General features: G+C 40.2%; 2 protein-coding genes across 2 annotated transcripts; both read right to left on the bottom strand.

The window, feature by feature from the left end:
• Window positions 1–25401: 25401 nt before the first annotated feature.
• LOC118309996 (endothelin-3) lies at window positions 25402–35785 on the bottom strand. The gene is made up of 4 exons (XM_035632707.1): window positions 35529–35785; window positions 34553–34787; window positions 28431–28589; window positions 25402–28140 (listed from the first exon to the last, which is right to left on the bottom strand). The coding sequence occupies exons 1-4, from the start codon at window positions 35596–35598 to the stop codon at window positions 28047–28049; spliced, it is 558 nt and encodes a 185-aa protein (XP_035488600.1). The 5' UTR covers window positions 35599–35785; the 3' UTR covers window positions 25402–28046.
• Window positions 35786–50895: 15110 nt separating this feature from the next.
• znf831 (zinc finger protein 831) lies at window positions 50896–67017 on the bottom strand. Its single transcript, XM_035630767.2, has 4 exons — window positions 66722–67017; window positions 61064–65372; window positions 58579–58859; window positions 50896–55068 (listed from the first exon to the last, which is right to left on the bottom strand). Exons 2-4 carry the CDS (start codon window positions 65322–65324, stop codon window positions 54193–54195), a joined length of 5418 nt encoding a protein of 1805 aa, XP_035486660.2. The 5' UTR covers window positions 65325–65372; window positions 66722–67017; the 3' UTR covers window positions 50896–54192.
• Window positions 67018–72089: the final 5072 nt, after the last annotated feature.

Genomic DNA, 72089 nt, shown 5'->3' with positions numbered 1-72089 from the left:
CCAGTGTAACCAAGAGAATCCGACAACACCACTGTGTTTAGTTTAGTTTTTTCCCAAGGAACAATATATACCTCAGAACAGTAATAATAATCCAAGAGTCCAGCAGGTTCGTTATACTAAGCAGGAGATGTGGACCCCCGCAATTATTTCTTTATTTAGCAGTAGAAAAATATTTTAAAAAGATAAAATATACAATTTACACATAATGCAGAGTTCACACTAGACAATTGTAAGGCCCATTTTTTGAATCGCCGACAAATTCTGGAGCACACCGGTCAAACACCAAATCTGAGGAAAATCGGCATTAAATCGGATCAAGGTGACTCGCAGATGCATCACCAACATCTGCCAGATATCTAGCAAGCTAAATATCTGCACTTGTCTGCGAGCCCAAATCCTGTAGTCTGATCTATGTAGTGACAGGCAGTGATTGCGTCGACTGCGCAAGCACAACAACATTCTTCACCCTGCCGTTTCCTTTCCATGCTTCTGAACAAATCATCATACAGACAATTTGCAGGGCTGGTTTCTGTCGTGTTGTGCATTATGCAACAAGTGTGACCTTGAGCTGGAACCTTCTCGAACCCCACCAGTCCAAATTCAAGGACACAGCTATTGACACAGCACTCAACAGAGACTGCCCTCCTAGCCGTCACAGAGGAACTTCACACAGCTCGAGCAGCCTCCCTCTCCTCTGTTGTCGTCTTGCTCGACCTCCCAGCAGCTATTAACACAGTGAACTACCAGATCCTCCTTTCCACCTTCCAAGAACTGGGAGTCTCAGGCTTGGCCCTCTCCCTGTTTGCATCCTACCTCAAGGACTGCACTTACAGGGTTACTTGGAGATGATCTGTGTCTGAACCCTGCAACCTCACTACTGATCTCTGTTCTGGGCCCCATCCTCTCTTCTCTGTACACCAGGTCAGTAGGCTTTTAAGTGGTGAAGGGTCAAACCATGGGTGCGCAGAAGACAGCAGACAGGAAGTAGACACCATCACTTTAGGTTCTCAGCTTCTGAAAGACGGGGAGGAAAAACATACAATTAGCATTGAAACACACACAAAATGGAAAAAAAGACAACTGAAACGAAATAAACACTAGTTTGTATTAAATAACCAAAAAACCTAATCTACAAATTAGAAATAAAATAATATATACAAAAGACATGGATTTAATTTAAAAGGCAGCCACATTGCCAATCAAACAACATCAACAAAATAAACTACATGAGTAATTTTATTCTTCCTGAGTAAGCGACCAAGTTAGCATCAACATGATGTTAATTTTGTTAATTGTGGGTGTAGGTGCATGTTGTCTAGTTGGAAAAAACAACATGGCGCTAGTCAAAATGCTAAACTTGAAGCTTCAGAACAGCAGTTCATAACCCAATGAGTGATGTCATGGTGGGTTGTCACGTGCTTCATCTGCATTTTGCCAAAACAGACGTTTTTTGGGGGTCGTCTGGTCTTAAATGAGACATTCCTTTCATTGTATAGTTCGATATCTCAGTTGCAGCAGTGGTTGACAGTGAATTGGCTGTGTCCACAATAATAAGCTCAGCTCAGGTTCAAGTTCAACAAATAACACTTTCTGAACACTAACAACAGCATTTAGTACAGGTTTGAGATTATGTAGCGATATCTGAAGAATGTTACACAAGCGGATTCTAATCTTAATACAGCTTGATGAGAAGAGAAGCCAAATGCATAAAATACTGTGTTGATTTGATTTACAAGGAAACATTCCCAACACTGCCACTGAATTCAGCTCAAATGCTGAGGTGATTGATGGTACATGATGGTAGGTGGTCCATGTCTTCTCAGAGTTTACACAACTGGAACTAAGTACATTCTTAAAAGACAGTCTTAATGGCCTTATGAAGACCAAAATGACCATGTCTTGCAACAAATTTCTATTTGGGCACCTGCAGCCTGTCTCTGGCTTCCCTTCTCTTCCCCTTCTCCTCCCTCCCAGTGTTTGCAGGACTGCACCAGTCTGAGGCTCTTGTGGAAAGACCACAGCTGGGTCAGATTACCAAAGCCAACTTATAGCAATTGCAAAGCTGTTTGCAGACTGAAGGGAGGTCCTCACCTCACAGGCAGCTGAACAATTGCGCTTGAAGCCAGAAAATTAAAACATAAACTTAGGGAGAATGTGTCACAGACTTTGCATTCAATCTCTCATGTAATATAAAAAGTGCTTTAACTCACACCATCTGCAGCAACTTGTGTCACTTTAACTCAACACAGAAATGCCCACCCTTCTCAAGGAATGCATAAAGAATTGGTTTTGCATCTCCTGGCAGGATAAGATATGCATGGTGTTTTGGTTAAAGTGTAAAATAAGCAAAGGTTCATGAAATATAACCATCAGTTTCTTTCAAACAGTGCTAACCAACACACGGTAACACAAACACTTTACTGAGACTGACCTCCCCTCTTTGAGATTTCTCTGAAAAACGCAATTGAAGCAACCTGATAATAACCAGAAAAAATTGTAGATAAATACACGGAAAATCTTGAGGTATGCTGAATTCACCTACCATGCACAATTTCACTGGGTTGGAAAGAGCAGCTGATTATTTTTATGACAGTCAAACTTATTAACAAGTGCTCAGAGTTGCAGAGTATGCATCCAAAGGCAATTTTCTTAGTCTCAAAGTATACAGAACAATTGAAATATGCTGACACCCAATCTCCAATCTGAGCCTGGACCTGCAGTTGTCCCAGCCTATTCTGTAAATTCAGGTTTACATCAATACAACTAACAAGGCGCTGCATCACAGAAACTTCCCAGCTTAATTCTTGGCAGAGCAAAAGAATTTCAGAAGAAAATCCTTACTAACTTCAGCAAACCAGTCTTTTCTTACTTCATCCTATCTTATCTCTGGTTATGTCTGTTAGCTACTTTTCTTATTTAATTTAATTTTCATATTTTTGTAACCCATTAGATATCTCATTAAAATGTACAACAAAAATGGAACAACCTGAAGCACATCATTAGGATCTGTCCTAAACTTCTCAATCGCCCTCACCTGCTGACATTTGGTTGGTTCTGTAAAAGCAATACAAGCAGCCATATGGATTAAATGAGGTAGCTATGTGGTGGGAAAGTAGATCTTAGGAGAGCTTAAATGTTATCCTAACCTTAGGAGAGTACTTTGGAAAGTTAACTTAAGATTTTGGGAAGTTAGGAAGCTTGTCTATTGCACGTTTCCTTTCTAAGGTTATGATTACGTTATCTTAGGAACTATATATCTGGCTTTTTTCAAAATTGGTTTGCAACCCTAATTACCATGGTTATCAAACAGTTTAGATAGAAAATATTCTATAGATAGGCTCTATAATACGGCCCCAGGTTAATATGATAACAATGCTTACCGGAAAAAAGCTTGTGTTTTAGTTGGACTTAAACTATTTAAAATGTGGCTTTTACTAAGGACAAAATTGGCTGACAACAGAAATCAGGTTGAGAATTGCTCAGAAATCTAGAAATTGGGTTTCTTTCAAATCTATGACACACTGCTTGTGTCAGGTGGCGACCGCCTTTCTGAACTTCAGTTTCTTTCTCATGCAAGTATCCAGACCAGCAGCATTTTTGCAGCAGAACAGCTACTGCCAGCTCCAATTTTCTACATTGAGTTTACTTTTGATAATGAACATTGAATGATAATAACTATCCATCATTGATGAATTGCCCAAGGGGTGAAGAGTTGTAACAAGGAAGCAGCCAAATGGTTTTTGTTTAACCATGAGCAAAAGGGAAAGTGGGCAGGTGCGACAGAGTTCACCTGAAAAGTTTTTTTTATAAGGTTGCTAACATGATGTCAATACGAATATCAACATCTCTGTTTTTGCTTGGAACCATGGGTATCACAAGTGACCAAGAGACACCAGCGTAATGTTTCTGCATGTTTATTGCTTGTTCAAGTTTAACTGATGTAACACACATGAACATTAAGGGTCACATAAGGGGCAAGGGCACAATCTAACTCCAATCTGACTACAGAATGTCTGTGGGACACAACTACAGGCCACATCAACAGGCCAAACAGGTTATAATAGGTAATCTACCTTTGTTACACTAAAATAAACCATACAAGACCACATGCAGTCAATCAACCATCAACACAAAGACCCACACAGCTACTAGATATTAACATTAGATTGGTTTTCACTCACTCTTGTCATTACTTCTTTATGGTAGTAGATTGGATCATCCAAAACAATGCTCTGATTGGTGGGTAAGGGTTTGTAACAGGAGACTGACAATGAATTAACCAATCCCAGATGTGTAGTCCCTATGTAGTTGATCCAAGTTTGAATTTTGATATCAAAACAATGAGATTTGTGCGAATCTCTTGGATATAGATTTTTCTGCTTGTTTCCCACTGCACATTTCTGTACAGCTTAAATAGTTTGGTCTTCCAGGCCAAAACAGGATACCTCTTGTTTTTTCTTCATTGTTCACAATTCCAATATGTGCCGCATGAATTTCCTTCCGCATCACTTCTCTCACCTTTGTAGAGCAACAGTCCTTTGGAGTAGGTCCCCTCCTCTCTAGAAGTCCAGCACATGTTTCATTGACTTGGCTTCACTATGTGGGCCTTCCCCTCTGTACTGCTTCTCTAATCAGTTTCAGTTCCTCATCTTGTTCTATTGCATTTTAAAATTGCTGCCACTTCTATATTTTTTTTAACTATATAGCTCTTATTAATGAATCTGCAATTTGCATTTCCATACCAATAACATATATCACCTGTCGGCTGTGATATATGTGTTTGTAGTCTCAACATCTTTTTTGGCTTAACTGGAACTTTATGCAGTGACTCAACTAAATGTCTCCCATACAGGGATATTCACAGTCTTATTAGATTTCTAGTAACATTTTTTTTCAATCTGAGCTTATCTTTGTTCACAGTCTGTTAAGTTCTTTCAGCTGTGTGAAGCTTCTTTGTTGTTCACACTCCAAATACCAGATGTTTTTTCCTTCCAGTAGCTTTCTCCTTGATGCAGCACTTATGCGAGATTGGGGATGAACTTTGCTAGAAATTGCACCATCCCCATAAATCTCTGCACTGCTGATTTGTCTTTTGGTTTGAGCATTTCTTGTATGGCTTGCATGTTAGGTTTCCATCCATTCTTGCTCAGCACATGCCTTATGCAGCTGAATTCACTGATTTCAATTTTGTATTTTCCTTGACCTTACTGTCATTTGACTGTGACAGTCAAATTACCTTCTTGTGTGCGCCCCTCTCAAAAACCTCTGATGCTAATGAAAACCTAAAGGGAACTCTTACTTGTTAAAGGCACACAATCTTGAGGTCTTCATCCACCTGGATTTGATAGTTGCCGAGGTTCGCATCCACAACTGAGAGCACTTTGCTTTTGGCATCTCTGCGACAACTTCCTCCACAGAGGACAGTGCTCTCTATTAATTGTGTGGCCACATTTTTAGCCATGTGGATCGAGGCATATGCTAACCTTTTTTGGTTTCACAATTAAGTCAGCATGCTGTTGACCTAATCAATGTGTTATATCAGGGTTTTTTTTTCTGATAACACCTAGGCTTTCCACTCATTATGTTATTTTTTTCAGGGCCACAGGGTCTTTTCTGAATTGAGAAATCACTGGTGAAATCTCCAAGAACACAGCCCAGGCCTGTGATTACATCCTCAAATCTTGTCTGTTTTACCCCCACTACATTTTCTTAACCCTCCCTAGTGTGGCACACGACTTGCCCTGCATCATGCTTTATTGTTTGAAAGTCCAGATCTTACTCTTTATCTGTGTATTGCCAGTTAATGTTCAAACACAAACTTAAACCATGATTAGTCCAGTCTTTTTCTCATTCAGTTTCAATTCTTCTAAGTCTCTCTCTGATATGACATTATTGTCAGCATCTGTATCTGTCACTATACTGTGAGTATCTGGTTGTTTATCTTCAACATGTCTGTTGTCATGTCATTTTTGTCCAGCTTGGTAATATTACACATTTCTGTGTGTTTCAATTCAGTTATTCCTATGAACATGTTGTGGAAAACAATTTGGGAGACAATTTCTCACCGGCCTCGGGCTCAACCTCATGACACATTCAGATAATTTAAAGGGACCACGATCCCTGAACAGTCATACTTACATGAAGTGAGTAAGGACAGTAAATTACATGCATAACACATTACGTTAAGAACAAAGTGCTGCGTTTCTAATCAACAGTGTGTAGAACCACACTTAACAACAAAGGTGAATTATGTCACATTCGCTACACAGTCACCAAATCCTTATCAATGGGCTTCGACTTTGACATGTCCACCTGGGTATAAAGACAAACATTTTATGGAAGTAAAAACAGGGCAAGATAATAACTACGAACTTCATGTGGTGCATTTCATTTCACCCTATACAAAACGAGAGCTCTCTATGAGAACTTCTGAAGAAGAATTCACATTTTGTCTTATTGAAATGATAAACTAACCATCTAATCTTTTTAATCACTTTCACAACTCATGCACATTTTTTCCATAATGGTTCTTTTGTCAGTGGTTCATTCTTTGTCCCTGTACAAGACGCTTGCTCAGCTCATGTTAATGCCCACGTCTTCCAAAGTCTGCTTGTGGTTTTGTTTTCTTTGATTGCGTGTGGGCTTTACTTTTTTGCTAATTGGTTTTTGCTTGTGTATTTTCTAAACTGAAACTTTTCTTCATTCAGCTTTTTAGGCTGGTTTTGGCTCTCTTTGCTACCACAGCAAATTGGCGTGCAGGAACAGGGATACTGGTGCCACTTGAAGCTCACTGACCTGAAGCAAAAAGGTCAAGACAATGCCGGAGAGCCTCAAGGAGAAGTCTCTGACTTTCCTTTAGCGTCCCAGCCAAAGTAAACAATTCACCCCAATAGAACATCTAATAATAACAATAATGCATTTTATTTCTAGGCGCCCTTCTGAACACTCAAGGTCACCTTACAAGGAAGAGTTTAAAAAGAACAACAACAATAATGAAATCAACAAGAAAAAACATTTACAGTGTTTAAAATCATACATCAAATTCCAAGTGACTTACTATAACCTTCTAACATGCCTTCCCTGTTAAATCGATCAATCACTAAATCATTATTCATTATTTTTTTTAATTTAATTAATGTTATAGGGACCTGCTTTTTGTCTTTTGTCCCGATAAGTAACATGATGAGGAAGACCCCATAATGTGACTGTGTAAACAGATTCAGGTTCCCACAATACTGTAATACCTAGACCATAAACACACACATACTTGTATATATATTTTTGTTGAGATCTGACATAATGCAATCCCTAAACAAGAGGTTAATGACAAAACATTGTGGCAGATCACTTCCTTGTTGCTGGCAAACTGTTGACTGAGGTGTTATGCGGCGTCCAGGATTCCATACTTCAAGTTCTTTTTCTGCATTGACAGTGAGTGAACTCACATGTGCAGTACTTCTAGATAACAGGTGTGGTACTTGGCAGAGAATGACTTGCAAGTGCAGCTCAAATTAAGAAGTATTTGGTCAGTAAAACTAGAAATATGAAGGGATATGATGCAATGATGATCATCAAATGGAAAATCTGACTTTCTTAATGCAGATCATATAATTGTATTGTTTCCAGTTCCTACTGATCAGGGGAAGAAACTAAATTCTGCAGAGTGGTAACTGCAGCAGTCCGAAATGTAACTGTGGTCTTCTCCACATCTTGTGGAGAAGACCACAGTTACATTTCGGAAGTCTTTGGCTTAAGAAATGTGTGACGGAGTTGTTTTGTGGAATCAGGACATATTTGCTAATGTCAACTTACTTCTCAATGACTGGATTTCCAAGGAAAACATGAAACTCAACTGAATGAAATATAATGCAATGTTTTGTTCCCCCTCAAACAATGCACTCAAACAATAATGCATGCCTCTGACTGGCTCTTCTTCATAGAAACACACAAAGTCATTGTGAAAGACAGTTTTTAGTAGGGATGGGAAGATAAACTGATTTTTATCAACACACGAACATGCACTGGCATGATGCGAGTGCATCGGGAGAGCAACAGTGAATCTAAGATATTGAGATACATAGTTTATTAAATGTTTGCATCAGTAAAATCCGATCTATTGGATTATTAGATGTTTTATTAATTTGTATCGAAATGTGACCGACTATGTAATTTGATATTTTAATACATTAATTCCTCCTAAATTGGACCTACGTAACATTAACGTGTGCCGCCGATGTAAACTATTGTGTGCCCCACTGGTTGTGCACAACAAACATGACAGAGGCTGAGCAGACATACCCTGTGAACTGCAAATTGAAAATTTGTGAACACTACGCATTGCACAAGAGAGACGGGAACATTTGACACGTGGCCGTGTTGCTTTTAAGGACACAGGCAGTACAACTAATCTCATAACTCATCTGAAGCGACGACGCGGTGTGATCGAGGAGCCGTTTTTCAGTAAACCGCCATCCCCGGCCTCAGGTTCGGTTTCATTAATGGCTACTACTGGATGGCCACACACTGTCCTGTTGACATAATTTTCTTTTGATTCTTTAAAATAATTTTTCTGTTTGTAAAATCTTACCAGAGCTAAGAGCAAAAGTTGGTTTGAGCTGCTCACTGCTGCGTTATCCTACCTGCTGCTTTAAGAGCATTAAAGGTTGAGTAGGTGATTTCGAAAATCGCCGCAAAGTCCGACTCGCTTCCTTCAGACCTCTGTCCCCTCAACACATGAACGTGCACCGCTGCCTCTGTCTGAGTCTGACTGCGTCGGAGGAGGAAGACACGAGCGGAGCACAACATGCTAACTGACTGCTCGTGGCTCATTCACAAGTAAGAAAACACCGGACATGATCTTAATATAAATGTAAATGATGAACATGGCTGTTGTCGGTTGGCACATTTGTCAAGCCAACATGTTTGTGTTGCGAAATGTCATTGAAAATAGAGTTCTGATGCAGTAACTTGTTGCTGGCTAATTAGCAACAGGCTGCTGCAGGCTAAGCTACAACATAAACACGGTTAGCAGTACACAGACAACGTTTGTTTTGAGTTTATATTTTTAAACTTCAGCGCAGCTACAGCTGTAGCACCTTCAGCGCTTTCTGCCCTTTTTTTCTGTTACTATCTTTGACACAATGAAGGTGAATGTTGTACAGGACTCATAACATGTTGTTTAGCACGTCAGAGCTTCCACGATGAGTGTTGTTAGCTCAGACTGAGTTTACTCCAGACTCTGTTAAATGCATCTAATCATACATCGAATCATTTATCATATATCTATCATATGGATTTTAAAGGGGTCATATTATGCTCCAGGCACCTTTTCAGCCTGCCTCCACGTATATTTGGTTATCTGGGGTGTCTGCCAGCCCACGAAGAATGAAAAGAAAACAATGAGTCGTTGATTCGTGGTTTGGGTTGATCGTGCAGACGGTCTGTAAACGAGCCATTCACAGCCCGGGCGTCAAATGACGTAAGTTGACTCCTGCTACTGGGGCGACCACGCCCCCAACCTGAGCAGCACCTCCCCCCTTGAAGTGCGGAAAAACAGATCGCGGCTCCCGGCTTGCGGCTCCCGGCGGTCGGTCGCGGCTCCCGGCTTGCGGCGGCTCCCGGCGGTCGGTCGCGGCTGCCGGCGGTCGGTCGCGGCTCCCGGTCGCGGCTCCCGGCTTGCGGCTGCCGGCGGTCGGTCGCGGCTCCCGGCGGTCGGTCGCGGCTCCCGGCGGTCGGTCGCGGCTCCCGGCGGTCGGTCCCGGCTCCCGGCGGTCGGTCCCGGCTCCCGGCGGTCGGTCGCGGCTCCCGGCGGTCGGTCACGGGCGCCGGCTTGCGGCAGAGGTCGCGGCTCCCGGCGAGAACGTGTTCGCTGTGCCTCCCGGGTCTCTACGTCGTGTTTGTGCCTTGTTACGTGCGACTGTTGTCATGGCAGCAGACCCGGGGCGGAGCGAGGAGGAGCTTTGTGGAACACGAAGGGAGGGGGGCGAGGAGTGAGCAGGAAAGTGCTAGAATCGACCATAGTCTCACAGGGCTGTTTATACAGAAAGAGGAGGGTGCTGTGTGGCTTGATCCTTGAGGTGTTTTGACATGGACTGGCAAAGACATGTAGTTCACACACCTGAAAACCAATGTAACTTGTGTAAAAGGGGGCATAATATGGGCCCTTTAAAGTAGCTTTTGTACACAAGTATGTTACCACTTCATGCTCAACCTGCAGTATCATAAGCCGACTCACCTGGTCCTCTGCTGACCTGTTTCTCTAGCTGTTGACTAGGATCGTCTGGTGTCAGTGCTCTGGTCCATGGCAGACAACCTCCAGGTCCTGGACTTATTCATGTACAAAATGCTGTACCTGGTATAAGATAAAGGAGGTCAACTTAGTGAAATGTTCATATTACCTTGCATTGAACAGTACTTTTCATTTCATTTCCTGCCCGTCGTCCGGACCGTAGTCTGGGAGCAGGGAGACAGTTTCTTTAGGGTTTTCTACAGTTTAGCTCCGGGACCTGCCCCTCATGCCCGGCTATAGATATAGATAAAGAATCAAGCGACATTTGCTCACAGCTACAGTGATGACATCCAGCGAACATGCAGGCAGCTTTAGCTGTAGATACACACAAGCTAACGTAGCGTTAGCTAACTTACCTAGTGTCCTCGAGCAAAGCTAACTTGGCGCTGGCCGATACACACACAAGCTTCCCAACAGTTCTGTTGGTAACACAGTTCGAGAACATAAACCGCTTTCACCGAAATTAAGCAGAAAATTACCTTTCCCCCTCTTCTGCTCTCGGAGTTGACGCCAGCGTTGAAGAGCCACACCGATGTTTACTCTGTTCACTCCTCCTGTAGTCTCCAACCTCTTTGTGTCCGTAGTCGTTTCTACTGCTCTGTCTGTTGCGACCGGAAGCTGTTGTATACACTTTCTCTGCCGTTCTGCAACTCTTTTCTTCTTTAATTCATTCATTTGAATATATACATATATATATATACATATACATACAGTATATACATATATTAAAATGTTATTATTATTGTATTTAATTATCTCTCTTTATATTCATAGTCACCGCTGTACAAATATAAGTTATGTATTTTCCCCTCTGACTCCCTTCATTCCCTCTTTGCTACATTATCCCTCCCCCTCACTCATCTCTTTGTTTAAAAAGGAAGAAAAAAAACGTCCTGCCGAATTGCCTTCATTTTGCCTTGCACTTCTCTTTTCTCCAACTCTGACATTTCCCCGACACATCCTTGAAGATCCTGCAGTGATAGACTGGGGACTGGAGAGAAGTGACCAATCAACGGAGGGGAGCATCAGTCTCTGATCCCGCCTCCAAAGTCTCAAAACTCAACTCGTCGAGCGCGCGTGTTGTGAAGTCGAGCGAGCGAGTTCAGAAGTTGTGAGTGAGGAAGGGGGGTTCAGTCCTGCGTGCGGAGCACAAATGCTCGCTCGCGCGTGTGGTTTGTGCGCGAGTTTTGAGACTAAACTAACACCATACCTCAAGCAGTGTATGCGTATGTGTTGCCAGCTAAATTTAGGCTTAGAATTGATTTTGTATTTGAAATGGCTAAAAATGGAATATCAGTTCTGAACAGCATACGTCACTGAACTGTTAATAATCGAAACATGGTGATATCGAATCGCAAACCTCATATCGTATATTGAACCGAATCGTGAGATAACTGTGTCGTCCCATCTCTAAATGGGAATCTATAGTTAATGTAAAAAAAAACAATCTTAACAGCAGCACACCAAACTAAACACACTGTAACCACTTACAACACATACTGTGTAAATACTATACACTCCATATACAGTAGGTTAAAGAAATATGAGTGCGTTAGAATACTGGTCACTTTCCTTTTATGCAGGATATGACTGACATTTTATATGGACCACTAGAAGAGCAGAGAGTCCCTGTCTCAGAAGCATTTGTCCTTTTACCATAATGATAAACACAGAAGTGCAAAAGTATTGTAAAATTTTGTGGAAATACTAAGTAGTCATTAAAACAATACTCGTCATGCCTTTTTTTTAACGTGAGAAGTTGTTGGAGAAGGAAGATGAAGGCTTGTCAGGGCATTTGAACCGTTTGGAGACCGACGCTGTGGGTGGAGCATCACGTTTTGCTTCAGCAGCAGTCGATGATGAAGGAAGAAGAGTTGTGCCCAAGCAGTCCTATTGGGAGGACAACAGGAAGATCAAGTACTACTTCAGTCAAGTCAAGTCAAACTTTATTCATAAAGTGCATTTCATGCCAGGGCAACACAATGTGCTTTACAGGAAAAACAGTCGTTCAATACATACAAATGAAATGCAGTTAGTGCAGAATAAATACATCTCACAAAACACTCATATAGAAACACACAAAAAAATAATCATAGGCTGTAATGAACAGTAGGGTTTTTAACCTGCTTTTGAAAGTGTTCAGTGTAGGAGCCTCTCTCAGGTCCTCAGGCAGGGTGTTCCATCTAGTTGGGGCATGAACACACGAAGCAGGCTCGTCTGCTCTAGAGTAACTGCGAGGGATGGTTAAAAGACCTCGGTCTGTGGACCTCAGAGTTCTTGGTGTTGTTACCAGAGCAATAGGCAACAGCACAGAACAACAGGACTCAGCACAGAGGCAAGGAATATATTATTAATAACAACTGAGCTGCTTTATTTGGTGGATTCAGAAAGGATAAATAAATGCGGATAATGTTGTTTATCCTAAAAAACATTTGAGTTTCAAGAGGGCTGAACAGCCAATCAAATGCGGTATGAGGAAAGGGTATCCTGAAATGGAAATTGTGGAGGCACTTATGTGCAGTGAGCTCTAGATTATTCCTGTCATGATAACTACTTTTGGTTGGATGATATATTGTCCTAGAAATGATTACGATAAATGATAAAGTATTGTTATTTCAAGACCATTTTTGCCACTGAATTGTGAGCTTGCAGTATAGGCCTATTGGTTGTTATGCATCACTGCACTTTTCTATGAGAACATATCCACTTAATTTTACAAAAATTTATTGGATTAAAATCGCTTACTCCCCCTGAAAGTGTCTTGCCCAAGGACACATCAGCATGTGGACTAGGGGAAGCTGAAATTGAACCACCGACATTCGGTATAAGTTGGTATGAGTGTGTGTGTGTGTGTGTGTGTGTGTGTGTGTGTGACTTGTACTGTAGAATGGAGACGGGAGGACATTGACCGACTTACAACCAGTGAGGGCAGTCAGGGCACTCAGGGCAAGTACAGTAGCTTTACACTTACAAACATGTAAATAAAAATACTAAAGGTGTCTTGTCTGGTGAAAAATAATGAGCATTAATACTGTGACAGGCTGCACGTGGTGTAGTGGTTAGCACCTTCACCTCACAGCAAGAAGGTTCTGGGTTCGAATCCCGGTTCAACCAGGGCCTTTCTGTGTGGAAAGTTCTTGCACGTTCTCCCCGTGTATGCAAACATGCAGAATGGGGTTAGGTTCATTGGAGACTCTAAATTGACCGTAGGTGTGAATGTGAGAGTGAATGGTTGTCCGTCTCTGTATGTGGCCCTGTGATAGGCTGGCTGTGACACAGGAACACAGGTATCTATGATACGACCCAAAACTGAGATTGAGTGAGGTTGAACTACTGGACTCGAGAGCTGCCAGTGGTTAATCTCAGTCAGTATGATCCAAATCTAAAACAGGGTGTGATAAGAAATTATTTACCTGTACTTGTGTGTAGGGGGACTTCACAGTGCTAGGAGCAGCCAAAGGGGACAACAAGTTAACTCAGCAGTGGTTGAAAGCTCTCAAGCTTTGCTTGAGACAGAAAAGTCTCTTCCCCAGACAAGCTGTGAAAGTTGAAGAACCACATCCAGGACTTGTTGAACAAGGGCTTGATTGTCAAATCCACCTTTCCATATATGAATACGTAGTGGATTGTGTTAGGAAAAACAGACAGAGGGCCATAACATTTATGACAGGGGACATATACCATTGATGGCATTACTTTAGCATCTAGCTCTACTGTGAGGAACCTTGGAGTCGTTTGACTCACACAAACAAGTCTGTAGGACAGCCTTTTTTACCCCCGCATTAGAATCTGTGCAAATTAGAATCATATAGAATCTCAAAAGGATGCTGAATAACCATGCATTTGTTATTGCTAGACTGGACTACTGTTATTCATTACTGTTAGGATGTCCCAATAAGTCTGTGAGAAGCGTCCAGTTAAATCCAAAAGGCTGCAGCACGAGTTCTGACAGGAACTAGAAAAAGGGATCCTATTGTGTAGTGTAGTATAGTGTTAGCATCTCTGCATTGGCTTCCTATCAAATTCAAAATAGAATTCAAAATCCTGCTCCTCACCTTCAAGCCCTTAATAATCAAGCTCCAGCTTATCCCAACAGAACACTTTGCTCTGTAAACTCTGGTTCCCAGAGTCTGTAAGAGTAGAATGGCAGGCAGAGCCTTCAGCCCCCAGACTCCTCTCCTCTGGAACCAGCTCCCAGTTTGTGTCATGAAGGCAGATACCCTCTCCACAGTTAAGGTTTGACTTAAAACTTTCCTCCCTGATAATGCTAATAGTTAGAGCTGCTCAGGTGTTTACTATGGAGGACTGTGGGGGACTCGGAATGTGAAATACAACATTTTCAAATCCATTTTCAGATCCATTCTCAAATCCATTTTCAAATCCATTCTCAAATCCATTTTCAAATCCATTTCGAAATCCATTTTCAAATCCATTTCGATTTCCTTTTTTTGAAATCCTTTTTCAAATCAGGTCCAAGTTATAAGTCAACGTTGGCCACCGGCTCCATGCTGCTGCTGGCTGTTGTTTACTACGCTTTTCTTCTTTGGTTTAATGGCGCGTGGCGCACCTCTTTACCGCCACCGTGAAAAATGTAACTTATAAGTTGCACTCTTTCAAAGTTTACAAACTCAGCGCAGTGTTCCGAGCCGAGCCTGGCTCTTTAACAGGAGCTGTGAAGTGTGTGAGAGAAGAGGAAGGTTGCCGCTGCGCTGTGAGAAGGGAGAGATGCCTGATGAGTCTGTGTATGTGGCCGCAGTGTTGAAATAAAGTGCACCGTTCGTTTTCCCTTATCGTTGATCTGGATTCAGTTTGTTGTTACCACCAACGAGCGCAGATTAACGCATTCACCCGGGTGTGCCAGTGTCAACTCCGAACGGAGCCGATTGGAGTTGTCGTCGCTTAAACCCGGGTCTATTGCAGTCATTTGCCCCGGGGCTGAATGACGATTAAACATTTTCACACTGTGGAAAACGCCGGGTGTTAGCGGGTTTAAACAGGTTTTTGAGGCTAACTTCTGTACTTTTTACATGGGTCATGATGGTGGCACGTGGAGAGCTGGATATTTTCTGAGGTGGTAAAGGGTGTAAACAGATTGAGAACCACTGCTCTACCATCTTCTCCTTCCCAAAATCCACGTCATACATCTATATGATAGGTCAGGCGTTAGCCAATCAGAGAGCTTGTTCCCTGCTCATTTGCATTGTTTCAGCAAACCAACACAGGGACCCAGAGGGACTCGGAATGTTGAAAGGAGAGGCGAAATGCTTTTCGAAAAGTTTTTCAATTGGATTTGAAAAAGGGTTTGAAAAAGGATTTGAAAATGGATTTGAAAAAGGATTTCGATTTGGATTTGAAAAAGGATTTGGAAATGGATTTGGAAATGGATTTGAAAATGGATTTGGAAATTGATTTGAAAAGCTTTTTGAAATTGCTCTATTTAATGATGGATTTGAAAATGGATTTGAAAATCTTTTTCAAATTGCTCTATTTAATGATGGATTTCAAAATGGATTTCAAAATGTTGTATTTCACATTCCGCGTCCCCCACGGTCCTCCATAGTTTACTGAAACACCTCTAGTTATGCTGCTATTAGGCCTAGACTGCTGGGGGAACTCCCATCATGAGCATCTTGTCAAGGCTGGGCTGTAACGCTGGGGATCCCAGCACCTCCTCCCCTTTCTTGTATCTTTGTTTTCTGTGTGTGTGTGTGGGGGGGTGCTTGTGTGTTTGTGTGTAGTTTGTCCCAGTATTTAGCAGCTCATGCCACAGGTGGCACTCATTGTAATCAGACCCGGACAGCATAAAGACTTGTCCCCAGATTATTATAACAGTTACACGGTAGTGTCGATCGAAGGCCTCTAAACTTCAAATTTAGCTTTCGCCTGTGTCTCTCCGAACTAACCCCACGTTACCTCTCCTGCCTAAAGAGATCCAGGATTGGATTCTGCCGACACAAACTCATGCCACAGACCAGCACCCATCAGCTGGCTTTCCTCCTGCGCTGCACCACTCCACTACACATACATCTCCCTGTCCAAGGAACCATCAGGATATCTGCCGGCTCCCTCTCCTCCTCTCTCTCTGCCCCCATGTATTTACATTATATGTCACTAACTGTGTTTTCCCCTTTTCCCCTAGTGCAGGAATCTGACTCCAGAGCTGCAGTATCCAAATCTGTTATTGTTATTATTAATAACAAAGTCATTGGAGACACGGTATAGCGTGGCTCAGCGTAGTGCGAGTGTGCAGAGGCATGCGCGCACACACACACACATGCCTGTTACAGTATTTGTTACATTTTCCATTGGCAGTCCATAATGTTATTGCTACGTCATCATAAAAAGACTAAACATCTAAAAAGTTGACGTTGCACTTCAGCTTTATGTTACTTTCAAGTGAAATTGCTATACTTAAAGTAAATAATGTGGCCTACTTTGATCCAAAGGTGATGTTACTCTGCACTTGCTTTTTGATCATTACAAATAATAATGCAAAATGCGAATCTTAAAATAGAAGAAATAGAAGAGGACTCTTTTTTTCCAGTCTTTACTGTCTCTCTCATTTGGACTAAAACCTCTTTGAACTCGGTCTTGACTAGTCCTGGTCTTGGACTCGACAAAGGTGGTCTTGACTAAAGCACTGGATTCAGGTCAGGTGAGTTGGAAAGTCCTGCTCGGCTTCACACTGGACTTCATGCAAAGTGAGCTGCTTTTAGACATGCACTGAAGTATGGACATTGTCCTGAACTTCTCTGAAGGGATTGTATGTGTGAGCGCAAATGTCAGCAGATATTGTGCTGGACATTCTCTGGAGCTTCTCCTGCCAGCCCTCTAATCTCCAAAGAATGTACAAGTGAGCCCATGTGAAAATACAGCTGGAGAATCTCTGGAGAATCCACAGCGAGCAAGTGGGCATGTTGATGACTGTAATCAAAAACTCTGCTCTCTGCAGTGGAGTTAACGGAGCGTTCTGCTGCTCCACCCACACACCACAGAATTCTCGAGAGATTATCCTGCCGTTGTGAATCCGTCTGACCTGGATAATCTCCTGCTGTGTTGGTCATATGTGAACATCAAACTCCTGACGCAATTCTGGGGACATTGTCTGGAGTTCATGTGCGGAAAAAGCTATGGATCCTTTGCTTCTCCACCTTTACTCCAAACTAAGACCTTGATTTCCAAATGAAATGCAAAATTTACTTTCATCTGAATAGAGGACTTTGGACCAGTTTTTTTCTCCTTAGCCCGGGTGAGATGCTTCTGATGGTGTCTCTGGTTCGGGAGTGACTAGATACAAGGAATAACGGGCCAATCATAGCAGACTGGGGTTTATGGGGGGGGGGGGCTAAAAGAAATCCAGTTGTTTTAGACAGGGTGAAAAGACGAGCTGCAGGAATGGGCAGTATGAGGACACTGATGCCTTTTCTAATCATTAGAGCATGTAACCTTTTGAAGTGGTAACCTTAATTAAAAGTAGGAACCTGAATATGAGCATGATATGTCGCCTTTAAATTACTGATGAAAACTATTGAACTTTTTTATGATTCTAATTGTTTGAATGGCACCTGAATATGGCGGTGGTCTAGACGCTATCATATCTAAATCCCATTTACATTAAAGGAGAGAATGGAGAAGGAAATGTCCACTGGACTCATCATTTGTCATGATTCTGCCCCATGAACTCATTAGACTCTGAACTCTAGTGGACATTGATTTATTCATTTGATTTCCATTCCTTGTGTCATTTAGTTAAAGCTGCAGTTGGTAGGATTTGCAAAAATAACTTTTTTCCTATTTGTGTGGCTATATCCTGGTCGTAATATGCGAGACATATCATCTGTGACAGACTCTAGGTGATCTGGTGACCCCTACTGCCTTTAGTGGCATTTTCAAGAATCCACACGGCCAAAGAAAAATCACCAATCACAGCCAGGGGGCATCTCTGCGCTCTGTCAATCATCCGGGTACAAGCTGTGCAGTGCTGCTCAGCCCCTGTGCACACACTTACTGGGGTCAAGACCAAGCTGACGTCATGGCAACAAGGAGCTAGCAGCAGAAGCGGAGTTAGTTTGAAAACACAGTGGCAGAGAAACACCAAGCATCGAAAAACTCCCCACCTTCTTTGCCAGAAACTGCCAGAAAGACCACGAGCAAAAACAAGCTAAAAAGGCGGATGCGTTCTGCTTGACCGCTAATCATCCCTTTTTTCATTTATCTTTTATTTTCCATGTTATTGTCGCACTCTGTGACCGTATGCTACTGTCCTGTTGTAATCAGACTACTAGTTGCTAGGTTCACAGTGCTATGGCTATTGGTTAGCGGTGTTCATGGCATAGTGGCTGAAAATATTTTGTGTCCATGTGGTCTAATCGGTTTTGAGAGTTTTCCAGACATGTGTTTGTCGTTGTCTGTGCTCTCGCAGCTAAATGCTCCCCCATCAGTGTCATACTGTTTGGTTAGCATCACTATTTATCACCAAATGTAGCATCCCGTGCTATGCTAAATGCTAAGTATGTGTTGATATTCCCAGCTGTGACTACAGTCACATTCATGTACTGAATTTGCAAATGCACTCATCACTTAAGAATTTATAATCACTGTAGAGCAGACTGTCAAATGATTTATTTTTATGTGTGTAATTTCCTGTCATTAGCGGTGAGGTGAAGTTCCCGTGTGTGACTTCCCAAAGGAAGACTCCACTTTGGCCATGGGAGAAAGTAAAATGCGCATCGCCCCTGCATTGAAACCAAGCAGTAAAAGGCGGACAGCACGTAATTACACATTTTGTTCGACACTGATAATCATGACAACGGATTATGTATTCAAATGATTTATTCCCCTCATAATATTTCAACTTGTGATACATTTGTAAGGAGGAATATTCTTCCTGGATCATTAGTTTCACATACTAATGTTGCTTTTCTACACAGATGCTGACTTTGCTTGGGGAACAGCTGAGGAATGAATACTCAAAACACCTACTGTATTTTATTCATGTGCAAACTAAAGCTTGACAATATTACATAATTTGATAAATTTGTTTTGCTTTTCTTTGATATATTGCATCTGTTATACTTAACCAGTGAATCTGATTACCCAAAATTTATATATTTTTAATGCCTTGAAATGATTCAAAAAGTATATTGATAAAAAATGAGGTAATCTTCACATTGTTGTATATTTATGCAATGAGAAACCAATCACTTTCAAAAATACACTTACACACAAGGCAAATACTGAAGTTGCATTAATATTAAAATATAACTTTGAAATAAATAAATGAAACAAACAGCACACTATTTACAACTTGGAAAGGCAACTGAAACTACACCCTCCTTGGGATGAAATCAGTGCAATCAGAAGGCACCAACTGGCTCATCACATGAAGATCAGCTATGTCTTCGGCTCCCTGGTTCTCGGGTGTCGGGCCAACACGCCTACCTCTGCCCCGTCTCCCACCGCCTGTTGCACCTCGTAGGCGACTCCCTCCTCTCCTTGCTCATTTACTCGTCGAAGCAGCCATGTTAACAGCCATGTTAATGTTCAGTCTGTTAACTCATCGGAGTCCAGTGTACCAGTCTCAAAGCTCTAATAATGTTATAAAATATAGATAAAAAGCTGCAATCATTCTGCAAAGCAACAGATGATGTATGTGAAGGTAAAGCTGTTAATTTACAGACCTACCATGTATCACTGTAGTAGCTAATGTGCTAGCTAATGCTAGGTACGTAAACAAGCTAATATTAACTTATTTACAGTACCATACGTTAAAAAACGTGTTTGTTGTTCCGTTCCCTGATGTGTCCCGTGCCTTGTTCCCTGGTTTGTTTAGTTTTATCTCTCCCGTAATTTTGTTATTTGTACCTTTTTGAGACTGCAAGTCTGTTTTGTTTTCAACTTATTAAAATAGGTTTTTTTTGCACTCTGCATTTGAGTCCTGCTCCTTCAACCGTTACGGAACGAACCGACACATAAGACTCAGGGTGTGGTCGAATTGTCTTTCCTATCTACTATTCCTTGACCTAAGTGGAAAATGTCATGAGGTCATGGAAAGGTGTAAAGGAGGATTCATAGGACTTAGGAAAAGCCAACAGCGCTGCTCAGAGAATCCAACTCAACTTTCGCTATACTATGTCATCGTGCAACGGCGGATGTTATTGATGTGTGTCTGTTGTGGTGAAACTACAAATTTCTGAAGATGGACTTTAAAAACACGCAACGGCTCCATCAGCATGTTTCAATGTGTTTAACATCAGATATAATTGCTTCATATGCAACTGTGACTTACATGATGACGTTCTTCTCTTCTGGGTCATACTTTTCTACTTCTACTTCGGATTGAATCTTTTTGTGCATGGCGCGCCATGTAAAATATTGGTGCCACAATGAATTGTGGGGAATCTATATCTCCTTTCCTTTTGCATAGGAAGGTACAGTGTACCCTAAAGGAGATAGGAGATAGGAAGCATTGAAGCTCCTTGAGGCAAACCAGAAGAGACAAAAATTGTCCTCCTTAACAGAATCATAACTTGGTAAAACTTTGACGGACATATATGAAACATACATATAATATGTCAATCATACTCTGTCACTTACACTTCCTGATGATTATCTCTGATTAATCACAAATAAGCGTCCATAAGTCCAAACTTCAGAGCATACCTGGGAAGTTTCTATATACACTTTCTTCTGAGTTGAAAGAAGCTCTGCTTTTGGTCAAAGGTATATTTACAACTACAGTACAAACTTTATAATTAATTAATTTTAGCGCATACAAGGTAATCTAACTAAAATTTAAATCCATGATCAGTACAGGTAATGTTAAAAACACCCTACTTTACATTTCATTGCCTTTACTACTCTTTTGGCCAGATGTCTTTGAAATGGAAACATGCCTCCCCTCCAGCGCATAACAGGAAATCTTAGAATGCATAAATTTCAACTATAATTGCAATCGGCCGAGCGCATTCCTCTGTCAAGGCTCAAAAGTCCCCGTATGAAAGCACATTGAAATCAGCTAAAATCGGAATTTCTTTTGGATCCACACCAAATTGCACACTCACTCATAGATAGCAGTCCCTAAGATATGCATATCTTTTAAATCAATTTCCTTGTATTATTCCCTGGTGAATTCGTGAAAATGTCAAAAAAGTGCCCTATCTCCCAATGTTGAAGAAAGAAATGAAAAACTCCTGGATCCACCCTTTTGTCCAGATCTGCGGCCAAAATATAAGAGGTTCTTTCTTGGGTCTTTTCCCATCCTTCCGACAAGTATTGTGGAAAAACATTCAGGAGAGATGTGTTAGTTGTTTGTTCATTTTTCTGTTTATGTACATGTGTTTTTTACAGTCGGTGGCCATGATCAACCCTGGGCATGGGGGAAGATGCATGGTGGGATGTACTGTTACAACAGACTGTTGTCAAACTGCCATGTCTATTGAAAACCTGATGAAAACGTTTTAAAAACATGTAGCCCAACTCCCCTAGAAACAAATCCAAACCAAAAGAGGTGCAATACCCAGAACCGTAAGCAATTTTTTTCAATTAAAGTAAATGGACTATAAATGGACTGTATCTATTTAGCACTTATTAGTCTTATGGACCACCCAAAGTGCTTTACAGAACACTCAAAGCACATTACTTGTAGAAAGTAGCTTTCAAAAGTTCCGCTATGGCAAAAAACAGTGTTTTAGATCATTAAATCCATAAGGGACATATCCAGGAGTACAAATGTTGGATGTGAGAGATGTTTGAGTTTGATTGATTTTTGGTTGGCCCCAGACGACATATTTGCTCACTGCTGTTTCTAAATGGCCAGGATTGGCTTGTGTTCCATTGTCTGATATGAAATGTAACAAAAACACAGTTTCCAGCATCTTCCTTTCACTGCAGCCACTACAGACTTTATCTCACTCACGTGCTTATTTAAATCTTGAAGACAGTTCAGACTGTGGTCACATGAGGGGATTTTTCTTTAATTTCACTCTAATCTGTGTCATACAGGAGATCTAAGACAGGTCCAACCTGTGGCACTCATGTTTTGTTGTGGCCATACCTGAATGTTAGAAAATGTTATAGGCACAATGAAATCAAAGAGGTGGCACACAGTAATGAATGAACAATACAAAATAGGAAAATTTAAAAAGACAAACTTAAAGGCAGACATTTGTCTCCGATGTTTGATCAGATTCAGCTCCGCGTTTACTTCAAAGTCAGAAATGGACAATTCTATAGCACAACATTTGGCTATTCACAGCTTTTCATTACCTTTTTCAAAGATGCCACCATGCAGGAAAAAGCGATAGAGACGGTACCGGACCTTCTGATTGTAGCAGCGAAAAGGTCAGAGTGGGGGCATGATGCAGCCTCGGGCAGGAAAGGATTAGACTGTAGACTTTGTGTCTTCTGTAACCAAAGGTCCAGATGTGACCATTTTGTCTTGTTCTACTGCACATGTAGCCCATTTCACAGAGCACGCCTGCATGGTTCATAAATCCACGTGAACAGTTAAGCAATTTACCATTCTGTTAAACAAATTCTTGAAATATAATACTTTCAGTTTAATGTACTGTGGATAGGAAAGGCATTTCCTTTGGGATTACTCTCTATAACTGCTGTTAATTTACAATAGGATTTCAACAGAATGAACCCGTAATTTGTAAAAAAAAAAAAAAGAAAAAAAAAGGACTTAACTGTGAAAATCTGTGAAATTACATTGTATTTGCATTTTTAACAACATAATTATGTATTACTAAAATACAGCACTTGCAGAGTATCTTAAGTAACAGTACTTTTTACATTCTGGGAATAGCAAAAAAAGCTGGGACCCCCTTTCTTCTTAATCGATCCCCATTTGTCCAATCAATTAGCAAGTAGCAATTTTATTTAATCCATAAATCGGTTAAGGGGTCTATCACAGGTAATATTTTCAGGTTGTTTGCATTTCTGAATATGTGCATGTCATAATTTGGGTCAAGCAGCTAGCTTGAATTTCATTGATGACTGTGCCTTTTAATCAGACAACACAAGTAGCTCATGTTAATGTCTAAGTTATCATTTGGACATGCATTTTGCAAGTGGATTTATAAAGCATGAGCGTAAACCAATGAAACTCACTACATCAAGTTACATGAAGATTTCTGAAAGATTTTCTGAAGAAATCATTTTTTCTAACCCGTCATCATAAACCCTGTGAGAGGTACCAAGGTGGAATGGGGCAAATTCCTTGAAAGAAAACCAACAAGAAGACAACAACATTGAATCCACATGTCCACTCTGCTGAGAAGACTCATGGATTTTAGAGGGATTTCATTTAAATTGGTGAGCTAATTCAGTCCCATAACTCACTTAAAGCACCAAGCGTCTTACTTTTCTAATTATTTCTCTCCAATTATTTCAGTCTGTACTTTGCCATCATTGAACTTTTGGACTTGTGCAGTTAAACAAGTACCTCGTAAGAGCCTGAACATACAGTTTGGAAAGGACGGTGATGGTCATTATATTTTCATTTAAATTTGAACTGCTTTGACACAACATTTTTGGCTCAGGTTTTGCTAGTACTAACATGCAATGTTAAAATACAATGTGAAGTTGGGATTTATTCCCCTCACATTTGACATGATTGAACAATCAGGAATTTAGCCAGTTCTTCAGAGAACGTTTTGTTGTGGTTCATACTCTGTGCTTGTAGCCACATTTTTAGAGGACATATCAGTAAGGTCAAATTTTCTTGACAAAAGTTGCTTCAATCATTTGTATTGCAACTATTCCATGTGTTTAACCTGCAAAACCAGGATTCATTTTTGGTAAAAAATTGATTAATAAAAATACTGTAATAATATGTGGACAGAAATAAAAAAAATATGAATCCATGTGTATTTTTCATTAACAGTAAAAAAACTGTAAATGTAAAATAATGTGGATTTTACAGTTGCATATAACCTGCTGCCAGTTGATTACGGGTTTTGTTTTTTACAGGAAAACTTCTAACTAACACTTATAGTTTCATTCTTTGGCATACCCTAACATCAATGACATGCCAATTATGTTATCCTCATATGTTCTTGAGAACACAACAACATGAGTGATATTCAAGTGGAGCATTTGCTTCCTTCAACGTTGATGGAGTGTCAGTAATCCATCACTCTCATTATTGTAATTTGCTTCCCAGCCAAACATTAAAGCCATTGTAATTTGGATCAGTTAAGGCTTAGAATCATTCAAAATCAACAGTGTAACAGTATAACAGTACAAAACTGACACAATAAATATTTGAGACGAATCAAGGAAGTAAACTGGACTAAATCTGACCTATATCAATCGACAATTCTGTTGGTATTGAAGAATGGTTGTGGTTCTATTCCAAGTGCGACTGTCTTTGCAGTTTAACTGAAGATCATTTGTGTTTTTTCCATCACATTTCTCATAACAAACAATCCTATTTTCATTATACCTTCAAAAGCAAAAACTCATACCAAGTATTATTAGAAAATGAAAAAATAATGAAAAAGCTCAAGAATGCTCAACTTGATTCAATTTAATCCACAGCTGACTCAAGCATTTTCCCAGGTGTCTTAACATATTATTCGGTTTAAGATGGTCCTGAGTGGATATCAATATCAGGAACAACCGCAAAGAATATTTTTTTCTTTCTTTAAAATTAACATAATATGATTCATCATTGTTTTTCAAACATTTCTGGTCTGCCATTACAACCACGTGTGTGCAAAGCGGGTACTTTAGAATTTATGTGGGACAATCTTGAAGCAGTTTCGTTGGCAACAGTCCCAGAATGATCACTAACAGAAACTTAAACTCAACTGCTTGATCTTCCTTGGAGGCACAATCTCTCCTTTGCTGAACTGAGCAGCAAACCTTAGATCAACCCCATCGCCGAACATAATGTTGATACAGGACGATTCTGAAAAGTCATTGATTATGTAACTTGGCAATGTTTTTGGCAGCATATTTAAAACCTTTAGCACGATAAGATTCCAGTTTTGTTAATTGCACAGAGATTTAAATTAGGCAACTAAACACTTGGTTGAGGTTAAAGGTCAAGTCTAAAAAAGTAGTTGGGGTTAAGGAGGTGACAGGAAAAAAGATGAGAAGTGTTGTATTTCAATAGATCATCACGATCTACTTAGTTTTATTCAGCATAGCAAGCTAATATGAAGTCTTATAATATATGAATTGTTAAATGAAAAATGTAAATGAAACAGAGAAAAAAATTCAAAGAGACCACTAGTTAGAACAAGTGAGGGTGATTTGTCTTTGCAAAACTTCCCCCAGATATGTCTCCCTTCTTCAGTGTCCTCCATAAGCTTCCTCTAAAGCAAGATCTAGCTCAGAACGACCTTCTCACAGTTACATCTCCTTTTGTAAGGCTGGAACTGAGAGGACAGGTTCCTGTTTTCTTTCTTATCAACAACCCATACATGGTATACATTTGTACAACCTTAGAATGAGATTGGTTTAGACCCAAAAGCATCTCACTGTTTATATGGAACATGCGTTCAGTGAACACGAAGGCAGATGATACAAAATCCATTACATGCGCTGTACATGTGATCCTGCATAAACAAAGTCCTGTTTTCGTAGAACTTACACTGCTCTCAGAATAGGGCCTCACTGAGGGGCTGCTGGAAAATACCGTTCTTCTCACTCCTGATAACCTATAGCTGCTGGAAATATATTAATAGCATACTTCAATAGTATACAACACATATGCAACTATTTAAAATAACACTGAAAAGTCTCTTGAATTTATGGCCTTCCTTCTATTTTTTCTCTTTCTTTTTCTCTCTTTGTTCTTTCTTTTGCGGAATGCACTCTTGACCCATGCTCTCTCCCGACATGAGACAGGAGAGTTGCCTGGAAAGTCTGATGGGCCGTGCATCCAGTCCAGACCAACTGAAACTCTACACCCAACATTCTCTTATTGTTAAAGTCGGATGAATTGATGCCTCACTTCATTAAGGCACAATACTTACTGCATTGGCACTAAACAATGCTACAAATCTGAAATTGTGCGCTACGGACTCAAATATAAATATAAACCCTTGGGACACTGTGCAGCTTGGATCAATGTGACACACTTCTTGATATTGCAACAGTGCAGTGGTATAAATCTGCCTTAAAGACTTCCAATGGAGAATTCAATAAAATAAACAGTTGGGTGATGCTTTCAAGCCCTTTTTATATGAATACGTCCAGTTTTCTATGCAGACCATGTACTGTACAGAGTGAAGTTTAACTACAGTATATATTTTTCTTTTTGTATAGTATGAAGACATGAATGTAGTTGAACTGTAGATTATAATTTTTAATGTCATTCTGCATTTCTATACAATGTATTTCATGTTTTAAGCATGGTGTGCAGGCATGCTAGCGTCAATTAGGACAAATGTAGGCCACAGACATATTGAAGGAAAAACACATAAAGTGCCTTAGTAAGGTGTTATCCACCATCTGCCGCAAGAACAGCTTCAGATCTCATTGGCATTGATTGTAACAGTATCTGAATATCTTCTCTCATCTAATGTTGGTGTGATGATGGTGGTGGAGAGCGCTGTTGGACACGTTGGCCCAAAATCTCCCAGATATGTTCAACTGGGTTTGAGATCTGGTGACTGTAAAGGCCACAGCATAGGATCCATATCACTTTCATACTCAAATCATTCAGTGACCCCTCGTACCCTGTGGTTGAGGGCTATGTTATCCTGTTTCTCCACTAATTTTTCCTGTGGCCTGTCACCCATCTGTGGTCTAATTCGTTATACCCTGATATGAATTAAGCATGATTGTGAAAGTCTTTAATTTGCATAAATAGATCCAGATGTGCACCACGTTCTTTCAAATACCCACATCCTTCCATTTTACAGAGACTGAAGCGGAATCACAAGACGGACTCTTTCTCAAAGAGTCCCACTCACTCGTCATTTGGTTGGTTGACTGAGGAATGAATTGGTGCCTTATTATTAAAAGACAGAAGATAAATAATAAATGTACTGTAGGGTACACTGTTATTTTTTACATGACTGGGTTCTTTAGCACAGAGGGTTGTTGATTAACATGATCACATATATAGTTATATATACAACATTTTATTATACACTTTTATTGTACATATAGGTATTATACAAAAATAAAATTTATAGCCTATTAATACTTAAACACATATAATATACACATGACTTCAGAAGATTCAGCTTAATTGAGTAAATACAGATTTTTGTGTATTATTACTTCCAGTTTCTTCCTGAAAAAGTCAAATCAATTCACCCAAATATTTGCTGATGAAAAGAGTATCTAACCATATCTTTAAAAATAAAGCTAAGCTACTGGACACGACCACATGTGGACGCAGACAGGCAGGTTAAATGTTGAACCAGTGGAGTAAACACGGCTATGTAAAATGCTTCTTGTGAGATGCTTTAAAAACATTGGTTGATCTAGGGGACAGATATCAGCAGCTTATGAAGTGGCTTCCATATCCACGCGGCATTAACATGTGTGAGCTCTTGCAAAGTCTTTCACTGCCGGCACAAACTGGCCACATAAACCATCCTCAGTTGGGACAGAAAAACAAAAGAAACATCATCCACACCTGCCAGACAAACAGAGGCAGAGAGCGCTCTCTGTTGGTATACCAGCTCACTTTTAGTTTGTGTGCGAGCAGCTTTTTTGCGGCTTTCATCCATCAGTCTGAAGACGAGTGACTGAGCGTGCTACAAATCCATTCGCAGAAAACGTAGATTCAAATGCTATTCGTTCTTTTCACAGCTGGCCCACTCCGCAGAGTTGCCATCCTCTTGTGCATTTTAAGAGCTGCAAGGGGTCGCCTCCTCTGCCTGTTGGAAAATAAATATATATACACAGAAGCCACATCTTATCAGGTTTGCTCAGTTAGCCATGATTCACAGCAAGGTAAAGATCACCACAAACCTTGAGAGTGGATGTTCCCTTCATTATTTGGCAATATGTTATAGTATATATGTATATAAGTATACATATATACTAGACCATTTCCATACGTGTGCTCTAAGAGTCTTGTTGTTACTGTTGATGTCTCTTACATAAAAGAGACATATTTAATCCTGGAAAATGTTTGTAAAGATTGCGGTGTTTCTTTTCCTGTTACCTGTTTGTGCAGAAGCTGCTGCAGTTGGAGTCGGCCCGCTGTGAGCATGCACAGCGCTGGGACTCTGTGCCATTCCTCCTCCTCCGCTGCTCAGTAGCAGTGGAGCGCCTCATACGAAGGGAACCCTGGTAACTGGACATACCATATGGTACAGTATGCCTACAAAAATACAGAAATATACAGTTTCCTGAGTGACCAGGCAAACAGGAACCCATGTAAATTAGACTGACATGCCAGTTTTTTAAGCACACCTGTACTAGATAAATCTGCAGTCTAATGCAAAACAACAATGCAATAACACTGTGGCACATAAAGACATAATGGGATGGGATGTTCTTATGTTTTTCGTAAACATTTCATAGTAAAAGTTTTCACAGATATCTTAAAAGGCTGTGTTTAATGCTGGACTGCATTATACTGAGAGGTGTTCCAGTATTTAGTCCTCCTCCACCATTTGGATACAAGATGGGGATATATAGAAAACACATTTCAGTATAATGCAGTCCAGTCCTGTAAACCATCGAAGACTGCAGAGTCCAATTCGACCATATTTAACCAATCCAAAAAATGTTGTCAACAACAATTTAACACGTGCTTCACAACAGGATGATTGATACCCAAGTTTCACAAGATTACATTGTCAGTTTTAAAGAAATTCCAAGGCTCTTTGGTTTGTACATGAGCATTTCTTTGGTACAGTATATTTAAGTTTTACAGTCTGTAAATTACAAACAAAATCCAACATGGAAGCTTTCAGTGGAGAGTGAGCAGGGATGTACTCAGGATCATAGAAATACTTGGGCAATGAACTGAAGATGATGTTTGGCTTTGCGCCTCTCCTGACACATTTGCACCAAGCACATTGTGCAGATTGTGAAATACCAAAAACCAAAAGGCACCTCTTGGTCTAGAAAAACATAGAGGCAACACACTTAGTCCATGTCTGAGTGGTTTAAAAGCAAAGGGTCAACATCAAAATGCGTGGCTTCCACTCTTAAATGCCCTGATAGTTGATCCTGCTGAACTGCCATGTTCCAAACTTATACTTGGTGACTACAGTTACAACGACACAACCTGGAAATATTTTTGTGACTTGAAGGGACAATAAGCGATTTTGGAGAACGCATGTATCTCTCTTTATTATTGTTGATGATTTTACTGCATCGGTCGGGGCGCCTGTCGCTAGCATGTCTGTTGAGATGTCGGGGACTGAGGTTTACAAACTGCACACGGTGGTCATTGGATTAAAATCGCTCACTGACCCTTCGATGGCTCTGAGGGAGCTTTCTATAAAACTTTTCACCCTGGTGGTAACATCAAATTTTTTACATTTCAGACAAGTCTTTAAGGTCTATGTATTTTTTGCTCACTTTCAACCTGTGTCTGACGGAGGTATGGATGTAGGCCAACAGTTGTCTACGGCTCTATGTTTCTGAAAACATTAATTTTAAATCTTAAAATATTTTAGTAGGTTAAATATGTTTTGTTGAAGACGTGTGATTCAGTCCACATTATGCTTTAATCATCTGCAAAAATGTTCACAGTGAGGGTTTTTCAGTTTTTTCAAGAAGGACTTAAGCTACACTAATCAGAATGCCAGTGATAAGGATTCCACAATGTCTGTGAACCAGTGTTTGACGTTTTTGTGGGAGAAATTTGAAAGTATATGGTACTTTTAGTCAAATGCTCGTTCATCAGCAGCAGCCTTGGTTGTTTACAAAAGTCGCTTCTCTCTGCGCCATGGTATAAACCCCGCCCATTATCATTATAATCGGTTGTGATTAGAGCGGCAAGATTTCTGCCTGTGGGAAAATCACTTTCAAATGGAGGGGATCCAGACTGTAGTCTGGCGCAGCAAATTAAATGAGCTCCCAGAATTCACCTACAGGCTACAGGACTCAAAGAGTTGGCATTAAATTTATATTGGAATTAAATTCAACACAATTCCAAACAAATGCTACTGTTGCTTTGTGTCTGCCATGTCTTAACAGTCTTTAGTTTGCAAACATGCAATATCACCTTCATTATGCTTGCAGGCATCTTCTTTACTCCCTTTGTTGGCACATTACCATGTTTTTTGATGATTGCTGCCAACAGTCAATCAGTGGAATGAGATGAAAATAGTGGTAGGGTTTCCCCCAGGGCTCACGCACATGCAGTATGTCCATGTGCATGCATGTGAATAAAACACACAAAACAGGGGTCCACTTGAAAAGTTATTGACCAAAATACTCACATGTATAGGGAAACTTTGGGGATTCATCTATTAAAATCTTTCCAAGAACAGATGTAACCCCACAATTGTCGAAACTATTGTTTCATCCGGTTTCACGTTCACTTTTCAAACTCAACCGTCTCTGCCAAAGAGATTTCAAGATACATATTTCTGTAAGTAAGGAGAGGAGACAGGGTGAGTCTGCTGAGTCTCTTCACAACACAGATCGCCAGCAACGTTAACACCAGCTACTGTTTTTTATGCTGTATTGACAGACATCATTCTGAACCATCAGTGATGTGATTCAAAACTGGTTTTATAGTTTCAGTTATTTTCCATGACTTGTCGGCTTGACTAAGCAAAAACACTAAAAACAAAACACTGCGCCACAATATCATTGCATAATGTAACCTGATATAATTAGGGCTGATAGGAGTATGTCGGGAGTGCACACCTGAAACCATTCACTTTTTACTGTGATTCAATTTGGTAACCTGAACAAAAGGTGGTGAACACCACCAACTGAAGTTGTTTTAAATCACCCTCTTCTAAAAACGACATCAATCACATTTAGAAATAAGGAATTTGGGATCACCAGCTGCAGGCAATGTACAAATTTGAAAGCATGTCTGTATCCGACCCTAATGATTGATCTTCCCCTTTTACTTTTTACTTTTTTGTATCTGACACGACTTCTGTAAAAGTAAGTTGGCGTAACGAATGGGACAAACTTACATAGTTGTCAGGATCTCCTTCTGCAAAGATTTTCCACTTGCAGTAATCAAAATAGAGATGAGTGAAATTTGTGACAAAAACTAAATGCATTATGTTCATACATAAAACAGGCTGCAACACCCTGTAACATGCCCTGTCTTATTTGTGTCATTGAGAACTGAAAAGTGTTAATGTGCTCTTGTTGATCCCTTGAGAACTGTCAATCATCACTTCTGCTCCCCTAGGTCTACCGTAACGTTGTTATTATATTGTTTTTATACTGTTATTCTGTGACAAATGATTGTGAGGTGTGTTTTTGTTTTCTGTTTTATGACTTTACAGATAGAAAACAAAAACATTCAATCTCCTTAAACTCACTTGGTAATTCTATAAGGTTCTACTGGTGGGCCTGCCTCACTGCTCAGTGAGTACAGGAAAACACACAGGACCCGGCAGAGCTGAGAAAATAGCAGGAGACAAGGCCAAGAGGGCAGGGCTGTCACTGAGACACGCAGCAGGTTGGAATGAATACACCGGAAACTTAAACTAATGATTCCTCTTTAAAATTGACCGAATTAAAAAATATTTCCACACTGACCTTGATACTTGCAGTGTTTTTTTGAACAACAAAAATATGAATATATATAATTATGAGAAAATTCAGAGAGAACATTAATTTTAGTTTTCTGATTCATGTGGACATGATAAACAAATTGTTTAAACCACTGCTTCTTTTCGTGTTTTTGCAAAAAAAAAAAAATTAGGGTGTGTCCCTTGGCACCAGCGCCTATTTTTTAACTGTTCCCAATGAGGTGAGTTTGTTTGCAGCAGCCTACAACTGCACCCAACGTCTTTTTTCAGATCACTCTGAGGTTTTTTTGCAGCCCGGTGTTAGTGCTTCTCGTTGAAAACCCCTGAAGTTCTCAGAAAGGCTCTGGTGTCGTCTCTGGAGCTCCTTTTTAGGCAACCAGTCAGATAGGCCCGGACATGTCGGGGAAGGTCACCAAGAAAATGGAGGAAAAGCTTGTTCTGCTCGTGTCTGTCTATCCCGAACTGTATGATATGTCTCACATCGACACTGTCATAGCAAAGTCAGCAAGCTCTTCCATACAAAGCACAAGAGCAAGCGGCTGGCACTCATGGCCAAAAAACCATGGCAAATAGTGACAGAAAAGGACAATGTTGGCCTATCATATAACATATATGGTGTATGTTGTGAAGATATTGTTGTCATTCAATTAAATTTTCCGTTAAATTTTATTTATGTAGCGCCGAATCACAACATGCATTATCTTAAGGCACTTTACTTACCCAGGTTGACACTTGACGATGTTACAGAGAAACCTGATCGTTCCCACAATGAGTGAGCACTTGGCGACTGACGAGAAAAAAAACTCCCAGTACATTTAAATGAAGCTCACACGCAACACGTTTTTGATGAAGTGCTAGGATGAAAGCGCCCTGCCAGCGACGTTCTGCCAGAGAAAAACACTTCATGGACACATGCCCAAAGTGAGTTCTTAGAATTACATTGTTCAATCTGCATTTGATCAAAAAAACATTTACAAATTTGATAGGATTCTGATATTGTACATTTGGCATACGTGAAGGGCGTCTTTCATTTCCGTGTATTAAAGAGACTTGTTTAACACATCAGTTTTGCTATTTGGAATGTAAATTATTTTTTTTTAAACTCGATATCTCAAATCCACTCTGAACGCAGATCAGAAAGACATTGCGGCTGCAACTGGATTCACCCCGCGGAGTATAAATCCTGTGTACAAAAGGAAGATAAATCTGGAAGGTTGCACCGAGCCAATTTTCAACTTCACCTGTAAGGTGTTACCGTCCACGGCACAGCGGCTTTGGTCTCATCACACTAGGGGTGGAAATGTTTAGGCACAGATTCAATTTTGATTCAGAGGGCTACGATTCAATTATAAAACGATTATCAATGTGCCTGCCTGCAAAAAAAGAGAATAGAGAAGAGAATCGCGATGCATCTAATAATCGATTATTTCTCCCACCACTACATCACACTGATATCTGCTGTGCAAATATTTCAATATGTATGAGCAAATCCAAAATAGGAAAATGCTACCAGTGCACGAACAATTATCGAATGACTTCCATTTGTTTTTGTGGTATAAGAGAGTCACTGCAACGCGCTCTACAGACCGAAAACGTTAACTGTGTTGCACTTCAATCCAAAGCTTTTTAACCAAACAACAGATTCCAAGATGGATGATCTGATATCACCGCCAACTTTCTCACATATTCCTAACTGAGAAAAAGGTTTATACGATTAAACTAGATAACAGGAATAACAAGAATGCTGAAGGAGTGAACGGCAGATGAAGTATATAGTGACTTTGGCAGGTATAATCCAACATAGGCTGTTAGTTTTGGTATAATAATATGAAGAACCATTACTTTTATCTTGTTTAAACTTAAAACTGTCAACAGAAAAACAGGAATTGTTCGGATTTTGCGAAATCCTTCCTACCCAAATTTCAAAGCCTCTGTAACAACCAGTCTCAATAACAACCAGGTGGAGCCCTCCTGGCTGCCTGTTGGCCACTGTCAGAAATCCTCTGTGGAATTAAAATACCTGAGAGCTCAGGGTCGGAACCACCTCAACGCCTTTCTTTTCTTCTGCAGCTCACTTTGCCACAAATCCTTTCATGGATTAAAAAATGAAGAGAATCTTCTTTGGGTTTTCTTTTCTACATAACTCACATATTTGTGCCAGTATACCTGCACTAATGTGATAATAGCTCTCGAACACATAGTTACAGTGTGCAAATAAGAGTCTCAGCTGGAAGGGCTGTGACCAGAAACTACGAGTTGTGACTACGGTGCGCGATTGTGACTCAACACTATACACTGATCAGATTGAACATTTACTTTGTCAAGCCATGAAGCCATGAAAAAAAACAATAAAGACAAAATAAGTCGTAAATCACATTAGTGATGGTTGTGAATGAACCTTTTTTCAAAACAGGCCACACATATAAAAACCAGTTGCCTGTTTAATCGTGTGGCTGAAATGACACAGGTGAACAGCACAGTCAGGCCCTGTGGGACCGTCACGTCTCGAGAAGCCATCAGCAGCACAAACCCACAAAGTCCCTAAAGGGGCATCACAGTAGCCAGTTAAAAAGTGAAGATGTTTGGAGAGAGCGACTCTTACTCTGGCGTGTTGATCCAGATGATGTCCAGGTGGCAGTAATACACACACTCCTTGTCTTTGTACGTATAGCATGTGCATCTCTTCGCCCGCCTTCTGGGCCCGGGCAGCTCACAGTCGGGGCAGGTATTCGCCTCACTGCGTGAGGGGACACTGGCGAGGTCGTCTGCTCCACCGGGCAGACGCTTGTCCGCCTCCACCTCCCTCCCCTGGCTCACATCTTTTCTGGATGATGAACCTGCAGGAGAACAGCAATCCATGGGACATGCACTACCATTTTAATGTATAATTTAAGATTACTTAAAATTATTATTATTATAATTAGGGCTCGAGCTCCACCGAAAAAATGTCAGAGTGAGGACCTATTGTAATTGAGTAATTTATTATTATTATTTCTACTACTGAAAATATTATTATTATTATTATTATTATTATTATTATTATTATTCATGTTTACTATTATCACTATTATTCAATATATTTCTAACACGTATTCCTTCAAATATTTGAAATTATGTTTAAAATATTTAATCGAACCTCAGTGAATGTTAATCCACACTGGCTGCAATTTTACTACAACTGATTAGTTCACTAGTTGAATGCTGATTAAATATCTGAAGACAATTTCAAGTATGAATTCAGTGTTTTGAGTAACTGACGAAGGTCACAACTATATAATAATCACCCATTTGAAAGGAAATAATGTAGCTGAATACAGGCATGAAATTAAAATAAATTAAAAAATTGCAGCACCAATCCTAAAAAAATCCATTTTTATTATGTTTTATCTGCTGCATTGTAGTAACACGGAGAATAACATAGACTAGAGACTGATAGCAGCTTTACCTGTTTTGATCGTCACATTTTTTCCTTTATATATGTGCGCCATCATAAGTTGTCTGCGTGAGCGCTATTAATGTTTTATAGCCCAAATCAATAAACAAGACCACCCACTAGTCTAAAAGGAGCTTCTACTCACCATTTGCCAGAGATGCTGTCACCACTATAAGAAACAAAACTCCAACATCAAATGATGAGACGTGAGCCATTACACACGAAGCATCAGAAATAAATATTAAAAAGGGTAAAAAGAAAAAAAAATGGAATTGAAACAGAAGGATTAGAAACCCAAACGTCCGCTCGTTTTTCTGCTCTGTCTTGATAAAGACATCTAACGTCTGTATTCACTAATTGCTGCTGAAAGACTCCACAGCTGCTACTTTGCGTTTGTCTCCCTCAGCCAATCTCCGCTTTATTAAAAGCTGATCGCCCAAGTCAGCCGTAATGTCGTGCATGCTTCCTGGTGCACTCTTCAAAGTAAAAGTCTTCCCATCGAGGGCAGGAGCTGTAAATGTAGACCAACATGAGATATTCAGTCTTATGTTGGTCCTCAGATGTTTGCTCAACACAAAGCTCCCTGCGAACTGACTTTCAAACTGTGACTAATTCGGTTCTGGCTCATAAGATTGTTTCAGGAGGTTTCATCCATACAGAAAATCTAATTGTTTAGCACGCAGGTTTCTAACTTAAATCGAATAAAAGAACATTTTTATAATTATTACTTATATAATTAAAATGCAATAAACAGACATTTCAGTGCGGAATAGAGAACCCATTTCACAGAGTCAGTATTTCCTCTGTGCCTGAAGTTCTAGTAGAAATAATGTCGAAATTAAAAATTTTGGCAAAACTATTGTCATTACGGAGAGGCAAACCTTGATTATTTGGTTGCTCTGGTGGTGATGGTTGTTCGCTTCTTTGATTTCTATTTGTAAGTATGCGTTTATGCATGTTAATACATCTGTGCTTTTATTTTGAAGGGGAAATCACCCCCATCGTAATTTTGCTCAGGCTGTATGGCTATGAATTACATTTGAAGCTGTTGAACCTTCAGTAAATGGTAAATGGACTGTATTTATATAGTGCTTTTTTAGTCATATAGACCATTCAAAGCACTTTACAGGAAAGTCACATTCACCCATTCACACACATTTATGCAGTGCTGCTATTTAGGGCTAGCGTGGGATCCAGACGAATTCAGGGAACTCTTTTCATTTGCTCTGCCAGACTACAGTCTGGATCCCCTCCATTGGAAAGGGATTTCCCACCAGCAGAAATCTTGCCAGTCCAAACATAACTGATTATTTGATAATGGGCGGGGTTTGTCACAAAGACATGTGTACTGGGATCAAACCGCCAACCTTAGGGTTGGTGGATGAACGGCTCTACGTTCCACAGCCGCCACAGCCCCCCAGTGATACCAGAAGACAGAGGTCTGCGCCTCCTAAACTTTAGGAGGCTTGGAACCACTGTCATTGATTGCATAAGGAGGCAATTAATGACAGTGGTTCCAAGGCTTGTGTTCAGGGATCTGCAGGGAGCCCGGAGAGGAGACACCTAAGGTCCACAACCAAATGAAAACATAATTTCTCCTTCATTTGAAGTCAGCAGATCAAAGGTCCTCAGTGGGCTGGACCTGGCAGATGCTAGGTTTTTAAAAAAGAAAAGAAAGGAGAAAAAAAAAACCTTTAATAGACTGAGGTTTGTTAAGCTGGTTCACCAACCAGGACAGAGAGAGCAGCCGTCCAAGTGCACAAAACATTAGTAAAATCTCAGTAAAAGTCTTGCAGGATGGATAATGTTTGCTCAGTTGTCATGGAAATGGATCATCTGCCATCATGTAAGTATTTATATAGCACTTTTTCTAGTCATATAGACCACTCAAAGCGCTTTACAGGTAAGTCACATTCACCCATTCACACACATTCATACAGCGCTACTATTTACCACGAATTCTTCTGTCACATACACTCTCGGAAGAGCCGTCAGAGGCAAGTTAGAGTTAAGTGTCTTGCCCAAGGACACAACGGCATGTGTCCTGGCGGAAGTTGGGATCGTACCGCCAACCTTCGGGTTGGTGGACGAACGACTCTACGTCCTGAGCCACAGCCGCCCCATGTGTACTAGTTAATTTGTGGCACCAGCATAATGAAGTATTTGTGTGTCTTCTGAAATTAATGTTTACTTTTTGATGAAATATAGCATAAAAAATACAGACAATGAGACACTGGGGACCATTAGGGGCCCACACTTCAGTTTTGGTCCAGGGCTCCATATTGGGCCAATGTGTGTCTGTTATACAGCACATGTTCTAAACCAAAAAACCAAAGGAAGTTCTGAAACCCACCTACTTTTCTAATCACACCCTTGACCTCGTTCTTACATATGGCATAGACATTGACAATCTAATAGTATTTCCTCAAAACCCTCTGTCCGATCACTACTTAGTTACATTTGAATTCTCGATTATTGACGTTAGTGAATTTGGAGAAAAGTTCTATTACTGCAGGTTTCTATCAGAAAACTAGTAAATTCAAAGAAAAAGTTCCTTCGTTATTTACTCCACTGCCATATGTCTATACAGTGCAGGATAGTTATCAAAACTTTACTCCCACACAAATTGATGAAGTTGTTGATAGTGCAGCAGCCTCACTACGTTCCACACTCTACAATGTCGCCCCTCTGAAAAAGAAAACAGTCAAACAGAGGAGGATAGCTCCATGGTTTAATGCACAAACACGTGCTTTAAAGCAGACAAAGGCTGGAAAGGAAGTGGCGTTCCAAAAATGATGATGATTCTCACCTAAACTGGAAAAATTGTTTAATTACATATAAGAAAGCCCTTCAAAATGCCAGAACCACATAAGATTATTACCATCAGAGAAAAAAATGATCAGCTTCTTCCCACTAATAGCACAGACACACTGTCCAGTACAGTAGCCTCAGAACCACCAGTATTGCCTAATATATATTTAGAATGCTTTTCCGTCTGAGCTGACTCCACTGGTCACTTCATCCAAGTCATCAACCTGTCTTTTAGATCCTATTCCATCAAGGCTATTTAAGGATGTATTACCTTTAATCAATAGTTCCATATTAGATCAGATCAATTTACCTCTATTAACAAGCTATGTACCAAAGGCCTTTAAGGTGGCAGTAGTTAAACCTCTGCTCAAAAAGCCGACTCGAGACCCAGATATAGCTTAGCAAACTATAGACCCATAGCAAACCTCCCCTTTATCTCCAAAATCCTTGAAAAATCTGTTGCTAACCAGTTATGTTCTATTTACACAGGAATAGTTTGCTTGAAGATTTTCAGTCATGATTTCAAGACATCATAGTACAGAAACAGCACTGCTGAACGTTACCAACGTCCTATCATGGCCTCAGACAGTGGACATGTTTCTATTCTCATCCTATTAAATCTTAGTGCTGGATTTGATACCATTGATCACAAGATTATATTACAGAGACTAGAACACATTGGGATTAAAGGAACAGCAACCGGCAATCACACACACACACACACACACAGAGAGAGAGAGAGAGAGAGCTGTATCAGGTAATGGAGGAACCAAAGTTGAGAGAATGGTAAGATGACCCTGGGGCAGATATAACTTTAGAGTCTCAGATGCCGACAATTTTCAAAGTAACCGCAGGAAATATAGGGCTGATGAAAAACAGGTGAAGTGGTGGGACTGCGATCTCGCTGCCCAGTTTTGAGATGTACTCTTGAGAATATCCAGACTCTCGATGAAATACTTAAAAAACAATATAGTCTCAAAGACACTGGCAGATCATGTCATGAATCTGTGTCTCACATTGTTCACATCTTTCATCACATTTTTTATGACTGCTCGTCAGTCAGATATAACTGTTAATGTTTCAGGACCGTGTGAAATACAGGTGAGTGGTATGGTGACGACCTGAGTGAAACACAATCGGCGTGTTTCTCTGGATGTCTCTGTTTGAGATGGTTGATTAGAGTGTTTCACCTCTAGACCATTGCCTGACAATGTTTACGGATAACTGCAAATAATATCTGACTGTGTTGAGTCGAACCACTGACACGCTACGGATGATCAGCTTTTTTGGTACCATCCCCTCATCCACCATGCTGCTAATTCACACAACGTAATTTTCAAATTCGTCATGCATGTAAAAACCCTATGATTGAGTCATGAGATATAATTCGGCAAATTAGCACAGCCATCTATGCAATCATTCTGTTGGTGTGTGAATATAGTGCAGATCCACGTTATCAGTGTAGATGGAGTGTAAATGTTATCAAATGTTACAAGCATTTTCTTTCAAGTGACAGAACTGTAATTCATGTGAGATTATGTCCAAGGGGAACAAAACAAATGTCTCTTAACGTTGAACTATTTCATAGGTTTTCATCATGATGCAAAGCAATTTTCAAATCAGAAATGTCAGTATCAAATGTCATAAAGTAATCCTAAAACTGTGTTCCTGTTGGTTTTCAGCCTGAAACCACAGAGGGATAGCTCAACGGAATAAATACTGTCTGCGCGGACAGTGATGTCCCAGAGACACTGAAAATAATGGGAAACAGAAATGTTTTTTTTTAACCCACTTAGGATAACTATACCCTTTTTGCAGTTGTTTCTGAAAGTGCTTTGAATTTCAGACTTGGAGCCTGAATGTCAACTTAACTCCAGCTTGTCAGAAAGTTTCCGGCTGGCCTTAAGTAAAGTCACTGTATGAAATGAAAGTTTAAAAACGTTTAATTCAAACCACACACTGACACTTACTTTCTTTCAGTTTTTTTTACAGATAATACACAGGCTTGATGGTGTGCACAGCTGCTTGGCTGGTAATGTGTTTCACAAGTTACCTTGAAAAGCACTGGAATGCATGGCCTGTAATTCAGGCCCCCCATTCCACACAAATCCATTGGGAAAATAACTTATCAAAACACTCAGTGTGGAAGCTGCCAGGTTTTTCGACCACTTGTCCATTGTCAGTCATTAGTTGGAATATGTGGGGTCTCAACTATCACAATCAGTCCACGTTTGGACCAGATTGGCTACAACAAGGTCACTTTGACAGCTGCTTTAGATAAAGGGGTACACTGTGTGGCATATTTTAGACATAATATACAATCATACAGTATGACTCACTGAATGAAAGCTACATTTTAAAAGCTCATGGTCAATGAAAAACAACTGCTGATTCAACTCTGCTGGATTGTGCTATATTGCAGAGTTAGTGGTAATGTTCAGTTGTATTCGGAGACGCAGTCAAGCCAAATTCATTGGTGGCATTAAGACAGAGAGCAACTAATTTTCAAATGTCAGTTCTCTGTACAAAAATGACTCGCTTGTGTGTGTGTAACAGGGATCACAACCCCATGGGGGCGGGGGGGCAACATTTTCATAGTTCTTGACAAACTGTGACTATATCTTTCACTGATCTTTGTCAAAAATGTAAATGTCTTTGTTGTGTTTACTTTTTTTTACTGTAGTAAATTTTGTGATCATTTAAAAAACTACAGTTCCCATGAAATTGTATCCTTTCAGCATCAAATGCACTTACATCAACGTAACTCGGTTTCTTCTATTGCTGTGACATCCAACAAGGCTGATGTAATTATCAAACATTTTACCTGTCATATCCGTCTAAAACGTCCACACGGTTCTGTGTTCGGCTGGTTTTATAGGCATGTCTGGACTTACCACAGTCACTGCACTCACCCAGTGTTTTGCAAAGGTTCATCATTGCGAAATGTTGCTTCTTTAAGGGCACTCAAAACAGCAGAATCAAACAACACCATTTTATTGTTGTGTCGTTGTTTTTTTAATGAACACCCTTGTTTCGATGAAATGAAAGAACTTGCAATTGTCACAATGTGTAAAGTTATACTGTTGGTTTGAATCTTTATCTATCTGTATTATAATAAATGTCCGCGTTTTTGGCAGAGGTTTTTGTTCCATGGGGACAAAGCCAATGCTCAATATAAACCTAAGAACCCACAGGACATGGATGGAAGCCATCGGGCTGAAGAAGGAGGCCTTTTGGGCTTGTTTGACCGAGGGCTCTCCTGAAGCAGCAGACAAGCACCAGAAAGTCAGCGGAGCTGCAGATTTGGCAGTTGCGGAAGCTAAAAGTGGGGCGTGGGAGGAGTTCAGGGAGGTTATAGAGAGGGACTTTCGGTTGGCATCAAGGAAATTCTGGCAAACCATCCGATGACTCAGGAACGGAAATCAGGGCTTGGCTCAGGCTGTGTTCGTGTGGCCCGAATGTCCTAATCATTTTTCAAAGGAAAATTGTTTGAGAAAGTATATATGAATTACTTTCGATTTTGAATTGTGAAATTAGGGAGTTAAATTAAACGTTTGATGTTCATCTAATCAATTTCCTCATGATTTCATCATACTGTTGAATTACAAGCAAGCAGAAGTCCTCTTCCTAAAATAACACTGAATTAGTGGTGTCAGTGATCCAATTTCATCATGGGCCATATACTGATACTCTTGTGAATGAGATGCTGCCTTCATTTAACTCAGGGTGTGATGAATAACGTCAAAATTATGTCAACCGTCTTCAGCAGCAGTCAGTGCTCTGTCCCTTTGAGGACAGAGCACTGGCATTAATCACTCTGTGACTTCAGGCCACAATCAACAACTATTTAATGAATGACTGGAGTGGGAATTTTTTTTCATCTAGGCAGCTGAGATCCATGTGAATTGAGTCGAAGTTAGGGTCAGAATTGTTAGAGATGCAATACAAAAACACGTTTTTTTTTCCCATCAACAATATCTGTGTTGATCATGTTTTCTAAAAAAATGTATTAGTTTTTTCATCACCATGAAATATTGTTTTGCATTATTAAAATATTTGTGACAATGCTATAATAAGGTGAGTAATTTTTGGTGTAATAAATCAGTTTAGTAGATATCATGAGATATTTGGTAACTAGTACTTCTGTGTGACTCACTCTGAATGAAGTGTGTTAACAAGAACAAACTGCTAATATGTTGTTGAACCAGTTTCTGATGTGTCAGTGAGTCTGCACAATTATAAAACTATTTCCTGATCAAACAGTGATATAATCTGTTGAAGTGTATAGATATGTATCATATTAAGCTGTTATAAAGCATGACTTCACCCTCAACTCTGTACTCATGAAGCAAACACTTTAGCAAAATCTCCTTGACATATATTTAAAATAGTCTGTCTCTCAGGTTCATTTTAAAAGTTGTTGGAAACTTTCGCAGCAATTAATTTCATGCTAAATTATTTCATATGACAGAGAAAATTTAATTTGTTCAATAACTTATACTACTTAAGAAAAGAGGCTGTTGACTCTTGAGGGGCTCTGGAGGCCCAGATAGCTGTAGTAATGAATATTGACATATTAAATGCAGAAAATTGTCTTTCAGACTCATCAAAACTCAAATACCATTCAACGAACAAGACAAGTTTGCACGATGAAGTTCCACCAGTTTATTATAAGTTCATATTAGAGCACAACCAACACTAGATCCAAAACATTCTGACATATGAGAGAAAAAGAGAGATACAGTTATATTGGAGGGAAAATGATAAGGTTAACCGTCAATCAATATATTTGATAAACTAATTAGCAACTTACCAAGAAGAGTATTGTAAAGATTGCACTCTGCTGGACGAACATATACAAACAACATATAGAAAGATACCTAGAAACTGGATCTGTGTCTGAAAGACCAACATTGGCCCATTAAAACTGCCGGTCAATATATATATATCAGTCGGGCTCTATTTTGTATCTCTTTGAAGCGGGTACCCCAGATTATCAGAATATTGATAAATGATTTTGATTCAAATTTTTGACTATTCTTTGTAGATTCCCCACCTGCTGCTCGCACAGAGAGAGAGAATGAGACAGAGCTTGGTTCAAGCATCAATGTTTCTTTTGAGCGCAGAAACAAAGTGAAAACGATTATGTCCCATCCTGTTCACGTGGGCTGCCAACCACCCTTAGTTGCAATGTTTGCAAAGTGTTCTGTAGTGTTTCGGTATGCCGAGGAAGTACCTGTTTAATTAGACATTTAACCATAGTAATTAATGTGGAATGTGCACGTAGAGCAGCAGTGTACGGAACAAACTGTGCACAGTCCAACAGGATTAGCTAAATTTAGCTTGGCTAAGAAACGTTCCGAAATGTTCACTGATCTTCAGTCTTTCCACTGCCATGGTCAGATAAGTTAACTACGTCGAGGAGTTACTTCATCAGTTACTACTAAAAGGAGACGACACTGCGGCAGTGTAGAAAGAATCAGTGTGGTTAAATGCTTTCATGAATATTAATAATTATCTGCAGCAGCTCTCACACAGGGCCAACAGTGCACAAAAATGATGCAACCAATAACAGATAATAATTTCTAAATATCCCCTCTAATTTTCTGGAGTTGGTGTTAGCTTTAGGACTTTTTCTCGGCAGACATTTTGACGCGTAGTCAGGAGGAAAAGCACAGGTGTAATTGATAACACATGGCTCTGCCTCCATTCTGGCAGTGAGCTACCATAATTAAAGTTATTTCTCACACCTGTAATTATCCTGCTATGAAAAATCCAAGTGTGAAGAAGGCCAACAAGCAACGTGTGCCAACAAGCGTAAGTGCAGGTAATAACATATTTTAAACAAAACCCCTCTGTTTCATGAATTTTAATAAAATTATTTTTTAATTGGAACAATACCTCCGTTGTTGCTTGTTAGCATGTATCGCTTCAGCCATGGCAAATGAACAGCCCGCGTTATCGTCCCTTTAGCATAGCTTGTTTCTCTAATAAGGTAGCATGCACTGAATTTGTAATGTTTTAGAATAACAAATGATTAACAATGCATTTACTTTAAATTAAATGACATTTATTTACTTGTGTTATGTGTAAGGGGGTTGAGTTAACTCCAAACTTTGATGTTCCCTTCAGATTTGTTGAGTCCTTCAGATCTTCGTTTCCTGTCCTGCAACCTGTGCTCTGATCCTTTTCAACAGACTGTTGTTGTTGTTTTTTAGCATACATGGGTTTCACTGTATGTTACGTGCCCAACAACACGTGAGTCACAGTCTTGCTAGAGAACATAGAGGAGCATGTAGCCGCTAAAGAGTACATTTCAGCACAAGGAGCACTACCGCAGGTCCTTCATCCCAGCAGCTGTCCGACTGTACAATAACAGCGCTGTGTTGATGTTGTCCCAGCACAACATACCTGCACTAATGTCATACTGCCATACTGCACCACATCATATTCCTTATTCATTATCATACTTTGTACTGTATACATACTTAGATCAACCACAACGTTGCAATTTCTGTCATTCTGTGCAATACATAAATATATATACATGTACACATATACTGCTTCAATCCACTGCACATTTGAACCTTCCTACATAAGGCAATGCTTGCACTTTTTAAATTGTTTTTTCCTGTAATTTTTAAAAAAAATATTTTTTGCTATTCTTTGTGATCCTCTGGTGCTGTGTTGTGTAATTTTCCCCGGCTTGGGAAGAATACATTTCTATCTTATCTGATCTTATCTTACTTTCTGAAGAGTTGTGGATACTAATACATAGCTAAAAGGCGAACTGATATTGGATGGACGTGGACAGAAACTCACGTCCAAATGAATGCAAACAATGTTCGGCTGGATATGTAAAAGAAAACCACAGATGAAAATAATTCAAATAATGGTGACTGGAATCCTATTAGCTGTTTCAGTTTCAGGAGGTGGATTTGTGCAAGTTGACTCACTCTCACTGGGTCATGATTTACTGGGACACTGGGACAAAGCATGTTATGCTATTAGTAACTCCTACACTTTTCAAAATGACAGGTTTGAAATATATTCCTATAGGTAGGCTAGCTTTAATAAGATGACTAAATTCACATTTATCAGTTTCTGTGCCAAGGTATGACGAGCAGCTGTCATATTTTGGCCCCCTTATATGCAGTGTTCTGCTCTACATTTAAATTTTACTTCAAGCATACAGTTGATGGCCTGGAGACAAGCCAGCTATAGGATTATCACTTCAGGGGCACATCCACAAGATATTCATTTTGGTCTAAAACACAGTGGACAGAGATAAGATAAGAGAGTTAGAAGCCTTTATTGTCATTATATTCAGAATTCAATGAAATTGCCAATGTCCCTCCCAGCGGGCAATCAGAAATCCACCACATTCCACGTCATATACTAACCTTCATCATATAAGAGGGCAGGTAGGTTGTAATAATAATAAATATATTGCACAGTTCCTAACAATATAATATTGCACAGATCCATAAAATGAATGTGAAAATAATTAAATGTAATAAATTTGTGAAACAGGGTCATTATTGAGTCATTATGTGTGTAGATTAGGAGTGTGTGGATGGCTTTATGGAAGAAACTGTTCATTAGTCTGGTGGTTCGTGTTCTGATGGACCTGTAAAGTCTCCATGAGGGCAGAAGGCCAAACAGATGGTGGCCAGGGTGAGAACTGTCTTTAATAATGTTTTTTGCTTTGGAGCCTTAACAGGTGTTTGCAATGTCCTGGAGTGAGGGGATAAATTTCTGCATGGTGTTGATGACCCTCTGAAGTGACCCCATCAGACTGGTGTGCCTTTTACTTGACAGCCATGCTGTGCTATATGTAACTCATCCACATGGAGTAAACTTCCAGCTGAATATAGAATGTTAGACTGTAACTCATCCACTCAACTGTTTATCCAATCCAGGGTCATAGCGAGCATGAGCCTGTAATAGCACGCATTAAGGAAGAGGCAGCTTTAACCTCGGACAGGGTAACACATGTAGAGCAACTTCACACTCACACATAATGGAGTTTCCAAATTAATAAACCTGTTCATCTTGAAACTGTGGGGGAAACTGGAGCAGCAACACACACACCAATCTCAGACTGGTCTTGAGGCGATTGCGCTAACCACTGAGCCGGTCTGTCACCCACTTACAATTCAAATAATGTTCCGAAGCTGTTACAACATTTTCTCAATCTCCATACTTTAGAGACTGTTTGTAATGTATCTGTTATATGCTAACATTTGATTGACAAGTTTTTTTTGCCGCCAACTGCCTCTTTTTTCCAGTGTCAAATAATCTCATCACAGATGGCTACCACAAGAGTATAGCGTGTCAGCAGGAGTTCCCTTCTTTGCTCATGAAAAATGAATGTAGTTTGAGAGTCTGCCAACATACTTTTTTGGGGGGGGGGGCAAAACTGACCCAGAGCTGGGTTATATAAGTATGATCTAGATTCTACAGTCTCAAATATAGTTATAATGACTCAACATGAATGCCGGTCAGTCACGTTCAGTCACTTCACTGTTTTGGCCGATGCCCAGGATGTCGGCTTGTGTCTACCCGAAGAGTGCAAACATGATCAATAGAATGCTAACTGCAATTATTAAAGGCTAGGTTTTTATGAATGTTAAACTTAGAACCTTCAATAGAGCATGTTTTACCGTACCCACTGCAGCAGTGTGCAGTAAGCAAATGACACTGAATTCAAAAAATAGTTCAGATGAGATAATAGAATATCTAATAAATGTATTCGCAGGTACGCCATTTAATTTATTCTCAGATTGAGAAAAAGAAATGGGGAGATATAATTATTTTCCGTCTATCTCCTGTGTGGACATTAAACTTTTCATGAGCAAGAAAAGAACAAGGTCTGCACATTTCGTGTACTTTAATTATCTGTATAGGAAGAAAAGTAAAGCGCTGTTCCAAGTGAAATAACTGAAAACAAAGCAATTTCTGAATTCAATCTGAAACAATTCTGAATATAACATATATATTATCTAATATGTAAACCAACTGTAACTGCTCCCTCAGAGGGCCCAGAGACCCCAGGTTCCCTGTCTGTCAAACCTTTTGCAAATGTTGCGGTGCCTTTTTTTGCTCCCCTTGAGCAAAAAAGGCACCTTATTTCTACATACTGAGCTGAACCACATACACCACATGAGCATAGAAACTGAGTGACATTATGTAATTCATATAATCCATACATAGTGTAGTCTCCATACGGTCTTAAATGAGATGACAAACTCACACGCAGAGCTGTGGTATGCTGGCAAAGTTGTTGTTACGCCAAACATTTTTCTTAGAGTGAACTTGTAGATGAAGACTTTTCAACTACTCACAGGATGACTGATATGAGACAGACAGACATTACGGTTAATTTATGAAGTTCACACATTGTTTCTTTTACTCTGCATAGCAGTAAGTTCAACTTTCATTCAAACACTTTCAACTTCATGTTTACATGCTTGTGAAGTCACGAGGACAGAAAACTACTGTACATTACCTGGCATACTGCCTTCTTCTATGCAACCTTGGAGAACATGCTGTACTTCACGGCTCACAAAGACAACTCACAAAAAAATCCATGGTTATGAGCAATATTACCTCAGGACTTCAGATGGCTAAAGATAGATAAACAAGAGGAATAAGAGATGTCTTGTATAGGTTTGACCTACTTTTTAAAGGGAAATGCGTGAATACAGGACACAAGGAGTAGAACACAAGCGCAAATCATCTATTTTTTTCACATTTCCCCTCCAGTTGTACAGGGGAAATAATATTCAACACTTCAAAATTTTTCAACAGTTCATATGCAGAAATTAAAATCCGTGAATGAAGTTATGTTGGAAATGACAGGAAAAAAATACTGCACATTTTTTTAGGGTTTCAACACACACTTTTCTAGTCTTGTCAACCACTCAAAGCACGTCTCTCAATTTACACACTAATGTTGGCAGAACTGGTTTCAGATACTATGCGTCATTGAAATGGAGTAAATTACAAACTTCTGGTAGTATCTGTATCAGAGGCAAAAGTTTGTTGAATTTGCAGAGAACTAAATCACAAACACACACACACACACACGCACACACACTACTAAAAGTATCTTATATTCAAGTCGTTTCAAAATTTCAGCTGTGCAGGTTGCAGGAACTGTGATGGCCGATGGCTGCTCTCATGAGGCGGATAAACAAAATATGTCTGCAGCATCATCTGCAGAAAAATAAGTACAGTTAAGTTTATTGATCATTTTCATTATATGTTGAAGCAATATAATAGGTATACTTACTTATGTTTTTTGCTGTATCAGGCTGGAAAGCCTAAGGTGATACTCACATTGGGATTTGTTCAGAGTTGCCTTTCCATATTTAGTGAGTCTTGTTCATTTGGGAATAGTGGTGAAAAAGTTCCAAATTCCTATTGAGACTAATTAGAACCTGATGTGTTATGTGTTCTCTTTCTTTTGTTGACTTACTCAGTTAAGCCGGATGCTTTTAACAATTCACTTTCAATTTGCTTTCAAATGACATAACTAGATCTAGATGTGTTTTGCACCACATGGTTAGGGCCTGCAACAGTGTAACAAAATCCAAACCACAAAGTGGTAGAAAAATATTTTTAATTGGGCCCCTTAAAGAGTTGTTGTTCTGATTTAACTGCACTATTTTGAGCAATAAACCCGCAGCCTCAGGGGCCTGTACTACAAAACGAGTTCAACATACCCAGGATATGTGTTGTTATCTGGTTTGACTTTACCTAACATTGACCATCCAGCATAACCAGGATGTACTACGAAGCTGGATATCAACTGTCTCAGTCAACCCTGGGTTTTCCCATCGGATTACGATTTTGTTAATGTGGAAGGGTTAGTTGTTTATTACAAGCGACATCGTCAGAACCATGAATAAAGTTTTGAAATTTTGATACGAAAAGACTCACTGAAATCTGCAGGTCAATTTGGTTGAAATGACATTTGACAGTGAAATGTAAATATTATGATCAAACAACTAGTACAGAAAAGAACCATTGAACATATTTTTTCAAAATTTGAAGTCAGCCTAAAAATATCATGTAAATAAGGACAGGAATTTAAAAAGTTTACTATTGTGTAAATATGTTTGCCCTTTTGTCTGACGATGATCAAACTATTATGAAAAGAAGCTGAAGTGATGTCAGACTGTGTCTGCTGCTGAAGCAGAGGAGAGAAGACGTAAATGTGTGATGAGATCAATCACGCCCAACTGTTCATTCATGATCATGAGAAATATTGATCAGTGTGTGGATCATTGTTCTAATAAAATAGATAGTATTTAGATTTTGTAACTATTAATTGCCACAGTCTACTCATGTTGTTCCGAGCTGCATTGATAGAAAAATAAACTAAAATGACTGTCGGGAATCAAATCATCTTTATTGCATTCAAATGATCTTAAATATTAATCTATGGATTTATTTAGCGGAGAGTGAATAACTCTCCCTCTGTTTAGATAGAAACTCTGTTTTAATACCAGAGTAGACACATGAAAAGTCTAGAACAGCAACAAGATTACACTCAATCATTCTTTACCATCATGAGCATCTCTCTCTCTCTCTCTCTCTCTCTCTGCCCCCATATATTTACATTACATGTCACTAACTGTGTTTTCTCTCTCCTAGTGTTTCTTTGACTCCAGAGCTGCAGGATCCAAATCCGTTATTATTATTATAAATATTATTATTATTATTATATAATAATTATTATTATACAACATCTGCATCTATAAGTGTCAGTATTATTTTTGTAATTATATGTATCAGTCTGGTAGAAATTAAAGCAACGGTTATACAACTGTCCCCTCTCTCTCTCTCTCTATCTCCTCTCCCCCTCTTTCCACCCTCGTCACCTTTCTCCCCCATTTTTCTCCTCTCAATCGAACCGGTCGAGGCAGATGTTCTGCCCCCAACTGAGTGTTATGATCCCGGAGGATCTCTTCTGTAGTGTTCTTAGTGTGTCTTGGCCTTTATTGATTTACCTTTGTTATCCCTGCGTTTGTGTTTTCTTTCCATTTCCTTGTATTGCTTCACTTCCTTTTCCTGTGAAATTCTTCAGTCCCAGTCAGGATCCTGAAGAATGATGACTGGTTTCCAGTGATCTTATTGATCAGTAGTTTGGCTGTTGACAGGTTTTAATCTCTTATATCGAAGTTAACCTGCTGGCTGTTCAGTATAAGTTACCATGGTGATTAACCCTGGTAAGAAGAGAAAAGACTTTGTAGGATGGAAAACCCAGAGATTAACCTGAAGTTACCTAGATAACCGCAAATCCTGCTTCGTAGTACAGTGGTAGCGTCATCCACTAGCACGTCTCTTAAGGTGTCGGGGAGTGATGTTTACAACCTGCACACACAGTGTTGTGTGGTGTGGTCTGCACTATTTGATTTGTTTTCGATTTACAGAGCCAGGGCTGAAGTGAAACAAAAAATATATATATATATATATATATATATATATTTCTGCGCACAGAGAACTGACATCTAGTGGATGGTGAGGAAATTGAATCTTAGAATCTCTAACTGCCCCTTTAAGTGCTACTGCCTTTCTCTCTGGATTAATGGTGATGACGCTACCTGAGGTTGATTTAAAGCATGTAGGATTGAAAGATGGAAAATATGAGTATATCTGCTGATGTGAGTAGAGTCCACACAAGAGCCTAATAAAGTGATGGATTTATTCATCATGCACATTGTTTTCTGGAAGTAAAAGACAATGTTACATCTTACAAGTTGGAGGACTTCTTCAACTTTGATCAGTGTGACCTGATTGAATCATCAGTACAAAAGATGAAAAACTGCACTGGAAAATATGTGTTTATTTGATAAAAGTAACGTTGAAGAAAAACATCCAATCACTGAGCTTGCATGCACCGCTAACAACAAGTTGAAGTTGTAAGTAAGCTGTCAATACAGTACAGCTTACATCAATTCAGTTTTAGATTCTGGGACAATTTGAACAACCCGTAAACAATGTGTTGTGTTTTACTAAGAGATTCAACAATAAACCACTGTCATTCGTGTAGTTGACTGGCTTGATTTCCATAGAAATAACAGCGAAAGGTCTTTGGCAAAAACTAAAATGACATAAAATAAAATGGTTAAGAGTACAGTTTAATGTAGCCTACCTCTTATTTTTCTACATTTGCTTTGTCAGTTATGATTACATTATAACATATCAACAGGCCTGAACAACTTCACCCGACAAAAACCTCATTCAGCACTATCTCAAGTCCAAAAGGTTTTATGGCCACTAATGGGCTGAGGAGTGAAGATGAGTCATACCTGTGGATTTATGTACAGAAATGTTCACATCCGCCCATTTCCTGTTACATGAGCTCCGGTGTCTTGTCATAGCTGCTGACTCATTACAAAACCCAGACTGGGAAAGGGGTCATGCCATTCCAGCCAATGCCTGGTTGATCTGATTGGCAGCTGAGATCCACTTGATGGGTATCTGGCAGCACGTGAACATGAATCACACACACAGGTGCGAAGGCTAGAGAGTGTGACAGACTACAATTATTGAGAGAGTGAGTGAGTGTGGGAAGGCAGACACAACTAATGACAGATGTGTGTAAGCATGTGTGTCAGCCGAACTGAAGTCCCACAGCATTTCTGGGGAAAGAAGTAATCGCATCTGTTGGGTTAAATAGCAGAAAGGGCCACAAGATTTCTGTCAACACTTGTGTGGCCATGCAGCAAAGACCTGAAGCCAGCAGTCACTGCTAACAGACAAATAGCTATGCTGTTTTCAAGTGATAGTGTGTTATTCTTAAATGAAAAATTTCATTTCATGTATTGATGTTATCACATGTTAACAGACAATTAGTGCAGGACAAAAACCTTTCAGACCCAACCTAGTTTTAGAAGGGAGATAATGATGACCAATGATAAGGTGAACGGAGAATACACTTTTAAATGTATCAGCCTTCAATTATATCTAAATTTAATGTGTAGCTAAGGGTACACATGTTTAGAAAAGCAGAGGGCCTTAAAAATTGTTAAAAATATCATGTAACATGATGATTTTTGGAGATGCTGTATTTTACTGCTTCTGTTTCATACATCCTTTGAAACAAAAGCTCTCAAAACCTACATTCTCTACTTTAGGAGGTTCAAAGGTAGACTTATGTGTCATTTGACTGTGGTGATTTTATTGGTAATATGTATCTCATTTTAAATCCATATATCGAACGTGAACATACGACAAGTTGTGAAAAAGTTGATTATACAAACCTGACGTTGGCGTGAAGGAAAACTGAGTAACATTGTTGTGTTTTGTTTCACTTTATAAAACTGGACTGGTTTAAAGAAAGAAGAAAAAAAACTGTTCAATGAACAATAGCTAGATATTTAATGTCTGTCTTTTTCTGTATGTATGGTAGTGTATATGTATATGTGTACATATATATGTTTGTGTGTATATATATTTATGTGTATTTATGTTTCATATTTATTACTTATATTTTACTCCACATCCATACAACACTGTACTTATAGGTCATATTTTTATCCAATCCAAACCACTGCACATGTAAATTACTTTTAACAGTATTTTTCATTTTGGTTCGGCCGTCGAGGTCTACGTGGACGACAAAGGCAATGGCCTCCATTGGCAGTGTAGGCTTCATCCTCAGTAAGGGGCGGTCCCTGAATTGGGAAGCAGCTTACATGTCATTGACACTTTTCTGTTTTGATAAATGTTCTTCTAGCAAGCGTGGGGCCAGAAATGGTAAATGGACTGTATTTATATAACACTTTTCTAGTTTATTGACCACTTAAAGTGCTTTAGCAAAAGTCACATTCACCCATCAACACACATTTATGCAGTGCTAATATTTAGGGGTAGCCTGGGATCCAGACGAATTCAGGGAGCTCTTTTCATTTGCTCTGCCAGACTATGGTCTGGATCCCCTCCATTGGAAAGTGATTTCGCACCAGCAGAAATCTTGCGTAAAGAATGTCAGGTACAACATCTACTACATGGCAAAAACCATCAGAGAAGTCAATAAACCAGTTTATCATGGTACTAACCCCGCCCATTACCGATTATCTGGTAATGGGCGGGGTTAGTACCATGACGCAGAGAGAAGACACTTTTGTAAACAACCAAGGCATGACACTAATGAACTAGCATTTGATTAAAAGTATCATATCATTTCAAAATTCTCCAACAAAAACGGCAACACTCATTCATAGACATTGTGGAATCATCATCACAGGCATCTCCTCTCTGCTCTGCTGTCTGTTGACATTTTCGCGTCACTCAAGAGACGTCACATGATTCATCGATCTGATTGCATCTGGAGGCAGTCTGGTCTGCGTCCGTTGGTAACGCCTCTTGGATATTTCTTGGACTAATACACATTTGAGTGTATATGCCAGGCTATACCAGACTTTATATGTCACATTCATATGCTGCCGGAAGTAGCATCCGAGGAAATTTAGGGTTTGGCGTCTTGCCCAAGGACACATCGGCACGCAGACTGGGGGAATCAGGGATCGAACCACCAACCTTTAGGTTGGTGGATGACCATCCCTATCTCCTGAGCCACAGCTGCCCCAAATAGTGACTGTGCAGCTTTTTTGTGACTGGTTTATTGACTTCTCTGATGGTTTTTGCCATGTAGTAGATGTTGTACCTGACATTCTTTACGCCAGCAGTTTTTCTCACTTGGCCAATTTTAATTACACTCAAATATGAATGCAGCAGAGGTGCCCACTGACCTTTAAGTGTATTATTTGTAGTGGGGTAAATATATTGAAGTCAAACAACTTGAATAACAATAAGTATTTTTTTCGTTTTGGGTTAGGGTTAATATTTTTATTTATTTTATTTAACTCAGTCAACTCAGCCATTGATATTATCTCTGCTTCCGAGTCAATTTTGCTATGGAAAAATATATGAATCTACTGCAAATATAAATTCAAATGGCATTCCATAGGCTCACATTTCCCCTAAAGCTCAATGATAAGCTTCCCTTCATCGTCACTACTGCTGGTTTCTTCTCGATAGTCCTGGCAGCTTTGCACAGGCCTCAATCCACTAGTCAGGCTCTCAGCTGGTTGGTACCCTTGAAGCTGACCAGCCAAGAATAAAGGCTGGTATTTGTTGGTAATGTCAGGTCTCCCAGAGTTACTGCTGTGCGTCATGTAATCATCCGGTGCTAGATCCTTGTTGTCCTGCTCGGGCTCTGGGTATGTAAAGGGATTTAATGGGGCCCCAATATTATTACCCAGTATATTGGTGTTTGACGCCTGGGTGTTTCCCGTCCATCCAGCAGACGCTCTACCAACTTGAAGAGAACGAGAAACTTGGCAGTGCTGTGTGGTGGATGGTGTTTTGATATCAGGCGAGAGCCTTGGGTTTTTGTGAGTTTCTAATGTGTCATGGCATAATGCCGGGCTTTTGTTACCTTCAGTATTTCCTTGCTGCTTTTGGTCCTGGTGTGAAAATGTTGTGAGCTGAGGGCTGGACTCAACTTGTGAAAAAACACTTTGTGTTTCTTTGAATTGGGCCTGTGTGTTGCTAAGTTCACTTGAATTTGATTCCCATAAGATCTGTGTTTGTTGGTTATGGGTGGTGCTGCTTTCCCAGTGTTGTTGTGAGAAATACAAGTTGTTCATTTCCAGTGGGGGCTGTGGAGAACTGAAAAGACTAGTCTGACTGCCGCTGGCTGATAAATTAAGGTTATTTGATGTGCTTGGAGTTTGCTGAGAGCTCTGTGGAGGATACTCAGACATTCCTGAGTGCGTCTGGGAAAGATGCTGAGGATGGTGCTCAGATAGGCAAGAGTTTTTAAAGGAATCCACCTTGACCTCTGTAGCTTCTCCCTGTTAATAAAAGAAGAATATGAGGAGGAATATTACCATCACACATCACTATAATACAGTCATTGTCCTGTCTCCACTTCATTGTATTAAATTCTTTCAATGCTGAAATACAAAAGCTTTGAGTGTCTAGTGGTTAACACCATAGCTTCTTTATCAGAGTTGCAGAGTTCAATCCCTACTACTCAGCACAAGCAGGCGCCAGAACTCACTTCCAATATCTTCAGTGATTACTTTATTTCCTTGTATTATAACTATAGCAAAGCCTTGCCGCATATCTAGTCCTGTATGGTTTGTCCTATAAATGTCATTCAAACATTTAATTAGCTCTTAAATGTTAGTTTGGAGCAGTGTCAACCTTGATGACAGCTTTTACAGAAGTTATGAGGGTTCATCAGTGTGTCATGTGAACACCTGGGGTATGGAGCTGTGTTTTTTTCTGGATCAGAAAAATAACTCAGCCCACAGTGTTTCAATTTTGAGTAAAGTGTTGAAAACACTAAAATGTAGCCACAGGGCTCCTCTCTCTGAAAATATAAACATCTTCTTTCACAGCAATTTAAACTACAGGGTGGCCCTTTCCTTCCCTTTTCGTCCACTTACATATTCTGCCTTAATTCTTAAATTGCAAACATGAAATACATTTTTGTACTCAGCTACTCTTACTGCAACTGATGTTAAAAAATATTGGGCCGTTATTAGGCCTTTACTGTTGTGTTTAATCTCGAGAAATATACAAACTTGTGCAGCATGGAGGAAAAAATACTTGCATGGCTCAGTGGTTAGTGCGGTTGTATTAACATGTCAGGGGCTAAGGTTCTGAGTTCAATCCCACCACTTTTCCGAAAAAAAAGTTCAATAAAAATATTGACAATGAAAACGGAACATGGACAATGTAATGATTCATTTCATCTTTCAATAAGTTCACCTAGATTTTTGGGAAGTCTTAATTTGTGATGATGTTAGAGGGGGAAATATTGATCATTTGTTTTGTCAAACTAAAAAGTCCTAAGACAAGATTGTCCCGAGGTATAGGGATTTAGGATTAGTCTAGTGTAAGTAAATTCATGATCTTAACCTTCAAGAAGAAAATTCCTCCTTTAAATCTTTACGTATCTCTCTACGTATGAGTGTCCCTTAGAAAGAGACATGGTCTTCACATCTCTGGTTGTGTAAATGGATAAAAGATAACTTCCATGTTTGCGAGTTTTCCATATTAGCTTTTTATCACTTTGAAGGAGGTGAGGAAAAACTAGCAATCACGAGAAACCAACTGGGGATTAACAAGTGGTTTAAAGCCCCAGTGTGTAAATTTTGTACTTTTCTGGCGGGATCTGGTGGTAAAGTTGCAAACCGCAACCAACTGATAAATCGACAGGGGACACTTTATGGTGGCACACTGCTAATTCCATTTCCGGTCGGGGCCCCCTAACGTTGCTATATTTAACTCATTCAAAGTTTACGAAAAAACATTGGTTCATTGTGCAGGTATATATGAACACACAATTATGGACAATATATTTAATTTCTGTGAATAAGTTCTTCTAAATATTACAAACTGTAGCTTTAAGTTAAGTGGTTTAGTGATCTAAATACAGCTCTGCTTCAAAATTAGGAATTTATAGGCAAATACAAGCAGTTGCAGTTCCTTCACTGCATGAATTTTGCTTTAAACATTGCACGTTCAGCAAGACAGTGTGATTGGGCCTGTCTGGTCTTCTGTCCCTTTCTTGCTTACCCCATCAAACTGAGGCATATTTATCTTTCCTTGTTCAAATATGAATGGAGTAAAAAGCTTCCACGTAGTCACGTTTACTCAATTACACAAAGAGAAAGCGCAGATCTAAGGACTCAGTCACTGTAATAGGGAGGTACGAGTTTAATTTTTAGATCCAGCAGAGTATCTACAAATCTGATGTATTTTATTTTATTAATTTATTTTAAAAAATGAGCTACTGGCAAGTTTATAGGCCATGTGCTGGATGGATGTGGTCAACTCCCCTCAAAGTGTCATCTGTTCAGACTCTGCAGCTGCACTGTTGGCTTTGATAGATGCGACATCAGAGGCCATCACCTTGATATGTTTTGCTATTTGATAAGCCTCAACAATATTGTCATGACTCTGTTTTGTGAATACCTGGACACCTGGGGTTAAGGGAAATAAAATTTCCGACAAAGTGGCGAAGGAAATTGAATTATTGATGTGCAAGCTCTGTTGCAGAAACATGAATGCTTTATTACTTGCAAGGGAGGGGAAAAAATGGAGCTTCAGTGGCAAAAATATTGGAAAGAGGAGAGAAGGTTATGAACCTGATATGATAAACTCTGGAAGAAGGGATGACGTTGCTTAAGTATGCTGATACTGGGGCACTGCGGTCAAAAGTCACAGGCAAACATCCAGATGGTCTTTGTTAGTGAGGAGAACAGCCCAAACTGTTGCACAAAAATGTGTGTGAAGTGAAAGGTAACGGTGAGTTGTCCAATCTGGTTATTTCAATTCTATTTCCTTTAAATCTGAAACAAATGTCCAACTTGTTAAAGCAGTCTTAAAATATCTTCACTGAACAGGGCTTTATTTAAAAATATATAGGATAAATAGCCTTTAAGAGAAGAGCAGCTGGTCCTGAGTTTGTTCACACCAATGGAGAAGTAAACGTGCAGACAAATTATGACTGATTCCTTTGCCCCATAGTCACCAAAGTAAATATTGGACCCATTTTTGATGGGTTGACATGGGATATTAAGATAGCAGATAAAAATGAGTAGCAAAATAGTGCTAAGTAGTATGAATAGTGCTAATTTGAATTGTTTTCTTTTGCAATGACACCAGAGGACAAAGGGAGAATATACCATATGTACCAGCTTGTAATGCCACATCTTTGTTATAGATAATCTATGTTCTACAATGAGATTGAACAAAAATGTCTATGTAAACAGAGGAAACTAGTATGATATTACAATTTTTATTATTTTGATTTCAACAAATTAACTGTCATTAATTTTCGGACAGGACATATATTTGTTGGGACTCAGGATATCCAGCCTGACACTTTAACAATCCCAGACAATGTACAGCATAAATGCAGACAAAACATTGTATATGAAAGAAATGTATTTATCTGCAGTGGCATTAACTGTAATACACGGGCCCGCAGATAACTGTGACGAAGAACAAGCTATGGTTACCTACTGACACACACACACAACTGAGTGACTCCCTCACAGGACCATAAATTTCTTTCAACTGACTGTCAGTGCTCTGAGCATGACTGGCTCTGATTCTGTCCATATTAAACTGAGCAGGGGTCAGTCAGTCTCATCTGTGCCCTGACCCTCATTATTATACACTTCTAAGCCACAAGGCCACATATTCCCACAGTCGCAGCTCCTTCACTCCTCTGTTGCATTTTAAAATGTGCTGGGAGAGACACTTGAAGTAGAATCTAGGGGTTCAGTTTACACCTAATCTACGAAACAGCAAAAAAAGAAAGAAAGAAAGAAGTTCAGTCTCACCTCTGGCTTTGTCATATCTGATAAAACTGTGTATCCGCAGTTAGACCTGGTGTTGCCCCACTGTCCTGGCGCCTGGTCCCTCTTAATTACCCTGGCCTCATCCTCTCTCATCACTCCTCCACCACCCTGCCCATCTATTCTTTGGTGGATTGTCTCTCCAGCCTCTTGGCTCAGCTGTGGCCTCCAATCCATGCTATCCGACTGCCCAGGGGTACCTACAGGTCCACGTGTCTGCAGCTTCTGGGCTGCACATCTCGCCAGGCAGTCTCCATCCATAAACCCTACAGGGAAGAAAAACAAATGAAAAGCAGTTGTGTTCTTTAGGGTGGGTGAGTCCACAATTTTCATGCTTATCAGATTTAATTTCCCTGAAAACAAAGGCAGGAGAGAGTGGACAGCAGATAAAGGATAAAGATCTTCTCACAGTGACTTTGAAAATGCTGTCATAGGCTAGTGGCTAGAGCCCTAACCTGGCAGAACTAATGATGAACTGCAGAAAGATTTGCTTTACCGTGAAGAAATTTCCCTGACTACCATAGCCTGAACTCTTTCGAACACCGCAAACACAACCCTAAAAGAATTAAGTCTCATATTCTCAAATGTAATTAAATTGTCCTATATCAAGCAAAAAAAAAGATGAAGGTGGGATGAGACAATTTTGCTTGTCTAGAATTCTTAAAAATAGTGTTAAATTCAAGCCACTGAAAGATCTTAAATCAATTAACTTTGTCCTAGATTAACATCATTTTTTGGTTGCTTTTTATTATTATTATAATGATTTATACATTCAGGAGTCAGGAAAATACATCATCTGTCATTCAGGACAAGACATTTTCAGTCACACAGACTCATCATAGGATTATGGATCAATCATTTACAAATGCAATTTTCGATTGAGTTCTGGCTTTTTCAGTAATATACTGTCAAAAAAGGAATACTCCAGTTATTGTAGCAGCACAATAGACCAGGCCATGGTTCTACTAATTTGTCAAATGTGAAGCACCAGGTTCTGTTCTAAAAGCCAAGCAGCACTCTTTTCCAATGAATAAAAAACAGATGAACAAACTTGAATTGATTATATTTCATAGGATTTTGAAATTAGGGGGTTTTGCAGGTGGCCGCCTCTTACTCTCAATTATGTTGGGGGTAGTTTACAATCATTATACAGCTACTTTTAAAAATATTACTCATTATTAGTTGGAATATGTCATTAGTCAAAGTTAGATATATTTCCTCAAAATTAGATTCCTTTAATGCAAAATATGCTAGACAGTATATTTTTTTCTTTTTAGAGAAAAATATACTGTCTAGAATATTTTGCTAAACAATTTTGCAAAAACAATTTTTACAGTGAGGAAAACTAGAAACTTAGGCAATGTTCATAACTGGCATTGACATGCAACTTGGGAGATCTGAGTGTACAGATCTAAGGACAGGTGTGTTGTGGATGCATTGAGATCTGATCACTCAGGCCACAGTTGGCAGTGGATCGCGCCGCATCTGGCAACACACAGTCTCTATCTCTCTCTCTTTCTCTCTCTGCCAGTTATGAACAGGGCCTTAGATTGTTGTTTCAGTTTAGCCAAAAGTTAGTGGATGGATGTCTTTTAGTTTTCCTGTGATCCCTGGGATGACCTTTTAACTCTGTCATTGTCTGAAATCTCCGGCTCCTTTAAATTACAGAGAGGGTAAACTGCTGTTTTGTGCTGTGGTAGGGATCAAATTACACTGTCCAATCTGGCAGGACTCTACCTTTTTCTCTGTGAATGCTAAATAGGCAGCTCACATGTCATCATGATAGGCAACATGGAACTTGAGGCAGCTCATTTTATTTCCCCACAGAGAGATTTTTTAAGCAAACCTCCACTTGATTATTTCTGATATGGCTTTTCATTTATTTCACAAATGCCTCTTTGATTTATCAGTAGTACTCAATAACAAGTTCAGATGAAGGCTTCATTCTACAGACCTGTTGTCATGTGCTGCCATCTTGTGGTCTTGAAATTTGCTCTGACTGAAACGTGTCAGTGAAAGCAAACACAATAAAGTGTTGCATCAGAAACTAAGCAATGCCTATGGTGTTATAGTCTAAATGGGTAATGTGGGACCTTTTTTAAAAAAAGCTCTGCACAGTGAACCTGAGGCTGAGAATTGTATTTTTCATGATCACTTGGAGAGAAATCAAGTAACTGGTGAGGCCGCTCAGCAACATATCACTCATCTACACTGGTTGCCATATGTGTACTATAGATTCTGTGATAGGGTCATTGCTGCATTGTCCTAGAATTAGGGGACTATTTAAAACAACAGTTTGCAATCGACGTGTTTACCATCAAACACCTTTGAAGATTGCTCTTTACTCTCATAGATGTTAAAATCCAAAATGCGTCAAGAACAGAGTTAGTTCAATACACATAACATTGCACCCACTGAACTTTATGAAGACAATCTAAATTTTAAAAATCATTAAAATTGGAATATATACCTGCAGCAGTGCTCTGACTACTTGGAAGCACGGCTGGTATGTCTTTAGGTCTTTCATCCTGGATGTTAGAAGACACTGAAGTAAACAGAGACACTTGTTTTTCTGAGTTGGCTGAACAGATTACATCCTGTGAATCACAGATAGTCATTTCCAGTAAAGCGACAGAATTGTCCGAAGGTCCCTCCCTGTCACAGCCCCTCTTTTCATGTTTCGACGGATTCAGAGTCTCTGATGACATAGGTTCTAAGGGATTACTGTAGCAGATGGATTGTGGGTTCGACCGTCTTGGAGATTTGCATTTATTGATGGACCCAGAGAGTTCATTTGCACATGCAGCACCAAAGGCCAGACTGAGCTTACCCTGCAGAGAGGGGAGCGCTTCTCCACTTTCTAACCTGCTGCTTTTGAATGCAGAGGCCTCACACTTGGCTTTCATTATGTTAGCATCACATGAGGCTCCATGATGGGGTTTCTTGCCCAGTAGTTCACTTTTCAAGCTTTTCTGATTTACTGTGTTGGGCGAAAGACAGGTCATTCTGAGCTTTTGTTGGCCAGACAGTGGTTGCAATCCACCTTGACTGACACTCGTGTCCAGCAATAGTTGCTCCTCAGCACAGTGGTTCAGAGAAAGGGCTTGTTCCTCCTCTGAAGCTTGGCCCCTCCCTAACTGTCCACCTTCAAGGGAAGCAGCAGTTGACATGACATCGGCTGCAGAGCTCAGAGCCTCTGTGGCTGTGTTCACATGACTGCATTTGTGTGAGTGTAACATAAAGCCTGGAACTTCAGGAGGCTTAGCTTCAGCTGATTCTGTAGCCTGACAGGAATTTCTGTGTTCTGTCGTGTGGATATTTGGCTGTGCTTCCCTAAAGTGGGCAGACAGTGGATGTTTTATTCCCTCCATGTTAAGTGTGGGTAAAGATTCACTTTTGTCCAACTGATATCCCAGCTGTCGGTGGTCACTTCTCGCATTGTTATTTCCCTTGGCGACAGTGCTTTGAGCTTTGTTTTGGATCTCTTCAGGGTCCAAAGCTTCCATGTCCCGTCTCTGTGAGTGGCTGCTATCCGCTTGCCGCTCAATCTGTGGTTCAATGAGAGCCAGCTGCTCGTCAGATATGATCTGAAGGCAGATCTGGAGATCTGCCGTGTGAACGTGAAACACATTCTGAGCAGCTGGTTGCACCTGGTCATATGATACGATGTTACAAGTTACTTTTGGCGAGTTTAGGTTGGAATGTGCTCTGTTTACAGGGTGTACCTGGTGTGGTTCTGGCAAGAGTTGTGAATGTGACAGAGAAGGGTTAGAGTTAAGTTGACATTGTGAGAAGGTTTTAATGGCAGCAGCAGATGTTTGATTTCTCACTGTGGTCATAGGCATAGGAGGAAAGTTCACAACCACAGGTGCAACAGGTCCAGGAAACTGCACAAGTGCAGATTTCGAAGGCTGTGTTGATGTGCTGCATAATCCTTCCTGATAATCTTTTAGGCATGCTGTGGTTATTGTGGTTGCTGCTATTTGCCTGTGCACCACCGGTAGACTAGATGTCACATTTTCGTTGAATCTTGATGTTTCAGGTTGACAATGGGTTGTGGTTGTACACGGTAAGCGAAGTTGTGTGGAATTAAAAGCATTTGTCTTTGTGAAATCACAACCTTGCATCAATGGTGATGTGACAGGATCACTAAAGTTCTTTTCAAGAGTTGTGAATGAGGGCGAGGTTTGCTGAGCCTGAGAGGTGGAAGTGCTGCTATCAGTTCCTATTGGTTTACCCACAACATGTGGTGAAGTATTTGAATCAGGTTCAGCAGCATTGGGTAACTTGAGCTGGTACTTCGGCAGGAAGCTGGTCTTGGCATCGGAGGGGATGGAAGTGGCTGGCGGGGTGCTAACTGACGGTGCATTTGCATTGATTATGCATGGCGAGAAGAGAGCTCCTTTTAGCTGAGTGTGTTTTTGGTGTTTCTGGAAGTTGATATAACTGAAATTTGTCTCCTGCTGAGGTGCACTGCAAGTCACAGAGGGAGTGGGGTGAGTCAGTGTGTTTGGGGTGGCCTTCATCTGAAGCGGGCAAATGATTTTGTCATCAGTTCTCTGCTTTTTCATATAGGAGGGAAAATGAGCCTCACAGAGCTGAGAGACAGGATCAGTGTTTTTTTCGTCTGTCCCTGCCTCGCCGCTGCTCTTGCTGTCTGTTTTTTGGCTCATCAGCGATCCAGTTGAAGATAATGATAGTATGGACAAAGACATATTTCTCTGGATTGGAGTCTTAAGAGAGCTGCACGATGAATAAAGCTGGCTAGTTCTTGTATTAAAATCCACAGTAGAAACAAGAGATAGCTTCGTAGGAGGGCAGCCAGGATGGCACACTGTTGTCCTGCTACTCGTTGAACTTGATGTAACTGTCTCTTTATAATCAGTTGACAACTTTTTTTGTGGTCCCTGGAAAGCCTTGTGTACTGGGTTAATACATTTCCTGCCTTTTTTAACATTGTTATCAACTCCTTTTTCTGTATTGTAGAGCTTCTTAAATGTTCCTCCCCCATACATGTACCACTTGTTGTATGCAAACTTCTGTGCTTTCTTCCTCCGGAACTTTCTGTTGCTTGGCTCTCCACAAATGTCACCACCATCCCCATCGCAGCTGAGACTGCCGGTGCTTGCCTCCTCCACAGAGGAATTCATGAAGACACCGTCTGTTGCGTGGTTGCAGTCTACGGCTGTCTGTCTGACCAGTGGGCGGTGGGTGGATGACTGTTGTTTCACAGGCTTGATTGCAAAACCTGCTGGATTGATCTGGCCGGAGCTTCCCCTGCAAACAAGTGTTACATTGCCCTGATAGGAGGAGGATGGAATGCTGCCCTCGGGCTGCAGGAGGGTGACGTTGAAAGGGAGGGAGTTGCTGCGGGTTAAGGGGACATGCTCCATGGTGATGGAGTGCTGAGTGGGCACAGAGCTGTACAATCCAGGATTTCTGTTTCTTTGTAACCCAACGTTTGGAGGCTTACTGAGCCTCATGTCAAAGTGAAAAGAGTCCTTGTACGTGTAAGGCATAGGTAGGTCAATGCTACCCTGCTTTGAAAGAACTGTCTTCCGTGGCCTTACATTCTCCAGCTGTTTGTCCTCCACAACAGCTGTATTCTCAGAAATCAGCTTCGATATTCGCTCCTCCAGTGTCTTCTGCTCCTGCTCCTTTGCAGTGTTTTTAGGCTCCTGTGCACCTTGGCTGGGATCTGAGGGCATGTGTGTGTTGGTGGTTTCTTCAAGATGCTCTTTATTGGATTCAGGGAGAGAATCCAAACTGTGGTCAGGCCAAACACTGCCAGGGCTCGGGTAGTGGTCGCTGCTTTCACTGAAGCCTGAGTCTGTGCTCTCGTGGCTCTTTGATTTTCCTCTGGATACAGAGCTGTCCCACTGTTTGGAGAACAGAGTGGCCTTCTGTCTCCGAAGGGGAAGATGTCGACCAACAGTCAAAAGAGGTTGTTCATTTTTCATCCGCAGTTTTTCCTCAACTTTTCTTACCTTTGCACTTTCATTTGGATCTGGGACTTGACCTGCAGGGGTCAAGTCTTTTTTTTCACAGACTGACCCTTGTGTCTTTATAGAAAAGACCTCTGTAGTATTGGCTGGACAGGTAATTTCAGCAACAGGTATTGTGGCATCCTTCTCCCTGCTGCCCGACTCCTCGCTGTGCTCATCCAGAGACAGACTGGAGGAATGAGTCTCTCTGGAGCTGTACATGCTGTCTAAGCTACCCAGGCTGCTCTGATCTGACTCAGATGAGAGGCGGGCATGAGCCTGAGTACGCTTATGTTTGTAGAGGTTGCTCTGAGTCTTAAAAGAAACTCCACAAATGGTGCAGGGGTAAGGCCGCTCCCCTGTGTGGCAGCGGAGATGCTTTTCCAGCACACTCGGCTTCATGCAGTCCCGTCCACAGTGAGGGCACAAATGCTTTCCTGCTGATTTGGGTCTGGCTGTTGGAGTGGAAGCTGCCACACTCAGTCCTGGCGGAGAATGCAGCCCACCAGCAATATGGAGAGTCAGAAAGGGAAGCATCTCCTTGGAGTAGAGCGGCGGCATGGCCAGATGGAGTATGGCTGGTTCCCGTGCAGCTGCAGGAAGCTGCGGATAAGGCTGTACTGGCAGAGCAGGCATTGTGTGGATGTAAACAGCTGTCAGCGGGGCCTGGATGTCCATCCTTTTTTCTGTCTGCGCTGCAGTGGAGTTGTTGTGCACTGGTGCACATCCTGGCTTGCCAGTCTCCATGGTAACACTGCTGCTGTCGTGATGTACTAGTGCCAGGTCTCTAATTACCTGTAAGATAAGAGTTTTCATTAGACCTCGGCTTCACCTCAGATCAAAACTGGTAAATGTGTCTAGGTGAGCAGGGATGTCTCAAGGCCTTGCTTTAAAAGAAGAAAATATTCTTTATTCCTGAAGAATAATTTGTTATTGCATCAGTGGAGCAAAGAAAAAGCAGTTAATAAATGTACTAAAGCAGTTAATGATGATGCACAGAGTAGTAAAGGCATTTGAATCTCTGCCATTTAAATTCGATAGCAGTCGGTGTAGGAATACAACTCTAAGGAAATATTGTGAATGCAGATAAATGAGAGAGAGATGAGACAAAATCATGGAGAGAAACGTGTAGAGAGAAGCAGGGGATGATGTAGGAGAGTGAGTCACATCGGGAGAGGGGTGAGGTAGCGAGATCAGATACTCATATCAGAGGCTTTATCTCCCCAAATGAAATGTGCCTGCTGACATTAGCTGTTGCCTCTGTCACCAGTCCTCACCAATTACAGTCCATAACCCTTGATTTCCACAGTAGCATGTGGCAGCTTTGTCTCGTGACAGATTGTCATGTTTATGCAGAATCAAAACATGAAGTCACCTACATGAAAAGATAAATTGCTTCATCTTAGGGGAAGCAAATTCCATTTCCTGTTGCTGTGATGCTGCCTTTACATGTATGATGATTTTGCATAATTGAGATGATTTTGCATAATTCCCCTAAACAATCACAGATGACATGGAGCATACCCTTTATTAGCTGTACAAAATGAGAATGCCCATGGATACTTTGTGTGGCGCCAGGAACAAGAAAAGTTTGCTTCTTTTCATATTCAGATCTATGTAAATGGAAAGCACTGTGTGAGTGCAATTTATTTTTTTAAAACATTATTTAGTCAGTAACTAAGATCTACCCTCTTACTGGAATACACTTCCCTACATCTTTGTAAATATGTTATATTGTTTAACATGCTGGAGAGCCATAGAACATTTTCATTATTAACAGGAACTTTCTTCTATAAGCATTTGAAGACTTTTTAAAATTGCATCCTGGTTTGGATAGGTCTTAAAAATAAGTCAAACTGTACTGACACAGCTTCTGCCTTCATAACAACATTAGCAAAAAGACAACCATCAAAATAAAAACTTGTTTCGATCTCATCTACTCTATTTATCTCACTTCCAACAGTTGCTCTGACTTTATAAAGGTTACATTAGAAAAGAGGAAATATCTCATGGTGTTGCCATCACAGGGAGTTGGTAAGAATAACATTACAAGAAACCAGAACATGCCGTAACTAGGCAGAAACTCAAGGGCAACAGTTTAAAAAAGTATAAACTATTCTGTAAAAGACAATGGAGTCACTTACCGTCTCGCTTTTTCATTTGAATCAGTAACACTTATCCAGCTTAGAGAGTCTTGTACCCTGAGCAGCCCAATTCCTCAGTGCACCTGCTATTTTCAGTCTGATCATCCAGGCCGGGTGCTCCTCTCCAATCTGATTTTCACACACAGCTATTTTACATGAACTCACACAAGTCACAAGGAAGCGGAACAAATGCAAATGAGAGAAAAGATGCACTATGAAAGTGGTGAGGCAGAGAGGAGGAGAGTGAGAGAAGCAGAACGGCTGGCTGGTTGGGTGGCTGAGTGGGGGTGGGTGGCTGTGAAACAAAGACTTCCGGAGGACAAGTTGAAAACAAAGATTTCACAAAGTGATCAGCAGGAGTGGAAGGGCACAGAGGCGCATAGCACATATGGAAGGACTGAAGGCTCACACGTAATGTTTGCAGTGGCTTCCTGGCAAACAAAGTGCAGTGACAGAGCAGGCTTACCTTCAACAGTCACGTTGGCTGAATTTCTGGCTTTACCATCAGTTTGAGCCAGCACCTGACTTGTGGCTCACTTAAACATATGCACCTGTTTCCTCCCACACACTGTATTTCATACACCCACATAAATAAGGGCGCAGCAAATCTAATGTTGATGTGGCTGCTTGGCTGCATGAGAGCTACTCTCACTCTCTCAGGCAGAGAACAAATGGATGAGCTTGAATGGCTGGAATGAATTTCCCACCTCCAACAGCCCCCATTACACTGTGTATAATTGTACTGGTGCACACCAGTTCACACTGCACATGCTTACACTAATATAGTTGCTTTTATTTTTTAATCATAATGTCTCATTTGTTTTTTCACAGCTGCATTTACTGTTGCTGGTTTGGATGAGCAAAAATGTTTATTTATTTCACAGAATACATTATGGGCTAAGTTGTGAAGAAAAGTGTGTTACTTTTGGAAGCAGAAACCCAGTACATACGGACAATTTCTGTGAGAAAGTAGAGTTCAATTTGGCCCCAGTGTTACATTCATACACGTCCAGTTTTTTTTGTTTGATTCTGATTCTATGGGATATATTGTTTCTATTTCTTACAGACATTTGTCCACATAAACATTGCATTACATGAAAGTGACAACACCACATTCGAAACACCATTCTGTACCTTTCTGGACAGCTCTGAATACAATATCAGAAGAACCTGATATTGTATTAACCCTAACCCCTAACCCCTAACCCCTAACCCTAACCCTAACCCTAACCCCTAACCCTAACCCTAACCCTAACCCTAACCCCTAACCCTAACCCTAACAGAGAAAAGACAAATCAGAGAGGGTGAACAGGATGGAAATACTCATGTCTGATTGGCTGACAGGTCTTTGTGTCAGTTCTCGGGGTTACTATGGCAACGCTAGTTAACCTGGCTCACACAGTCAGTCAGTGAAAACATGGAGGTTTTATTACAGGTTAAAAAGGGGGAGGGGGCTCAACCTTGTTGTGATATGGCGCTATACAAATAAAATTGAATTGAATTGAACCTCTTGCTTAAGATTTTTATCAAAAAATTTCAAGTTTTACCACATGAAAAGGAGAATTATCTTTAATCTGAATGAAAACAGATCTTTATTAGTGATTTCTTACTGTGCCCCAACATATATTATACACTGACCTTTACAGTGTCAAATAATTCATTTAATCTTTATCAGGATCTTTAAATTCAATCATCTGAATACTTTGTTGACAGTGACACAGTAAAAACACATTAAATGTGAAGTGGAAGGCAAAGTGATTTTATTTACACGTTACAATTCACAGAGTTACAAGTCAAATACTTAGTACATGTGTCCCATGTAAAATGGTGTCTCATATGTGTCAAAAGAAAAAAAACTCAGTTGTGGGCAGCCACAAGTCAGCTTCTGCTACTTGCAACATGTATCACTAAAACACATTAATGATTAATTAATGATTTACACCTAAATTTTTCAACATGAATATTAACTGAAGCTGGATTTCTTGTCTCATCTCTCATAGTATTTCAGAACCTGTCCTGGTCTGAAACCATAAGAATCCTCGTATCTCAAAGTTTGTGCTTCAGTAGCTCCTGATTCAATGCCCTAGGATTACTATGACCTGGATGAATGAGAATATCCATAGACATATTAATCCAGTTGTTTGACCTTTAATCAAAAGGCAAAGAAGATGGTGAAGGATATTTTATCGGACAACAGAAAGTTGGTGAAGAAGTAATACGCTGCAGTTTTGTTGCTTTTGTCCCAATAATAAACCTGTGAACTGCGTAGTTCAGGTTTTCTCATCACGTTCTAAGACACAACATTATTAAGCTACTCTTACACCATTTGCCACATTTGATAAGTAGTCTGACTCACTGAACACACATTTGCATTTTAGACCTATTTTCAGTCATGCTTTATGTGGACAGGATCACTGTTCACTGCTCTTTCTCTAATTTCAAGTCAGGTAACCTATGGTGTAATCCCACTGGAATGCCTGCTGCTGTGGTTATATTACATTACGTTACATTCATTTAGCAGACACTTTTGTCCAAAGCGACTTATAATAAGTGCATTCAACCATTATATTTGTGTCCTCTCCCCCTCCTCTCACTGTGAAAAAATAACGTGTTATTAGTATTAGTAGATTGAAAGTATTAGTTTTGGGGATTTGCAAATTGCAGGAATCTTCACTCTGATTAGTGGGACTAATAATACAAGGTTCAGCTCTAGCTCCACTCTGTTTTTGTTTTTAAGTTAATAAATAAAAAAAAATTCCATGGCTCTACATCATTTCTACATCATTTTTTGGAACAGCCGTGCAATTCTCAGAAGATCTGCTGAAAGAAAACAAATAGTTTTAAAATCATTTCACTGCTACAGACTCTTGCTGGTCTCCAAGGCAACTGCAGCCTGGTCTGCCTAGAGCATGGTTTGTGTTGACATGGTAACAAGACACCTCCTACGACGCATGTTTTCTACTGTCTTTACATAGCTCTCAGTCCTGAATGATTGGAGCATAGTTTCAGGCATATTCATGTTTGAGTGAGATGAAATGTTCTTAAATTGTAGTATGTGTGCAGCCTAAATCAATTTGTCCAAACGTCTTCACCGAAACAGTCAGCAGTGCTCACATGTTGTTAGACGAGACATACTTTTTTTGTGTAGCTGTTAAAGCCATTCATCCATGTGTATGAAGCTGAATTTATGTTTTAGCCACTGAGTGGAACTGTCTGACTCTTGCTGACCTACACCACTAATTCTGAGCTCAGTAGTAACAAAGCATTTCTTACTAAAATGCTAAAACAGAGCTAATATCAGCATTCGTTATTTGAGGACCTTGCTCTTCACACTGCCACGGACGAGCTAATTCTACTTGTAGCTCTGGATTGAAAGTGCCCAAGGGAAATATCCTGTTTACTGCATTAGTGTATGAATGGGTCCCATGCTGTAATTTTGTGCATCAAATTAAAAAGGAAAGTTGTATCATTTGAACAGGCTAATCTCTCTTTTGGGTTCAGCCACTATCATCCATCTGTTTGTATTACACTTCAGTTGTGTCTCCTTTATGCCACATTTCAGGAAGTGACAACTGAGAGATTGAGTGTGTGGGTGGGTGTAAAATGCTGGAGGCCTATATCCATTTTCATGTTCCCTTGTACCCTGTCAGTGTATGAAGAATGGAAGTCTCATGCCCCGCTTTCGCCTTCAGCACCATTACCTATCACATTGTGCACTACTAGCTGCTGCCAAACAGTGTACAAAAAGTAAAGCTAAAACTGCTATTATATCAGCAAAGCTGAGATTAAAACACGTGCCCCTTGTGTCTTTGAGAGACTGTACTTGTGCACCCTCTGCTGGGTCATGAGTGCAGGCTTACATATCAGGGGTAAAAAAAAGTTTAATTCACATAAATATAAATTATTCATGTGGTAAAATCAGAGCTGGTGACATCGTTAAAAATTAACACATTTAATATCTGACTAACACACAGTTAGGTTGTAATATTTGTTAATTAGTTGAAAAAAAAAGTGAAATATGCATTTGGACCCGGCATCATCTCAAGGACTTAGGCTGCGTTTCATTAGTGGTTCAACGTGCCCTCCTTCACTTCCCCTCAGCCCTTGGAATTACGTAACACAACACGTCACACCCTCCGGAGAGCAGAGGGAAATTGGGTGGGGGGGGAAGCGGGGGGACTGAAATGGAACGCACCTGCCCATGTTCACTTTCACCCCAAACTATCATGGCTCGACCGCCAGTTGTAGGCTTAGCGCTATACTGCTTCTTTCAAACAATCAGAAATACCTTTAGACTCATTACAAACGTGTTTTCTATGAATGATTGCAATATACGTCTGCATATATTGTAATATATAGCTGCATCTGTCTTTGATTCAGAAACTCCTGTTTGTGAAAATCATCTTGAAATCCATAACAATCATATAATTTATATTGTCTAAATGAAAACTCACTCCCAGGCCAGTTTGGAAGCATTGCGTTCCCTGTAAAAAGAGCCTTGTTGTCTCAGTCTCCTCATCCGACCCTATAACAATGGGAAAACAATTAGCTATTAAAATGTTTTTTTTTTCAAGCCATGCAACATCAACACAGGCAGAGCTATAAAAGTTTATGAAAAATTGCTCAATTAATGCGTATTGTTCTCCTTAGTGGTGAACAATCGTGGAGTTTTACGGGCATTACTGCCACCTACCAATGGATGTATTCTCTTGCACCAAATGGATAACTGCAATGCATTTTGGGTGATATCCACCTCTCGAGCGACCACTGTTCTCCACTTGCTCCCTCAGCCCTCCGAGGGGTCGATTTCACCAAGTTCACAGTTTTTCAGAAAAATGGAACGGCGGGGATTCCCCGAGGGCAAGTGCTGAGGGGAAGTGAACGAGGGAATGTTGTACCTCTAAGGAAACGCAGCCATGGTCCAGGATCTGCACGGGAGTGGTCCCTTGTTTAGTAGGGTGTTTTGGTTGATATGCGGTGTCCACCGAGCACAGATGAGATTAGACAAGCTTTATGAAGTCAAGACCACGATTGCCCATCTCTGCACCAGCATGGCAAAGCAGTACAACTTCCTCTGTGGCAGACCAGATCATTTCCTGAGGTGATCTTATGCGGACCAGCGCAGAGCTGAGAGTACTGAGAGAAGTGATGCAGCTGTAAAAAGCAGAATCTCTGTGTCTGTGCCCATTATAGGGATGTTTCCGAAGACCCTGACCCATGTTAGGGATCTGTGACAAGCGGTGTTGCTTGTACCACTCTGAGCAGGCTGAGGTCCCGATACATGGCAACTGTGCATATGGGGTCTGCCTTGTGTAATTTCCGCCTTATAACTCATCATGTTTCTGAGGATTAGGAAAGATAATCTGTT

Source organism: Scophthalmus maximus, chromosome 6, assembly GCF_022379125.1.
Source record: "Scophthalmus maximus strain ysfricsl-2021 chromosome 6, ASM2237912v1, whole genome shotgun sequence".
In the NCBI taxonomy this organism is placed as follows: domain Eukaryota; kingdom Metazoa; phylum Chordata; class Actinopteri; order Pleuronectiformes; family Scophthalmidae; genus Scophthalmus; species Scophthalmus maximus.
This window is presented reverse-complemented; position numbering and strand designations above follow the sequence as displayed.

Coding starts and splice junctions, on each gene's coding strand:
- LOC118309996 (XM_035632707.1), bottom strand. CDS start 35,598: ATGGCTCACGTCTCATCATTTGATGTTGGAGTTTTGTTTCTTATAGTG. Junction 34,788..35,528: donor GACAGCATCTCTGGCAAATG/GTGAGTAGAAGC, acceptor GTTCTCCTGCAG/GTTCATCATCCAGAAAAGAT. Junction 28,141..28,430: donor AGCAGCTTCTGCACAAACAG/GTAACAGGAAAA, acceptor ATTTTCCAACAG/GCAGAGGAGGCGACCCCTTG.
- znf831 (XM_035630767.2), bottom strand. CDS start 65,324: ATGGAGACTGGCAAGCCAGGATGTGCACCAGTGCACAACAACTCCACT. Junction 58,860..61,063: donor TAGTCAGAGCACTGCTGCAG/GTATATATTCCA, acceptor TCTTCCCTGTAG/GGTTTATGGATGGAGACTGC. Junction 55,069..58,578: donor CAGATATGACAAAGCCAGAG/GTGAGACTGAAC, acceptor TTTTATTAACAG/GGAGAAGCTACAGAGGTCAA.